This window comes from Condylura cristata, unplaced genomic scaffold (genome assembly GCF_000260355.1).
Source record: "Condylura cristata isolate star-nosed mole 26May11 unplaced genomic scaffold, ConCri1.0 scaffold00017, whole genome shotgun sequence".
NCBI classification, from domain to species: domain Eukaryota; kingdom Metazoa; phylum Chordata; class Mammalia; order Eulipotyphla; family Talpidae; genus Condylura; species Condylura cristata.
In genome coordinates, this window is record NW_004567118.1 from 22,263,222 (window position 1) to 22,327,564 (window position 64,343).

A 64,343-nucleotide genomic window follows, 5' to 3' on the forward strand; every position below is an offset into this window, starting at 1 on the left:
TGGTGATGGAAGTATGTGAACTATAAACTCCCAGGCACAGTGCTTCATGGAGAGCCCATGGAGCGAGTTCATTCACACACTCAGCTCTGTGAAACACAGAGTGGAATTACATGTCACAGGGAATGAATGACATAAACAGCCAAGTTCTAAACATAGTGTTTCACAGAAATAACACTGTGTTCATTCACTCCCACACCAAGATAGGTGAAACATAGGACTTAAATATGGATGACTCAACCATGAAGTAATTGCATCCCTTTGAATGCAGTTTTTAACATAAAACTCATGCAACCTGCTCCATCAAACAGAACAACATTTAGCTCTCCAAAGCCACTGGCTAAACCTTTTAAGAAGAATCATTACACAAAGCTCACACTCCTAACGCAGACTTTCCTGCGACAGCACTGTGTCTTCCCTCACACACCCAGCACGGTCAGTGTTCTCAAATGCAGCCAGGAGAAGGTATTATACAGACACCTAAACACAGCAGCTCACAGAACAGCAGCATCACACCCGGTTACTCATGCAATTACCACAGAGAGAGTTTAACCATGAAACAGAAGCACAAAGAACATGACTCAGCACTGACACAGGAGGGGCTGCGCCCGCCACCACGCACTCCCGCAGAGTTCATGTGGCTGACAACCTAAGCGGTGGGCTGCTGTGGCTGACAGTTCACACCGCCCCTACCCTTTCCAATGGGCATTTTAACTGCACTCACAGCCCCCACCCCCGTCATTTAAAAGCATAAACCAAAATGCACAAAATGAAGAATGATGTAAAAAAAATTATGTTTATGGTATAAATAATAAATAAATACATTAAAAAAAAACCTGAATGATATACAAAGACAAAAATGTTTACCCTCTGGCTCCTTACCAAAAACTGCAAAAATATATAAATAAATAATTAAAAGCATAATCACTTTTGCACAGTGTTTTACAGAGATAACCAGGCGATATTCCCTCTGTTGTACAAAGGAGTCTCTACTTTATATAGCTTTAAAATACAATCACCAATGAATGAATTCCACAAACCTGTACTTGTGAAGATGGTATTTCCCAGCAATAACACTACGACCTTTACCTGCTGTCCTGACTCTGTTCCACCGTATTTATCAATATATCACAGAAGAGTGAATTTTACCATTCTGCTACTCTCAGGAGGGTAGTGCTATGCTCATTCACTTATGCAAATAGCTCAGTAAACAGCGTTGCAAGTGTTGTCACTTTATAAAGCAACGAATACACCAATCAATATCACCAAACACAGGTCTTCGTAAAGATATCACTGTCATGGAACAATCACCATCGAGCTGCCGATCAGAGGCTTTCAGCATATATCACTGAAAAAGGAGTGTGTGGTCTGTGAAGTGACAGCTGCGGCGTTTCTGAGAGACGTTGCTTGCATATATAAGTTCTGTCAACACAGCTTACACAAATACCACTACATCTAGGAAGACCTGTACTCATATCACTAAACACAGGTTCAGAAACACTTCACAAGACTGGACTGATCACACACCTGGCTATTTTAAACACAGTTTTTTTTAAAGATTTATTTATCTGTGCATACAGAACTGGGGTATAGGTCAGAAGCTCAGGGGCGGTGAGAGGCTTCACCAGAGACAGAGCAGGGAGCAGAACAGGCAGATCAACGAAGTACACTGCTGAGGGGAGCAGCGGGCGGGTCAGGAGAGGTCTGCCACACCATGTGGTCACCTCCTGGGCGGGCAGGAATCGAACTCATGCGGAAGCGGCTTTAGCTTCTTAGTGCTATGCTTTAACCCGCTGCGCCACCAGGGAGGGCCTAAACACAGTTTTAATGTTATTTCAGAAAGGAGCACAAGCACCAGGCATCTACAAAAACATGTTTTGCAGTGAAACCCCAGAATTAACCAATGATACAAGTACCTTTTAAATTCAGCTTCAAAAGATGTTACTAAAGAAAGATGTACAAACAGCACTCAGTGCTACACACTGTGTTCCGTGGAGAAATCATCACAATCTGTCACACACCTAGCTTGGGTAAGCATTGCTGGTTCAAAATACATCAGTAAAGAAAACAGATCACACACCACACAGTACTCCTGGCCCTGTTCCAGAGCCCTTCAGAGAGGAGGTTCCACCATGCTCCAGGCTCAAGGAAACAGAGCTTTGACAGAGAGTGAGGACGCTTGCACACACAGTGCTAACCAGACCGTTTTCACAGACTTCACTATGCTGGGTCTATCCCACGCCTGCTCTCCCATAAACTCAGGAAGGTCATCCATGCTTCACCCAAGGCGAGGCCTGTTTCACAGAGACATCACTCGGCTAACCAAACGTAGTCTGGGAACTCATCTTGCTACAAAATGGAACTCGCACAGCATGTTGATGAAACTGCCTTGGTGAAACAATCAATCTACATCACTCAAAATAGAGGACGTTTCTCCCAGGAAGGACAATTCTCCCAGGAAGTCGAGTGGAAAATTCATTTGCTACACGAATCATGCACCTAGTTATTTTAAACCAGAATTTTAAAAGATTTCATTTTAAAAAATGTAGCGGCACCAGGCCATGTTAAACACAGTATGTCAGAAGGTGACCTCAATTGATCAGCCTTGTATACGGCTCTGATCCACAGCGTTTCAACATAGTTCAAGGGAGAAGGCTTGTTAAATACACAGAAGGGCATGTGAAACAGGCCCCTCAGGCGAAATATTTCAGTCTAGAGAAGAGTAGATGCACTGACATAATTTTCCATAGATTTCAGTTTCCTGAATCAAGCATGCTCCTAACTCCTACAAACCCAAGGTTTCAAACTATCTACCTGAAGCTTGGAGCATTTGAACAGAGCTTTAAAGTCAGCGACTACAGAGACATCACGCTACTGAACAGACGGTGCCTCTAGCTTTATGAAACACATTTTCAACAGACATCACAAAGCCGCTGAGGTGTGTCCTGAAGCTCGGGCGCCTACCATGCTCAGCAAAGTGAGGGGCACACACTTTTCTTTGTGACATGTGCTCAAAGTTTGTTTTAAAACTAGCCAAGCAGGGCCCTCCCTGGTGGTGCAGTGGGCTAACGCACAGCACTAAGAAGCTAAAGCCACTTCAGCACGAGTTCAATCCCCACCCCAGAGGTGATCCACATGGCGCCGCAGACCTCTCCTGACCTGCCCGCTGCTCTCCTCAGCAGTGTACTTCATCAATCAGCCTGTTCTGCTCCCCACTCTGTCTCTGGCGAAGCCTCTCATGGCCCCTGCATCTCTGACCTGTACCCTAGCTCTGTAAGCATAAATAAATAAATCTTAAAAAAAAAAAACTAGCCAAGCATAGGATTGACTCTGTCAAGAGAAGCCTCTGAAAAACTGAGCTCAAAAGCATGTTCCTCGTGTCACCAAGTGACAAAGGATGACATTTGATATTGCAGACAGAGGCTCCTTAGAGTGACATGGACATGAGATAGTGTTTTACACTGCCTGGTACACACACTCCTGGTACGGGGGAAAGGGATGGGAAAGGACACCCTCATATGAGAATGAGTTTTGGGGTAAGGTCCTGTCCTCTCAGATCACTGGATTTCTGAAGTGTGCATTGTAGCTTCAATCCCTGTCTCTGTTCAGCTGGCTTCTGGCAGCAACAGACAGCCCAACCAATGCCAGGATTTTCTGGTTACACTCCTGACTCAGTGACATTAGTAGAAACTTTTTATGACAGAGCTGGGTGCGTGAGACTTCCCGAAGGGGACGTCTGGCAAGACTCTTCTGTTGAGTGGTATATTTGCTCCTGATTCAGTGGCATATGTTAAAACTTCATATAAATATGGTAAGAAGTTAAAAATAGAAAATATAGGCCCAAAATGGAGTCATTCATTCTGGCTCCCCACCCAGGCATAATACCTAATCTCACTGCAGTTTCACCCTCTTCCAAAAGTATTTTTTTTTAAGATTTATTTATTTATGCATGCAAGTACTGGGGTACAGACTAGAGATGTGTGGGGGTGAAAGGATTCACCAGAGACCGAGTGGGGAGCAGAACAGGCAGATGTACTGAAATACACTGCTGAGGGGAGTAGCAGGTGGGTCAGGAGAGGTCTGCTGCACCATGTGGGTCAGTAGCCTGATGCGGGACTGAACTCAAGCTGCAGTGGCTGTGGATAGCTTCATCGTGTTGTGCTTTAACCCGTTGCGCCACAAAATTAATAATTCTGAACCAGCGGCAAGGGGTTTGCGTCAGCACCAGTGAGGGTAACTGTAAGATAGAAGCCCGGCCTTCCTCTGAGGCAAAGTGGCTTGATCTAGAGCAGTCTTTTCTTTTGCTAATTACCTAGACCACCCCCTTTCTGTCTGTCAGCACCTTCCATTCCGTGTAATCCTTTGCAGTATCTAGATGGGAGCCCGCCCAGTTTGTGAATCATTTAATAAGGTCAATTAGACCTCTAAAATTGTGAATTTTACTTTTCAACAGTTGTAACTGATTTGGTACACAGATGGCTGCGTGAAACAAAGCCTATGGGGATTCATCATTCCTCTGTTGCTTAACCAGCTCTGAGGTGTCTGCCCCACACTGTCTAGGCCCGCAGTGGCCAGCGCTGCTCGCCTCTGTGGCACGTGAGCTCAGCTGCGCTGTGGTTCAGGAGCGAGAGGTCTGAGGCACTTGAGTGTGAGTGCTGCATTGTTGGTACCGCTGTGCTACAGACTCTTACTGTATAGCGTGTTACAGAGGAACGAAACCTTCATTTAAAGCACATAGTGGTGTCAGCAACACAGCGTGCTGTCCAGGCTCCTTCTTTCCCAAAGACATGGGAACTGTCACGCGTTGGGGGCATTGACCTGGAGGCCTGACTGCTCTCAGCAGCCTCTGCTGCCTGGACTCTGACCTCTCTAGACAGGGGCTGGTCCTGTGTGTCTGCCCCGCCAGGCGCCACAATGCATTCTGGACAGAGAGGCACAGCGAGACTGGGTTTCGCACTGTGGTGAATTTCTACCTTCTTAGTGTCAACGTGAAACTCTTCAGCAGAGCCAGGTGCTGACTGGTTCTGTCCAGTATGTTCCTGAGAGGCTCTGCATAGCATTGCACAGCGCTGTGCTCCTGGGTTGGGCTGACCAAGGGCGGAGTCTGCGTGTGTCCCTGCCGCTTGCAGGTCTTCTGCAGGAGAGTGATGTGTCTGTGAATGGACATGCTCAGGGGTGTGTGGTGCTTCTCGGTCTTTCTCTAGGAAAGCACCTGTGTGCTGAAGTCCCGGCTCCGTCTGTCGCTCATTCAGCATGGCGATGTCTCCATCACACTTCCTTCTGTGCAGCACACCAGCCTCCTCCCGTGAGGGGCAACGTATCCTTAAAATAAAGAATACTGGGCTCTCCTGGGTGGGGTAACAGGTTGAAGCACCACATTATGAAGTCTCTGAAGCCACTGCAGCACGAGTTGGATCCCTGGCCAGTATGCTGACCCACATGGTGCGGCAGACCTCTTTCTGATCTGCCACTGCTACCATCAGCAGGGTACTTTGTCAATCTGCCTGTTCTGCTCCCCACTCTGTCTCTCGTGAATCCTCTCATCCTCCACACCTCTGGCCTGTACCCCAGCTTATGTATGCACAAATAAATAAATCTTTTTAAAAATGCAGATAGACATCCTAAACAGTGTTTCCCCAAATGTTACTGAAGAGACTCTAGCAAGCACCTAGCAAGCAGAGCTGCAGTGGGTGTCATGGAGAAAGGAGTTGAGTGCAATGTGGCACCCTGGATCACAGAAGTGTCATGTCTGAATTAATCATGCAGCCAACTCTGTTGAAGACAGCACTTAAATAAGGGTGACTCAAGAAAGGAATACATGTGAAAAACTGCGTGAAGCGAAGTGTTTCAAGACTTATCACTACATTGAATCAATCCTGTGCATAGCTCTGCAAAAGCCAGAGTTCCAACAGACGTTAATACAGAAACGAGTAGTTTTCCCCAGAGACATCACTGCATATATCAATCGTCCACCCACTTCTGTTAAGCTGTTTCGACCTGTCACTAAAGGCAGGAATACTTACAACATTTTGCAAAACATACTGAATCATAGAACTATAGCTACACTGGATCAAAGACACACCAATGTCTAGAAACACAGAGTTTCATGCGTGTCAATAAGAAACAAATAAATGCATCACACAGCAATGAACAATCTTTCCAAGACACAAAGTCATAGAGAATCCAGAGTCAGGACAGTGTCACCGACTGGTGACACACTGTGAAACATTATTTTCTGGCTTGTGCAGGTCACATACACCTTCCTTAAGGGCCATATTTTGATGCATGAACTAGAATTTCAATAACTGCCACTAGAAAAGAAGTATAAGTTCTATACAACCATGAATAATATTTCATGGAGACATCATCTCTGTTCCCACTGTTGGACAAATACATGTAAAACACAGTGCTTAAAGAATGTAACTCATGGCCCACATGCAGAAATGCCAGAACACTGAATCAATCACTTTGTGTTTCAATAACAGATTACACAAGTGGGTCAATGGGTCCTCAGACTGAGACCTGGGAAGAACATGGGGTTGTAAGTTCCAATTCTCACACAGTCAAAAAGTTGAGCTTAACTTTTGTGTCCCCTGAACTTACTATTGATAGCCTGTTGTTGACTAGAAGTCGTGTAATAACACAGTTGATTAATACATATTTTTTATGTTTAATGTTTATGTACTGTAGTCCTATAATAAAGTGAACTAGCAGCAAGAAGAAAATTTTATTAAGAAAATTGGGAAAGGGCCCTCCCTGGTGGCGCAGCGGGTTAAAGCACTGCGCTGAGAAGCTAAAGCCACTTCCGCATGAGTTCGATTCCCGCCTGCCCCGGAGGTGACCACATGGCGTGGCAGACCTCTCCTGGCCTGCCCGCTGCTCCCTTCAGCAGTGTACTTCATCGATCTGCCTGTTCTGCTCCCCACTGTCTCTGGTGAATCCTCTCACCGCCCCTGAGCCTCTGGCCTGTACCCCAGTACTAAATGTACAAATAAATAAATCTTTAAAAAAAAAAAAAAGAAAATTGGGAAAGGGCCCTCCCTGGTAGCAGAACAGTTTAAAGTACAGCACTATGAAACTAGCCACAGACGCATCAGCAGGAATTCGATCCCTGGCTAGGGAGGTGACCCATATGGCACAGCAGGCCTCTCTTGTCTCACCTATTGCTTCTCTCAGAAGTGTCTGTCCATTCTGCTCCCCACTCTGTCTCTGGTGAACTCTCTCACAGCCCCTGCACCTCTGACCTGTACCCCAGTTTTGTATGCATTAATAAGTTCTGTACACATTCTTTTTTTTTTTTTAAAGAGAATTGGGAAAGCAAAAAAGAGAAAAGAAGAAAAATACTTTTACAATACTGTATTTATTTAAGATTTATTTGTTTATGCATATAAGAACTGGGGTACAGACCAGAGGTGTGGGGGTGAAAGGATTCACCAGAGACAGAGCAGGGAGCAGAACAGCAGACCTTCTGAAATACACAGCAGGTGGGTCAGGAGAGGTCTGCTACACCATATGGGTCACTTCCTCGGCTGGGGATCAAACTCGGGCTGCTGGCTGCAGGAAAACTTCATAGTGCTGCACTTTAACCTGTTGCATCATCAGGGAGGGCCCTGTATTTTACTGACACTGTAAGTTATGTCTATCTAAAGAAAATCTGAGTATAACTGGACCCTTAGTTCAAAATCAAGTTGTCCAACTGCATTTTGAGTCAACCTTGCGACTAGCTTTATCAAACATGAGTTCAACATACATTTGCAAAAATGAGTACATGCATCACATTGTTAAACACAGTGATTCGTCATGACATCACTGTGCTCCATCACCTGGTTCTGTTCAAAACAGAATTTAAGCATGTACCACCCAGATGATATGGTTTATCATATGCAGTGTCAATCAGATGTTTCACAGACATCACTACACTGACTCACACACCTGCTCCTTAAACACAGTGTCAATGTCTGTCAGTAATAGTGGCTACATGCACTGCAAGACGCTACACCCACAGTGCACTGTAGAGACAGTATGATGCTCAGTCAATGACTCATCCACGACTCTTAACACAGTTTCAACATGGTCACTGCTGTGGCTAGATTGCTGTTTGCTTAAGTGGAGTGCCGAGTCCTGACTTCCAGTACCATAGAATGTGTCCTTATTTGGGAAAAAGATTCTTACAGATGTAATTAGCTAAAATGACATCATACTGGGGAAAAGTGTGGGTCCTTAGTGCAATTTAATTGTGTCCATCACAGAAGGTGGAAGATAATACAAAACCAGATACAAATGAAGAAGACAGTTGAGTGGTGATGGGTAGAAATTGACACGACACATCTATAAGCCGTGGAAAGGTAAGAATTGCCAACTGCTCCAGACTTTAGGAGAGGCAAGGACAGGGTCTTCCTTCTAGTTTTAGAAAGAGCACTGAACAACTGAAAACTTGATTTTGGACTTCTAGCCTCCAGAACTATAAGACAACAAATTAATTTGTTTTAAGGTACCTGGTGTGATGCTTTGTTATGCCATTAGAAACTAGCACAGCTATGTAAATGGTCTAAACTCACCAACAAAAAGACAGTCGCAGGATGGATAAAAAATCACATGCAGTGTCAATAACAGTATTTCACAGATGTGTATTTCACAGACTGGGACTAAAACAGTCACTAAGGAAATCAGTTCACACATAACATACTGGTGAATACACTGCTTCATAGAGATATCACTATCCTGAAGCCAGGAGGCACAGAATTAAACTATATGTCATTTAAGAAAAGCTATAAGGACAAGTGTTTTATTAGGGCATATGTAACTGGAATTGGTTTAGAGCTTAGGTCCCTTGAAACAATGCTTGTATCAGAACAAAATAAATACACTTAAAAAATTTAAGAAATGTACAATATATATTACAAAATGTTCACAAGTGATTGATACTGTAATAACAACAAAAACTGGATTTTTTCTTACTGCATATTAGAATTTAATTATAAATGCTGATTATAAATTTTAATCTCAAAGATTTAGAATCACATGACACATAGTGCTAAATAAAATGCTTTACACAGTATCTGTATCATGAAACCATCAAGCATCTATCTCCACTGAAGACTTAGTGTGAATACATGTAGCTAAAATGAGAACTCATACAAGGAAGGGTACACAGTGTTTCATGGATGTCTCTATACTGAACTAGTTCTCCTATCTTTGCTAAACAGTTGCAACATGTCCCTGAAGGAAGGGGCAAACACAGAGTAAAGGAGTCATTCACCTAGTTCTAGGTATCCTGTGCAAATTCACAAAGGGGGCTTGCACCATGGGCTGGAACACTGAGGCAGCGCTACGGGGTGTCAACCCAGCAGCCAGACTGTTAAACAGTCTAATGTCTCTGTAATAAACCCAGACAACTGCAACGCTGCTCAAGGTGGTTCACACCATCATCTCTGTAATTATTCAATCACATATCTAGTGTCAGGTCCAAGTGGTTCTAATTCCTTTGTTTCCTTGTATTTTTTAAATTCTCTCTCCAGTTGGCCTATCCATTTTGAAAGTGGGACATTGAAGCATTGAAGCCTCCCAATATTGTGGAGTTATGTCTATTTTTCCTTTCATTTCTGTACATTTTTGCTTCATGTATGTGGGTGCTCTGTTGTTAAGTGTGTGTGTATATATACATACATACATACATACATATATGTATATATATATTTATAACTGTTATGTCTTCCTGGTGAATTTACTCTTTTATCATTATATGTCTTTTTTCTTCTTTGCCTTCACAAAGGGGAAGGCCTTCACCAGTTATACTAACTTAGATGTGTTCCTGGGGCCTGTGCATCTTCTCTGGGTTTATGGGTTTATGCATACAATTCCCAAGGGTTGGCTGGTTTCTAGTCCAGTAATCTCTTGCTCCCTCTGGTGTCCGTCTGTGACAAGGCAGTTCTCTGGCACCACAGCAGCTGCAGTCCCCAGCCATCCAAAACATGCCAGCTCCCCAGATCAGGCTAAACAGGTACCAATCCCATGAGCAACAATCAAAAAAAGCAAGAATGCTGGACTCATACTCTAGTCTCATTCCTCCCTCCTGAGGGAGAAGCTGCAGTGTGCAAGTTCTCCCCATCACACCATGTTGCCATGACCTCCGCTTTGTCACCACAGGTGCTGTAGAGAGCTGCTCCCATGCCCCCAGTTATCCAAACTAGGCTGGTCCTGTCAGCCCGCTAACTCAGGAGAGATGAGCAGCTCTCTGAAAAGCTGAAATGACAGCCACACTTTGCACACTTCTTTCCCCCTATCCCCAAAGGACAAGCTGTGCTGGTTTAAGGGGTAAAGGGACAGGGTCCTTGGATTGGATTTGCACGTACCTGAGGTATTGCAACTTTTTAACAGGTTTTCTTGAGTCCTCATAAAGGTTTTTGACCCACACATTGCTGTTAATTTGGTGTCTTCATTGGGGAGTGAAGGCTGTGACTTCCTGATTCACCATGTTGCTGACGGGACCCTAACTCCTCCATTCTTTATTCCGGGAGATTACATGAAGTGGAGTCTAAAAGGTGCTCACCACAAACTATCACTTGGCTGAACAGCAGATGGAATATGTGCAAAAACTTCTCTACGAAGGGCAACAGTCTCTAAAATAGTGTCAAAATACAAATGGAAACCCAAAGGACTCTTTGAAGGAAGTTTTCCGCATAAGAAAGAACAGGGAAAATGAATAAAGACCATCAAGAAAAGATGATGGTGTATGATAAAAGACTTCAAGTAACTCCTAGATGAATATGCTTATCAGGTAACCAAGAACTTCACATTTTTCTGGGTTATTGAGTGGTTTGGCTGGACAGCTTGTTCAAAGAAGTAAGGCATAATAATTAAAAAAAATTTTTTTGGAAGTCTTTTAAGGTGAGGATGGGGGCCCTCCCTGGTGGCGCAAAAGGTTGAAGCACAGCACTATGAAGTTATCGCAGCCACTGCAGCATGAGTTCGATCTCCAGCCAAGGAGCTGACCCACATGGCACTGCAGACCTCTCCTGACCTACCCACTGCCCCCCTCAGCAGTGTACTTTGTTGATCTGCCTGTTCTGCTCCCTGCTCTGTCTCTGGTGAATCTTCTAACTCCCCACACTTCTGACCTGTACCCCAGTTCTGTGTGCATAAACAAGTAGCAAAAAGTGAGGATGCTGGGCTCAGACTGTATTTTTATTCCTCTCTTTTATCTAAGTCCTTCATTCCTTTTTAAAAAAAAAATGTATCTTATTAATCTATCTATTATTGAAAGTGGGGTATTGTGATCTCCTTATTAATCTATCCATTATTGAAAGTGGGGTGAAACAGGAAGTCACAAATTATGGCTATTTTTCCTTTCAGTTGAGCAAAATTGTTTCAAATTAGATAGAATAGACTGGAAGTAGATTCATCTACAGGAGCTTCAGGAGAAACTCAAGACTGTAGCTCAAGGTTTAGCTGGCTGTTTGTGATTGTGCTTATGGCTTTGAATTCATAACCTGAGGTATTTACAGGCATAGATTTTGATTTGCTTGTGCAGGCCTCCACAGTATTAGACCTCCTGGTCTAAAGGACTTAACAAGCTTAACTAGAGAGGGAGAACAAAATGTTAGAGAGAGGAGAGAGAAAAACAAAACAAAAATGTAAAGTAGAAAAAGGGGACTGAACTGTAACTGTCTCTGGTCTATGTGACTCTACTCTAAATACTGACAGAAAATTTAGTGACCTACTCAAGCTTGGAGAAAACCTAGAGTTAAGTTAGATTGCATATCAGCCCTACATGTAGCCCTGATTACTGTCTCCCCACCACCTGCACCAGTCTTAAATTCTGACATGCTCTTAGAAGCCTAATAGGCAAGCCAAATATTAGGGCACAGAAGATTGTTCTTTATAGAACCCATTCCTGAGCATTACATTGCTTAATTCTCACAACAACCTTTTGGAATTAGTTATGCTCACTCATTTTGGAAAGACATTTTGGAATTGAGGAACCTACAGGAGACACATAAGAGGAAAGACACATGAGACATAAGACACATTTAGAGAGGTTGGAGGAAAGACCTGGAAGAAGCATGTGTTGGGGGCTGCTCTTGGTCCTTGGCAGAAACAATGGCAGCTTTCTCTTGACCTTATGTTAGATTATGTGGTACATTTTGAATTTTGAGTCTTTCCTTCTGACCCAGTTTTCTAGGACCTGCCTAACCCCCTTCTTGTGGGTACCTAACAGAAGGTTGGGTACACAATTTGATACCCAATGTACAGTTGTGACACACTTTGGTGCCTCTGGGGTCCCACTTCAGGCCAAAACATTTGACTGGGCATTTGCCACAAGGGGATGGGATATTTTTGGAGTTTGTTATTTGAAATGATTTCTTCCTTTCTTTATGCATTTCAATTTTATTTAAAAAATGTCACATTAAGAGTATGCTTTCTTTGCATTGTGCACATGGATGACTGAATCCCTTTTGCAGTGTGCACCTCTTAAAAGTTTAAGCTCACATGCTAACATCCTCATAATTTTCATGTCACCTCCCCTTGTCTGTGGCTGATGGTATTTTAAGCCCATGATTAGAATCTGATAAACAATAGGGGCAAGGCTTTTCCTTTTATAGTAAAAATCATACAGCACATTGAAAGAGAACTGTTTTCTCCTTATAAAGATGGCATCATTTTTATCTTGCAATTACTGGAAGCACAGAGCCCTGTCTGCCATCCAGACCCCTCTCTGCAGGTAGCCTCCACTCAAGTACTAGTGCATGTGGGCTTTGGGTTTAGCGAAATGTGGAGCGCGGATCTCTAGGCCAGAAAACATCTCCAAAGATGAGTTCAGTCAACATTGTGACATGGGGGAAGAACAAATCAAGAAAGTCACACTTATTATCACAAAGGGACTGTCTGCATTGAACAGAACTCTTGTTTCTTTCTTGCTAGCTACATCCATAGCTGTTATCCCAACAGACATGATTTTATGCTTCCAACATTTTATTTCTCTAATGTAAATAAAGGGCATAGGGAATGAACACTTTAAAAACTAACCTCTGTTCTTTGTATAGTCTAATAATTAAATAGACATAAGAAATGTTAACTAGAGAAAAGCAAATTCAATTTCTTAAAAGAGCCACAAAAAGCAAGACTCAAGAGCAAGTCAGACAAATAAAGCTTGCAGATTCAGGTAAGGAACAGAATAGAGGCCTGGAACTTCAAAGGGGTGAGGGTAAACAAGGATGACAAAAATGAACAAATATTTGACAATTCGATACTGCTCTGCCTTACAGATAGGTCATTCAGGTATAGTTCTTCTACCTGTGGCTCAGATTCCCTATCTATTGATAAATTCTTTTAGGTAATTAAGGTGAAAGTTTTTCCTGAGTCTACTGGGTCTTGATTGCCTTGAGCTCAAAATAGTCCACATGCCAAAATGGTCCAAATGCCAAAGGGGTACATTAAGACAGTCCCCTTAAGAGCACCCACACTGCCTACATCTCTTCTGACATAAATAGACATGGCAGCCTTCTAAGGAGACCACTGGAAACAGTCAGACCCTGACTACTTAGCAAAATTTATGTGAGTTTAAACTTGCGCAGAAGCCTACTAGGTCACAGACATTTTAAAAGGCAAGAAGGACATAGCCTTTGCTTCCACTTGTAATCCTTCTGCATTTTCCTATTTTAAGGAATGGCTTTTTCCTAATCAAGGTTTTTGAAGCACAGTAAAGAATGAAAACCTGGTATCAAAACTGTCATGAAAACTTAAATATGTAAGTTCACCTCCCCACTCCATTATATTTTTTTCACTTCAATTAGAACAGCCAGACTCAACTTCAGTCTCCCTCTTCAGAGCTTATGCTTGATCATTTCTGCCCATGAGGAGTTTGCTGGAGATCTGTCCTCTGCCTGGATCTCCATATTTCAGCACTTGACTTTCTGTGAATATTCCTGATGAAGTCAGTGTTCAAGAATATTTTCCTTTTGAAGACTGGTGATATTAGCAGCCTCCAGCTTGGCTTTTGACCACTGAAGCTGGCAAGCCAAGATCCACCCTCAAGGAGTGGTCCTGGCCAGGGAGGGGCAAGGGAGTGGCAAGGGAGTGGCACCAGGGCTCAGCCCTTCCATCAGACATGGGGTTCCTCCACGGCCACTCTGCTCTGGGGCTCACCTGGGGTCATCAAAGACCCCAGGCTGCAATAAGACTGTTGCTCAAACCTGCATTCTACAGAGATAACCCACTCCAAGGGGCACCATGTTTTTCTTTTCAGGATTCAGTTTTCAAGTCCTTCGTTGGAATGTGTGGTATTAAACTAAAACAAAACCTATCAGTTACTCCAACAACATAATGGGCTTACTTGAAAGCAAGAGAAAAGAGGAAAGATTGGAAAGGGCATTCATGGTTAAGACCTACCTTCATATTTCCCTACCAAAGGCTTAAAACACTTCAACAACCTCTGGAGATCTCCTGCCCAGGACCACCAAAGGAGGAAGCATCATCACTTCCTGTGGAAGACGCAAGGCAAGTTGGGGGCTTTAGTTTCCTAACGAACACATGGTTAGGCACTTTTTAGCCTCCCAACCTCATTTAAATAGGCTTCAATAAATATTCATAGTTCAGGGAGAAATGTGTAAATCTGTCAGTATTTAGGCTTGGGAGACTTGCACCATTTGCAGTCCCATACGAAGTAGGAGCCAGTTGAAGTCGCTTCCTTGTTTAACAATTATGACCATTGCCCAGGGCTGAAATGACACTGATCTAAGCAGATACTGAGTAGTCAAACTTAATGTGTTTTTCTCAATGCCACAGAAGTTCTTGGCTTTATCCCTGCAGCTGTCCCTTTCCACAATTCTCACTATTAAATCCCTTTTCTTTCAGTAGTTTTGTATCAATATATTCACTCAGAAAGCAAGTCCCAAGTGCAGATTCTCTGTCTCACTCTCTTGGAAATCTAGATTGAAACTGTATAACAGAACAATCAAGATAGTTCCTGATGCTTCATTCTTACAAACACAATATTCATGAGAAGAGTCTTAAAGAGACATCTTTGCAGTCATCCCTAACTGTTTCTTTAGTGCATATTCTCTAGAAAAAGAAATGCTTGGATAAAGCATTTACAAATAAAGCATGTCACATTACAATGAAAAAAGCTAGTACCACTTTATTCTTTGAAAAAGAATAAAGACTGTAAGACTGAAGTCTTACATAAAAAAGCTTCCGCCACATCTCGACAATGTTGGCAATTATCATCTTTTGTATTTTCTTGAACATTAACTGTATATTTTGAACATTTCTGTGTTTTACAGAAGTTTAAGAAATAGAGTTTAGTCCTAAAATGAGGAAGCAGTTGTGACAGCAACAGAATTTCAGAGAGCAGCAGGGTCAGAACAGGGGGAAACAAGTGAGGAATTCGCTTTGGTGCAAAATTCAAGTGTGTGTGTGTGCTGCCAAAAAACTCAGCAGTTAAAATAAATTATAAATAATGCAATATTAAAAAATGCAAGAATCTGTGATGAGCAAATATTTATATAAGAGGATTATACCCTGATAAATTCCCGAAGGCCTCTGGCTTTGTTCTAGTCTTTGCCTTGCCAAGCAGGACGCTAACCATATCTGCACGTATTTCCTTAATCCTTCAATTACATCAACACACTGTAATTTAGGGCAATTCCACATCAGAATAAGAGTCAGATTTTGGTTTCACACCCTAGGAGAAAACATGGCAGGTATATTAAAAAAACCTGACAGGGGTTTCAAGCACGTCACTGATCCCTCTTTAGGTGTGAGGCATTCTTACCAGTAGATTCTGGACTCCTGATCTCTGTGGGAAAGACATTGGCTTTTCCTCACAGTGACTTTGATGTATGCCCACTGCTGGAGGGCTTCAAGGGGAAGAAGGGAAGGAAGTCTGAGTATGATCAGCCTGAAACCAAATCCAGACCTCAGCAGTATGGCATTTCATCATGTCCCAGATCTCCAAGTTCCCCCAAACCTTCACCCTCACAAACAGGGTACAATTCACCTCTGAGCCAGCAAAGGTGATCTCTCTAGCTTTCTAGAGGCAGAATCAGTAATCATGCTATGGACTGAGCTCACACTTCCCCACTCAGGGCAGGCATAGGTAGGGTCTCTGCTCCCTGCTTCTCTGATAGCCTTGAGGCAGCCCCTTGTGAGTCACACTTAATCCCCAAAGCCTGTTGTTCTCACATTTGAGCACAGACACCTAAGTTGGGAGACCCCTATTATAAGCACATGGTGGGTGGTAAGAGATAAGAAATGTTCCTCGTTGACCCAATCACTAAGCATAAGTAAGTTTTACCTGAGCTTCTTGAGCATAAACCTAGACAAGGTACGACTCATATAGATCATAAACTTGCGTGTAGGTCACAAACTGGAGATATATATTTCCCCAGACCAGCCCTTGCTGTTTAGACTCTTCTGGTCTAAACAGAAGAGGCAGCATTGGGAACAGACATTCCTGAGACACCCCTCCCATAATAAACAGTATTATGTAACTTGACCTGTCTTCTTTGAGACAATTTCTTTGCAAAGACTAGTTCCCCTGCAACAAGGCTATAAATACTTGTCCTTCATGCACTCCATCTTGACTGTGAAGATGACTGGCCCAGACATCTTCCAGAGAAGGAATTCACTGAGTTCCTCTTCACTTTCCACCATGTAGAACTTTCTGGTGGGCTTAGCTGTCCCAGAGTGTGCAGGGTGGAGAGACAGTCCACCCTCCCAAGCTTCACCTGGAGCACCGCAAGTCCCTATTTTCCTTACACAAAGACCAGGGCCCATTCCAGATCTTTCCTCTTCCATGGAACAGCAGGTCCTGTGGGACTCCAGTTATTAAGATTATTGTTTTATGTTCTTAAGTAAACACTACGACCTCCGCGATAGTACTCTTTAATTGCTTTTTAATCTAAGAGCTTATTTACTCACTTATTTAATATTTTTATTTATTAGGGAGGAAACAAGTGTCCAGAACCAAGGATTTAAGATTTCCACAAGGTGGGGAAATAAGCTATTTAAAATTACACTATGAAATATATAAATGCGAAAAATAGGAATTAAAGTACGTGGGCAAGACAACAAGTGAAAAATCAAAAGTGAGGCGACTGGAGGGGATGTAAACGTTTTCTTGGGGGGGCTAGATACACAAGTATATGCACTTTGTGAAAGTTCATCACTATTTCCCCCTCAAATGCGTTGTCAATTCTAAATTCAAAACACATATTTAGAAGCCCTCCCTGGTGGCGCTGCGGGTTAAAGCACAGCACTGAGAAGCTAAAAATATGTATTTGGGGTGTCCGCGTGGCTAGAAAAAATCTGCAAAAAGAAATACAGGGCATGAAGATGTTAGTAGTGGTGATTTCTGGGTGACGGGGCTTGAATGATGCTAATTTTCTGCGGTTACTGTTTAACTCTCTTTAAAGAAAACATTTTCTATTATATAAAAACATTTTCTATTATATAAAAACAAAAATTGTTGCGCTTTTCAAGTTTGTTTATCTCGCGTAGTTTCCGGGCGATGTGAGGTGCCGCCGCCTTTACATTCCCCGTCTAGGGGGGCCGGATTGGGCGGGGAAGGGACCCCAGGTCCGGCGGGGTCTCGCCCACCTCGCGCGGGGACCGAGATCCGCCCATAGGCCACTGACCGTCGCCATTTTATGAAGAGGGGTCGGAGGGTCGGATGATTTACGAACCCCCAAATTCTGGGGTCGCTGCCTCGGTCCCCTACCCTAGTCCCAGTTCACCCCACGTCCTGCCCCCCGCGACCACCCCAACTAGGCCCCGGCTCCGGCGTCGTGAGTCGCCTAGGCACCGAGGGGCGGAGCCCGAGTGTGCGGCGCCGCGTTCGGACTCGAAAGCGCCCGAAGCGGTTTTCCCCCAAAATCCGAGAAACGAGACTTTCGAGCTCCTTCTGATGGAGGTGTGCCTGGATTCAGGAGGGCTAGATCTCAGGGCAGGTGTCTGAGCCGCAGGACCGCAGCGGCGCAGCAAGGTCTTTAATGATACAGAGTCGCCTGCTCGCTGTGACCTCGTGGCGCAATGGTAGCGCGTCTGACTCCAGATCAGAAGGTTGCGTGTTCAAGTCACGTCGGGGTCATGGGCGGAACTTTTTCTTTTTCCAGCTATGAGGAATAGAAGGCGGCTAGTAAAATTCCTTAGTGAGAAATTTGGCCTTCTACGAAATTTATTATTCTTCTAACCCAACAGAACCTCCCTTTTTCCTTTCATCATGAATATAGGCTTTACAAACCTGCGGCTGCGAGAGGAAGACGCTCTTCCGGTGATCGACAGGAGGCCAGTCTCAGAGTGACCAGAGGGATTGGGTACTAAGCCAGCCTGTGCTCAGGGGGGCACCCAGTCCACCTTAATCCAAATGAGGGGCACTTTGGCTAAACCATCTCCCCTTCCCCTCCCCCACCCCCTTCCACCTCAGCCAAACCATGACCATCCTTCCCAACCCTCCTCCGCCCAGGCCCTGACCCCCAAACGCAACTCACCTGGGTCTTTCTGAACTTCTTGGTTGGATGATTAATTTGGATCCTTAAGGGATGTCATGTCCAGGAAGTGGACCCTGCAGTTCAAGAAGGACTAGTGCCTTTTGCACTTAGCTCTCCTTACTTGCTTTGACCATCTCTTTCCTAGTCTGCTCCAAATGTTCCCTCTCTGGTGGTCATTTTCTTTCCCCATATGGATTGCTCTGTGCCATAAAGCCTGGTACCATGTCAATATTTTTGTTAATAGTTAATACAAAATCAGAAAGTTCTACCTGTTCACCAGCAGAGGAATGTATAAAGCTCAAGTAGCATAAGAACTGTAAACAAAAAAAAATTAAACACAATGTTAACTATGTTATTATAACAATTATAAATGTTATAACATGTAATATCACTATATATGAATAATACTTGCTATGCGATCATATTAAACTATGGGGGAGAATTATACACACCAACTCAGTTAGTAAGACCCTACAACATGCTGGCAGATATAGAGGTAAATTCTCTCTGCAAGAAAGATATCCTGAAAACAGGCCTTTCCAGCCAATATTTGCTCATAATATGTTTTAGAAGAAAACAAACTGAAAATACTTTATGATGAAAAAACAGCAAAAACTACAGATAGCAGAGTCAGACCCACAGACTGAATTCTCAGCCACAACAATGAGAAGAGAGCGCAAAGAATTCCAGAGTACTGAAAGAAAGTAATTGTCAACCTAGAGTTAATACTAGAGAAATAATCTTTCAAGAGTAGAGATATTTTCAAACCAATGAAATCCTTAGCAGTCCTTCTTGAAGGACTATGCCAAGGAGGTGCTTTAGGGAGAAAGAAAAAGTGGTGAACACATGGTTGTCTCTAACAAGCTGTCACTAATTAGAAATAATAATAATAACACTACACACTTAAGGAGTGGGAAAATAGAACTACTATACTGGATAAGAATGGCAAACAAGGAGGGAAGCTAATTTGGGAATAAAGTCTTTCAAAGTCATAGTGTTTGAAAGAGGCCTGTTTATTAACCCAAAAACATTATGTTAAAATTTAAGGTAATTATAAAAGAGTAGAGGCAATTAAAAAGATTAAAATTTTAATAATATAATTACTCATATATAGTAAAATATATATTATTATAAAATTATGTTATTATTAATAATGTAATTAACAAAGTTGACCAAATGAACAAAGGTAGAATTCTGCAGACAACAGTTAGAGAATTGTGTCCTTAAGTTCACATGGGCTATAGTATAAAAACTTGATCACCTTTTAGATTATAAACTAAATCTCAACAAATTTCAAAGCAACTTAGTATCATATAGACCACATTCTCTGATTATATTTTGATTACACTAGAAATCAATAAGAAAAGGGTTACTAAAATTAAGTCACTTAAAAACACTTGTAAGTTACTTGATAGGTAAAAGACAAAATCAAATACTCAGATAACAGGACAAAATTAGAGCTATAGATATTCAAAGGAAGAAAAAAGATGGTCACTATTTGCACATGACATGATTACATAACTGGAAAACCTATAAGAATCAGTTGAAATTTACTGTAAAAAAAAGTCAGTAACATAGTGAGATACAAAATTATTATTTTTTAAAACTTTATTTATTTATGCATACAGAACTGGGGTACAGGCCAGAGGTGGGGCGGTGAGAGGATTCACCAGAGACAGAGTGCTGAGGGGAGCAGCAGGTGAGACAGGAGAGGTCTGCTGTGCCATGTGGGTCATCTCCAGGGTGAGGATGGAATTCATGCTAAAGTGCTTTAGCTTCTTAATGCTGTGCTTTTTTTTTAAGATTTATTTATTTGTGCATACAGAACTAGGGTACAGGCCAGAGGCTCAGGGGCGGTGAGAGGCTTCACCATAGACAGAGTGGGGAGCAGAGCAGGATGACTGACGAAGCACACTGCTGAGGGGAGCAGCGGGCGGGTCAGGAGAGGTCTGCCACACCATGTGGATCTCCTCCGGGGCAGGCGGGAATCAAACTCATGTGGAAGCGGCTTTAGATTCTCAGCGCTGTGCTTTAACCCCCTGTGCCACCAGGGAGGGCCCAATGCTGTGCTTTAACCCGCTGCACCATCACAGAGGGCCCCATAAAATTATTTTACAGAAACTGATAGTTTTGTCAAAATAGACCAAGAATTAGAAGGAATAAGGTGAAAAGAGGGCAGAGACAGGAACAGAATGTTTCACATGTATTTTCATTAAAAATTTTTTTTGGCCACAATATGAATGTATTACCTAGTCACACACACAGCCAGTCACTCATATCGAATAATTTTGCATTCCTTGAGGATATAGAGTCCTCCCAAGGGGCACAGGTCTCCAGGGCATGATTTCGTACAATCGGAGCACAAACTCAATTATTATCCTCTGTGGGGATGAGGGCCCCAGCAATCTGAGAAAGGAGGCAGAGGACAGGTTTCTAGAAAAAAAATCACAGACATTATCTAAAGGCCTTGGTATGTGATGCCCCTGGTGGTGGTGGTGTGAGGATGGGCTGAGTGAGGGTGACACTTTGGAGGCTCCTGTGTGTTCACAGGGCTGTGGGCCTGGAGCACTGGCAGTGGGGCACCTTGGGTGATTGGCCAGAGATGCATATTTCATGTCCTCTGGTTGGGCCAGTGTTGGAAGCAGGGACAAAAATCACAGAAGCTATCACTTATTGATCACATCCTGGCTGTTTTGGGTGAATTGTTGCAGAAGTTATTATTCCGTTTCCTGGATTGCCATAGAGATAGCAATCTGGCCAATTACAAGTCTGAAGTACAGGCAGGCTTTCTGGACTGGTCACTGTAGGGGTTGGATTTGGATGTGGGTTGCTTTAGGTAATGGGTCGGAGTTGTATCTTTATATAGGGTCTGACCATTGTCCATTTGCGCTGTATATTCAGCCTCTCAAATGGTATTTATTTCCCAGCTGCTTCTCTGTGTGGCCACTGCAAAGCTGAGGGAATTCAGCAGCACAAATCCAGGTTGAATCTCCTTTTGGTTTCCTCCCCAAATCTGTACCATATGAACTTTAAGCTCAGTATCCAAAACACCAGACTGGCAGTGCCTCCCCTGTCTCAGAATGGGGACAGACTTCTCAAGGGTGAGTCTGGGGGACTTTCCAGGTCAGGTCAAGGTGGAGGGGTGAACTCATTCCCTTGAACTGCCCTTTGGGGTGAGAACTCTAGAAGCTGAATGCCAAAAACAGAGTGATGTCTGCCTACTACACACTCCAGGGAATACACAAAAGCCACCGTGCCTGAGAATGAAGACAAAAGTGGCCCAGAAACCCCAGATATATTTTCAGGTGTCCTGAGCAGATCACAGAACTAGAAGAACTCATTTGTATAGAAGAGACAGGATGACGGAGTGACACATACACTCACACTCTGGTGGGAAAGAAGATAGAATGTTAGCAGTTATCTTTGGGGGGTAAGATGAATGACAGAGTTTTTCTTTGTTCCCTGTTTTGCCATTATTCTGTGATGAACAGTAAAGAATCATGGCAAGTGTACCTAGCTGGAGTGGGGTAGACTGGATCTAATCCTGGTCCTTCTGCAACCAGTGGCGTGACATTAGACAATGTATTTCACCTCTCAGTGCTCAGCATCCTCATTTGTAACATGACACCTCAGAGGACAATGAGGGGGTTCAGGGACTAAACTTATGGAGACTGCAGCGGACTTACCGCACACAGCAAACACAGGTGCTGGTGTTGAGGTCATTCTTTCTTGTCTAACATTATCAGATCAATCACTAAAGGAGGACTGTATAAGACCAGACTGTAGAGACCAGACACTCTCTAGAATGTTCTGCCGGCTCTCTGGCCCAGTGACTCTGTGCTGTGTGCTGCGAACAGTTCATGTAAATGCACTACTCGTTTGCAACCGCGGCAGCCCCTCCCGTTGCCCCCACCCCTGCTCTCGCAGGCCCCCACTCTTGCAGGAGGGCGTTTTGGCCCAGCCTAGAGAGCTGAGAACAAGGCCTGCCCTCCTTCTTCGAAGTAGAAACACGGCTCACCGGCAGAGGGCAGAGGTGGCAATCCCGCAGTAACTCCACCGTCTTTCCTCTCCAACAATGAGCGCTAAGCTTTTCTGGTTTATTTGTTTGAATAGCCCCAAAAGAATTTCTGGAAAACTATAAAAATCTTGCACACTGTTGAATGGGCATCTTGCACTTTGCCTGTAATTTAAAATCGTTAAAAGTGCGGGCAGATGGTAATTCATAACACATTAAAGTAAAAAGGCTACATCGTTCTTTTAAATATATCCCTTGAAGTATAAGCAGCATACTTAGCTATTATGATGCATTAAAAAAAGAAGAACAAGCTCTTCCTTGTTCTTTTTGCTTTGCATGTCCTTTTTCTTTGTGTTTTCATCCTTCCCCGCATACATATGCTATTCTTTCCATCTAAAAATCTTATATTCACCACCCTACCTCATCTTCCCACAACAATGTAAACTGATCTTCCCTGTTCATCCCTCCTCGCAGGTCTGTGGCAAGCCCGGAGGGTAGGTGGTTTTCTGTGCCACAGGATGGGGTTTGATAAAGTTGTCCAAGTTGCTGTAACTTACAGTAGCTTAAAGGTTGGAGAGAAAAGGTGTGCTTTAAGTCTGGGGAAAAAAGCATTAAAGAATCAGCAATATTTGAAATAAACTTATAATTATCTGCATCAGTTCACTGACTTTCTAATTCACTGAATTTCTAATTACTTCTTGTTTTGCCTCATCTTGGGTTAGCAGCTTTAAGAATCAATTTTCTATTACATTTTTAAAAATTCTTACCCAGTTCAATGAGCTCAATGTTATGATCTTAATGGCATCAGAAACTTGCATTTTAGAATGCTTGTCAAGGTCTTTTTGATGAATCTCTTTGAAGATTAAATATTTCTTCCTTTAATTGATCAGAAATGCTTTCAGAGAAGAATTCAGAGACAGTAACTGTCTATGAGCAACAAAAGGCTTAAAAATAACCACAGTTATAGATCTGCCAATAGTTCATTACACACACAAAAGTGATTCAACTAACAAATGAATTTAGCTATCTTTGTGATATAAAATATTTTTAGATAAAAACTGGAAATGTCACTGATAATATTACACCAGGACATGTTAGATTTTTAGGAATTTCATGTTTCTGAATTATTTTAATTATATATATCCCATAAAATTAGATATATCCCATATATATCCCAGGACATGTTAGATTTTTAGGAATTTCATGTTTCTTAATTATTTTAATTATATATATCCCATAAAATTTGATATAAATAAGTTAAGTGTTACTTTTTACTTGACAATGATTCCTGTATAATTTAACATAGCAAATAAAAAATAAATTAACATTCTGCTTTCTACTTCATTTAGAATTTATTTGGGCAAACTTGTTAAAAATGTTAAAAGAGGGCCCTTCCTGGTGGTGCAGCCGGTTAAAGCACAACAATAAAAAGCTAAAGCCACTTCAGCATGAGTTTGATCCCTGCCTGCCCCGGAGGTGACCACATGGCACCACAGACCCCTCCTGACCTGCCCGCTGCTCCCCTCAGCAGTACACTTCATCAGTCTGCCTGTTCTGCCTCCCACTCTGTTTCTGGTGAATCCTCTCATCCCCTCTGCCTCTCTGACCTATAGCCCAGTTCTGTATGCACAAATAAATAAATCTTTTTAAAAATGTTAAAAGATTGGCCTGGCTCTTCCTGGTGGCATAAAGGGTTAAACCACAGCACTATGAAGCTCTCTGCAGCCACCACAGCATGAGTTCAATCCCCGGCCAGGGAGGTGACCCACGGCATAGCAGACCTCTCCTGTCACACCCGTTTGCAGTGTATCTCAGTACATCTGCCTGTTCTGCTCCCCATCCTGTCTCTGGTGAATCCTCTCAACCTCACACCTCTGGCTTGTATGCATAAATAAATCTTTTTAAAATATATATAAAAAAAAAAGAGTGCATTGCTAGAGGCACAGAGATGGGCGCACAGAGTGAGGATTGCTGTCTTGAGTCTGAGGCTGGAGACACAAACTGCTGTAGCCTGAATCAGGTCACAGCACCTGAACTTCCCTATAGTAGAGGCCACTGGAAGCCCAGGCTGAGATACCCAAACACCTGCCATCCCCACGTTTGAACTAACTAGAGCTCAGCACCTGCCAACAGAGGGAGCTGAACTCTGGGATAAGGCTTGGGGTGGCGTCAACCCCTGACCTGCAGGAGCTGGCCAGGAGGAAGGGCATACTGGGGATCCCCAACACAGGACTCCTGCACCCACAGCACAACAGGAAGTTCAGATTCCTGAGTCTACTAGAGGTCACCCTCTGGTGCCCTCTGCCCCAGTCCTCTTTTATACCTACACCCCGCCCCCTCTGCACTGGGACCAGTCCCCCAGTTACTCCAAAAGGTGCAAAGACAATAGTTAAAACCCATTGAAAATGGATAAAGAAGCGACAGAAGAACACACCATAAATACCAGAGCAAGAAAAAAACTCAGCTTGGGGTTTTATTTTTTTAGTAATCAAAGTTGTCAGAAACACAATGGAACATTTTGGAAGCACAGGAAATATTTTGATAAGACACAACATCTTTGTTTCTTAAGCAGATTACATTAAAGGCAAAGAAAAACCTTCGTTTACAATTTCGTAACAAAGGCCAACTGATAATTTAAGAAAAATCTCTGTCCTTTCGACAGAGAGAAAACCAAGTTCTCGTTTCATACCAGTATACTCTTGATATGAAAACTAATTTTTACCTTATATGTGTCCATTCCAGACTTAATTTCACTAACATGACATTCCTTGTTCAAGATAACTTTCCACACACTTTTTTCTTTTTTTTCCTGATAAATAAGACCATCAACACCACCACCATCCCTTTTTCACTTTCTCTTTCCCCCCCAATTCTTGAATTCTTTTTTTCGAATTCCACTGCAAGCACATATTGTCATCCTATTACCCACTAGTGGCTTTATTGCTACGTATGCCAGCTATTTTGGTACAGATAATGTGAGAACATTAATTCTCGTGATGAGTGAATTTATTTATGTACTTACTTGTTACTGTCACCACCACATTCTTTCTATCTCCTTATCACACGTCCTTTCCCCTTCTGAGTCTCATAGTCCCAATATCCAATAATTTTATATTACTTTACTTTATCAAATCCTCAATTATATAAATGTCCACTACTTTTTTTTTAAAAAAGATTTATTTATTTATTTGTACAGAACTGGGTTACAGGCCAGAGATGCGGAGGGTGAGAGAATTCACCAGACAGAGCGGGGAGCAGAACAGGCAGATCTACGAAGTACACTGCTGAGGGGAGCAGCGGGCGGGTCAGGAGAGGTCTGCCGCGCCATGTGGTCACCTCTGGGTCAGGCGGGAATCAAACTCATGCGGAAGTGGCTTTAGCTTCTTAGTGCTGTGCTTTAACCGGCTGTGCCACCAGGGAGGGCCCATACTTTTTTTGTTGTTATTTCTGACTTCCTTTACTATACATAATTGCTTGACCTCCATCCATTTTGCTATAAACATCTGTTTTTCATTTTTCCTTATGGCTGAATAATCCTATAGTGTGGCTATATCCCGTCTTCTTTATCCAGTTGTTTACTGATTGACATTTAGACTGCTTCCATGCTCTAGCTATTGTAATTTCTTTACATTTTTGCTTCTCAGTGTATTTCCTTACCCTCTTATCTTGAATGATAACCATGTAGGGGAAAGGATTCTAGGCGAGACATCTTTTTCTTTAAATATGCTGAGTACCTCCTGCTATTCTTTTCTCACTGTAGTGTTTCTACTGAGAAGTCTGCTGACAGTCTTATTGGTGCTTCTTTGTACGTCACCCTTTTTTCTCTTGATATTTTAATATTCTGTCCTTGTCATTGGCTTTCAGCAGTTTTATTATAATGTGTCTAGGTGTGTGACTCTGTGATATTATTTGGAGCTATTTGGCCCTCTTGGATCAGACTATCTGGACTGTTTTTTTGATTGATATAGTTCTCAACAATTATTTCTTTAAATACATTTTCCATGCCTTTCTCTTTCTTCTCTCCTTGTGGACCCCATGGTATGGATGTTATTTCTATTTAGATTATCTGAAAGGACGCTTACACCGTTTTCTTTTTTTTTAAACAATTTTTTTCTCTTTGTTTTTCTATTTGTATGTTCTTTGACATTACTTTTTCAGGTCACTAATTCTAATTTGTCTGTTGTTGAGGCCCTCTATGGTGTTTTTAAATTTAATGAAAGTAGTTCTAGTTCTGATTGTAACTACCTCATACTTTGTCTTTATCCTATACCTGTTTTATGTCATGGTTTTTCTTTCAGTTTTATGAGCACTGTTGTAACTGTTACCTTGAACTCCTTTCATGCATGTTCCACAGTTCTGTTGGATTGAAAATTCTCTTGGGATTTTTTAATCCAGCTTTTGTACTGTGTCCTTCGGTGTCTTCAGTTTTAGTTTTTGTGAATTTTAATAAAGTTCAAATAATAAAAATTCAGACTGCTACCTTTGCAACCTTTGGAGACCCAGTATTGACAAGGCATAGTGGGCAGAATGGAAACAGGGCAGTAGGGCACAGGTTACCTCCAGACAGTTTAGGGCTTTCAGCTTCCTGTTGTGCTCGGTACCAGAGTTGTGTGGTGGGGTTCACAGTGACCTCTTTCTAAGGTCAGCACCTCAATCTAAGTGTCTTCTCTTCTACTAGCTTCATTTCTAAGCTATGTTTGAGCACTGGATTCAACACTGGGTACTGATTGTAACTGCGTGGGGTCACAAAGCAGCAGTTGTTTTCTTTTCCAATACAGAACTCTCTCCTCGTATCTATTCCTGATATCAAGAGGTGCTTCAGCTGTTCAGTGCTAGTCTTCATTCTTTTCCTCAGCTTTAACCTTGGGTGGGGTGGTGGCAGGTGTTTTGACTTTCCCAGCGTTAGGCTTTACATGGTTGCCTCATCTATAAGAAGATACAGGTGATCTGACCTGGTTCTTCCTATAGTTTTGGGTACCAGCTATTCTCTATGTTGGAATTCTCAAGCTCCAGTCAGTAATCATCACTCTGCACCCTGTTCTTACAGTTTCCCAACAGCATGTCTCTTTGCTGGTTGCCATGTCTAGCTAACCCCTTATCAAGCACGGTGCCTGTTCTCTAAAGCCCCCATGTAGTTTAAGCCCCTGAGTCAGCAGCTGCAGGGGTGCTCTGTGCAGCAGCCACTCCCTCTCTCGTGGATTATATGGCTCCAGCTGTTAACACAGCTCAGCTACAGTTTTTCTTATCCCTTTCTCAGGGTGATGCGCCTGATATGTACTGTAGTTGTCTACGTTTCTTCCAGAGGTCAAAGGCTTTGTGCTGCTGCAACTTAGTTGTGAGCTTATGAGGGGTGTAAGCCCCCATCTTCACTCTGCCACATTTTGCTGAACTCCCCTTTCTGTAGCTTCCCATGTCCATTGGATATGAATTCCTTTTGTTCACTCTAGAATAATTATTTTCTTTAAGACAAAATTACTTTCTGTTTTCCCCAAAGATAAGCAAACACCCCCCATATCTACATATCATTCCTTGTCCAAAACCCACTTTATTTTCCTTAACTAATTTTCATAACTAATTTTCATATACAGTTGGTTCCTTTCGTCCTTTACTAGTCTACTAGTTTTAGCTGCATAACAATATTTGGAATTCTTTACACTTAAAATCCTTAATTCCTAGTGAAAACCAAAAATCAGCAGCTGTGGCAAATCTGTAAAAAATAAATTTTCCAGTGTGGCACAAGACATGCTTATGTATCTTTTGTCTCTCTGAAAAATTAAAAAGTTGAAAGTAGATAAGTGTATGTTTAGCATTTAATGCTTATCTTATTTGGAAATGATTTAGATATTCAGTGAAGATCCATTATTTAATTTAGTATAAACTCTTATCTACACTTACTTAAGTTACTTGCTTTTAATAACTATGCTTGAATTAGACATTAAAGAGTTAGCCATTATCTTATATTGTTGACAAGTTTTGTGGACATTTCTACTTTATTGAATCAGCAAGCTTAAACTAACTTATATTTATCAAAAGTAATACTTGATCACATGAGCTGGAAAAACACTTGAATTAGTTTCTATATATCTGAGTTTTTAGAAATGTTTAACTTATTATAAGCACTCTAAGCCAATTAAATAGAGCTCTTTACAAATTAATTTTGGAAATACTACCTGGAGGTAGAAAAAATATATATACAAAGCCATACATAAACATATAGGTATACAGATGCAAACAGAGATCGCCTAGCTTTTGTTTTGAACATTCTAGTTAAATGTAGCTTGGGTGCAAAACTCAAAAATGTAGCTGGATCTGAACTATGTTTCCGAGCAAGTTACCTGCTCAGATGACCAAAGATTTTCACCAAAGATTTTTTATTTGCATGCCATAAGGTTCTGTTAAAGTTATTTTTGCAATAATTTTATTCCAAATCTTTTAGAAGCTTTTACATACCAATTAAAGAATGCATTCCATTGTCTTTGAGAAGGTCAAACTCCCCCAAAGAGGATACTACAATTCGAAAGCCTCCAAACATTTTCCCACTTTACAAAAAAGGAACAAGATACTGGTCCATCAGCTCTCTGGGACTATGTTTTCTTTACATTCCCTAAAATGTCTTACTCATGAGGGGGTCCCATTTTACACCTCTTTGAGAAAAATAGGGTGACTTCCCTAGAAACGTCAACAAATAAATTTCAGACAGACATGACAAAGTCAGAGCTCAAAACACAAGGAGAGTGCAGCTTGGGTAACAGAGAGACTCACCTTGAACTCCAGGGTGGTGAGAGGCCTTGTGTTCAGTGACTTCGTGGCACCAGCAGCACCTGTTAGCTCATAGGATGTGGAGTTCTTAGCCATCTCCTTTGGATCCCACCTCTGATGGCATGAAATGTCAAACGTTCAGAAATATCTGAGTGAAAACCAATGGATCACTGAAGCAGCAATTAGCAAAAAAATTTTGGGCATCTACTAAAAGGTAGTTTGTAAACTGGGAACACTCAGTGCAAAATTTGGAACGAAGCTCAGGTGTACACTGTTATAAAGCAGCTTATGAGTGAGAAGGCTGTGACTGTCCGACCTTCACAGTGATTGGTTATAATATCGGAATTCTCTTAAGTGATAGGGAATTGGTCAGTGGTTACCTCATATTAACCTTGGGAAATAGTTTCAGTTTTGCTTGTGATTTCCAAAGGCATAAACAAGAAATGACCCAGGTCAAATTAGTCTTACAAAACAAGCAAAATTGAGGTTTGTTTGTAAGATTGAACTAGAAGTGTCTGCTCAGGGAATTTTCAAGGCTGGTCTTGCTCTGTTTTGTATTTTAGCAGAGTGACCAATACCCTCTGCATATCTAAACCTGCATTGTGGCGGCAATTAGCCCAGGAGGTAACCTCTGGTGTTGCCTGGTCCTGGAAATAATAAGGAACAATAGCCACATTTGCACCATGCCCAGAGGAACCTGAAACCTCAGGGCCATGGACAGGGATAAAGTAGGTGGGCAGGCACAGTCGGATGCACCCGAAAGGGGGGGCACTCCAAACCCAAGGGGCCAGAGAGCGGCCCTTGCTGTTTTGTGCAGACACGGGAGCTTCTGCTGAGCACATGTCAGACACTCACTTCTGCTTGCCCTCTCGCCCACTCCCCTCCAATCTATGCTTTGGAGTCAATGGATCTGCCTGTTCTGCTCTCCACTCAGTCTCTGGTGAATCTTCTCACTGCCCTCCCAACATACACCACTAGCCTACACCCCAGCTTTTGTATGTATGTATGTGTGTGTGCATATATATATATATATAGATATATATATATATATATAACCTCTGGCCATATTTAAATATATATATTTATATTTAAAAGGCAAAGTGACCACACAGAGTAAGAACCCAGAGAGAGGAAGGAACTCAGGGTATGATCCATCAGGTTCGGGACTTTAAGTTTTGGGGCAGCAAAACTGACACTTGGGACTATTAGCTCATAGAGGAGAAATTTTTAGATTCCAAGCATTAATATTCAGAGTCCTTAAATGAGGGTGGGAGAGCAGTGTCCACCACCATGCGCAAATCAGTCCACTACAGGACCAACGCGCCTTGCAGCCGCCGGCATTCCCCCTCGCTGGAACTGAGGGGTGGATGCTGGCCAGAGGCTATAAAGGGGCTGTTGGGGTTGTGCTGAGGAAGTGCACCTCCCTACACAGGAGCCAGGATCTCACCGTGACAGGGGCTTTCCAAACCTGTCCTCTGCTGTTTGTTTCTGAGTTAACCCCGTTTGCTGTTGAAATAACTAATTTCTTGTATTTGAGGTTTGCTTGGGATCAACAACTCAAAACACTCTGGACCCTGAGCTAAACCAAAGTAAAACTCAAGGCCACTATGTCAAGTTTTGGTACCCTAAACCAAAATGAACCCTGTCTTTCCTTCAAGTTACTGCCTCATCCTTTCTGCCTCACTCATGTGGTGCCAGCATTTGAAGACGTGTCATGACGATGGGTATTTTGTGTGTGAAAAAGTTGCTTTTTTATTTTCTTTTTACTTTATGAACAAATGGGCTTGTAACTTGAATGTTTTCCCTTTATCCCTTCAGATTTCCACATTTGGCAACCCATTTCTGAAGTCTGGCCATGGAACAAGTTTTGTGAATAACATTCTTCTCTGGTCTAAAGTGCAGTTGTCTCTGGGGCTCCCTTCCATCATTGTAGGGGTCACCACCGCTGCCTGGGCACTTCAAAAGCATTTTGCCCAGCCTGGTGGGACTCTCCATCAGCAAAGCTTGACTCTCATGGAGCATTTTCTGACCAAGTATTTCTGGCTCTGTTTCTGTTCTGGATTATGTCTTGTTCTGGTTCTGACTTGTAAATAGCTGCTGTGTTTCAGTGAGTGGGTGGGAGTGAGGCCTTTGGTCTGACCATTGGGTGAGCACAGCCAGATGCAGACAATAGGAATTCTGACTGAAGCTTGCTAGCCTCTGTCTTTGTTTATCTTGGAGCTATCTGCTATCTCCTGGGATGCCCAGTTTTTGTTTTTACTAACTGTACACCAGTGTGAGCTCAAATCACTTAATAGGAGAACTGTTTTTTTGTTATTTTTTTTTCCTGGAATGGACAGTAGACTTTTGATAGTTACAGTCAACCAACTGGTTTAGGTTTTTGAATTCTATGTTTTACTTGTGGACCTGTGGATATAGTGATGGTGACAGAGGTGGTTGTTTCTCTGTGTAAACGTATACGGGCTTTACACCCAATTCAAATGCGTGACTGTGTCTGGGGTGGGATTCTCCTACACCACCAAACAATTCCCAGACACCAGCAGGGTGTCCTACTATTTGACCGCATTCTGTCACTATCATCTAGAGCTCAGGTCAGATCCCACAGGTTAAGGGTGCAGTATCACAAGACTGTCCTCCCACTTCCCACTGCCCACCCCCAATCGCCAGTCTGTCTTCTAACCTGCCAGATGTACAGTCTCTAGGGGCTCCGCTCTTCCCTACTCTTTGCTGGTTTACCACCTGGGAAGTTCTCCGGCCCTGTTGTTATGGTTTTATTTTTAATGGAGGCTTCATTTCACAGGTGTGCTTGATTAAATCAGTGCCCACTGGTGATCAGTTCTACCTCCAGTCCCTCTCCCTTCCTGGGAGGTCAGGGGATGGAAAATACCAATCTTTGAATCACGAAGTTGGTTCTCCTGGCAACTTGCTGGCAACATTTGGGCCTTGCCAAAAGCTGCCTTCTTGACATAATAAAAGATACCTTTCTCTCTTATTGCTTAGACAGTTATTTTTTTTTTAAGATTTATTTATTTGTGCATTCAGAACTGGGGTACAGGCCAGAGGTGCAGGGGGCGGTGAGAGGCTTTCACCAGAGACAGAGTGGGGAGCAGAAAAGGCAGATCGTTGAAGTACCCTGCTGAGGGGAGCAGCGGGCGGTTCAGGAGAGGTCTGCTGCACCATGTGGATCACCTCTAGGGCAGGTGGGAATTGAGCTCATAAGTAAGTGGCTTTAGCTTCTTAGTGCTATGCTTTAACCTGCTGTGCCACCAGGGCTTAGGCAGTTTTAAGGGCTTTAGGAACTCTGTGCCAGAAACCTGGGTGAGGGTCATCTATATCTATATTTATTTATTTATGCATACAGAACTGGGGTACAGGCCAGAGGTGTGGGGAGTGAGAGGATTCACCAGAGACAGAATAAGGAGCAGAACAGGCAGATTGACAAAGTACACTGCTGAGGGGAGCAGCAGGTGAGACAGGAGAGGTCTGCTGCGCCATATGGGTCACCTCCCTGGCAGGGGATTGAACTCATGCTACAGTGGCTGTGGACAGCTTCACAGTGCTGTGCTTTAACCCATTGTGCCACCAGGGAGGGCCTGATTTTATCTTTTTTTCACAATTAGTACTCCGTTGTGGGGATGGGGTGTTTCCAGGAGGGGTGTTCCCTGGAGTTGGGGTATGGTTAGGAGTTAGCCCTTTTATGCAGCTGTAAGCAGGATGCTTCTATGGCTTGCAGCCAGCAGCTGACAGCAACAGGTGGTGTTCTCTTACCTTATCTCATTGGCAGAGACAGAGGCTGGAATTATGCTGCCGAAAAGCAAGGAATGCCAAGGATTGTGGCAACTGCCAGAAACTAGGAGAGAAGATGGAACATTTTCCCTGTGAGCCCCCTAGGGGTCCAGTCCAGCCAGCAACTTGATTTCCAGAGTTCTAGTCTCCTGAATTATGAGAGAATAAAATTCTGTGTGTGGAACCATCAAGTTTGCCACCAGTTGGTGGGGTAGCCTTAAGAAACTGACAGGCACATACTCCCAGCGTGACTTACCACCTTACAGCTTCATCTTGACCAACTGCCTGGGGTAGTATTTGCCAGGTTTCTCTACTATAATGTTACTCCCTCTTCATTCACATAATGTGAAGATGAATTTCATTTTTAAAGATGAATGAAGGGTTCAATAGAACTTTCTGGAAAAATGTAACTTTTATCATTGACTTCCCATTTCCATACTGTCCTCTTTGGAAGGATGTTACTGTCTGTGCACAGCTCACTTTTGAGGGGTGGGAGTTATATCCCATATCACAGTGTTTGTTTTGCTATTGTGAAAGAAACTTCTACTATATGCATGTTATTACTAATATAAAAGACTGCTATTATCCATCGACGAACTTAAACTTGTAACAGCTTTACCAAGCGCCCTTGTTAGTTCTACTACTTTCCTCCTATTTGATTTCTTTAAACTGTCCGGAATTATTACTATAAGTAGTGCTTTTTCCCCTTCTTTCCTCATATTTACATGTTAAATTTCTGTGTTTGTTTTATTACATTTGCCAGGACTCCAGAAGACGATTAAAAAATAGCAGCAGTTGGAGAGCTAGTACACAACCTGGGATTGTTGTCTGTTAACACCTTTCATTTCTTTTGGGAAATGCATCCTCTTCTATGCCCCACAGGTCATCCTGAGGAGATTTTGGCTCTCTTTTTCACAGAGAGCCACCAACCCTTTGATACAGAGCCGAGCTCATGGCCCAGGTCTAGCCAATCAGAAAGTCATGTTTTCCTGGTCAGGTTGATTGTTCCAAAGATAGGCAAGAAATCGAAGCAGAATCAATCAAGGCTTTCTTTGATTTGTTTGGGACCAGAGGAGAATGGGAGATGGTCTTATTTTCTGGCTTACAGGTTGGGAAAGACCAACACTGGAGACCACCGTCCCCAGCACTGGAAGAGAAAAAGAATGAAATTAAGGAAATAATCAGAAACAATGGGGGAGAAGAGGACAGGGGAAGAGGAACTGAGAAGAGAATACCAATGGCCTTTAAAAAAAAAAAAATCCCTAAACATGAACTTCCTCATCAATGAGCCAAACGATTGTTTCCCCCCATGTTCTTTGCGTGAGTCGGGTCACTTACTGCAGAAGGAATGCTGACATTAGACGCCCGCTGTCCTGGTAACTGACATTTATTAGGCTTTTATTGTGCACCAGGTTGAGGACACATGGTCCAGCTATACAATCTCAATAACTCCTCACAGCCAGCCGTGTAGATTTTAATGTGAGTTTGCAAGGAAGGAAGCAAGTTGCCCAGGGCTCCGACGAGGACGCAGAGGTGGCCCTTGGATCTTCCTTTGCCTGAGACTCCTGGCTTATAGACCAACATCCAGGGAGCTGTCCTATTTGGAAAATGTGGGCTTGTTGCTTTACTGTGGTAGATTCTAAGTCCTTTAATGGAACGACTGGCAGGGGAGAGGGCAAATTCCGAACGCAGTCTCGAAGCAGGTGTTGGGGACAGTCTGCAGGGCAGGTACAGTCAAAGCTTGGCACGCCTGGTTGGCAGGCTGGAGAACCCCAGTCCTTCCACGTCCGCCTTTCAGAACCTGAAACCCCCGAAGGAGGCGCAGAGCCAGGGCAGGCTCTAGTGTCAGAAGGTCGGAGGACCCAGCCCTTCTCACTGTCCCCACCTCCTGGCGGCTTTCCGTTTGTTATCAGAACTTTTCCAAACTTTGCCTTCCAAGGCCAGGAGTTTGTGAGCCTTTCCCAAGCAGCCGGCGTAAGTGGAGGTGCAAACGTGCACGGGGTGCGTCTGAGGTCGCCTGCTGACCGGCTCCGCGGCTCGGGCTCCTCCGGAGCGCGCCCGGGGCGGGGACTGGAGAGGGGGCCGGCCCTGCACTCTGATCGCCGGCGGCAGCCTCCGCACTCCGGGATCGCAAGGCACCGGCCACATGGAGGCTCGCGAAGAGCCCCAGCCCGAGCGCCTGGGCCGGGCGGCCACCGCCGGGCGTCGCGGACCACCCTGCCTGCCGCTGTCCGACTTCCGAGAGGAGCTGCGGGAGCTCCTGGTCCTGGCGGGTCCCGCGGTGAGTTAAGGGGCCTCCGTCGGAAGTCTGCGGGTGGGCGACCGGCGGTCCGTGGGGTCCATTATCACCGGGGAGTGGGGTGGAGCAGTTAGCAGGCGGCGGCCAGTCACCCGCGGGCGCCCGAGAGAGATGATCGGGCGCTGGGAGCGGGGCAGGGGCCGGTGGCCGAAGCTGCCGGGTGCCTGGCCGCGCGTCACAACCCCCTACCGCCCCGCGCCCGGACCGCCCGGCGCCGCTGGCCAGCGCCGTGGCCCTGGGAGTCTCGGCGAAGCGGGACCTGCTCCCCCAAAGGCTTTCCACCCGAGTCTCACCCCAGGCGCGTATCTCAAAGTTATCCCAACTTGAAAACACTCGGGAATTTGGTTTACTTGAAAAAAAAAATTGCTGTAGTCTGGGAGCTCAGGTATCTAAACAACGTTTTGAAGTGTGGAGGAAAGTGAGCAGTGTCTGTCAGGGATTTGAGCTCCGAAACTATTTCTGGGGAACTAGGTCTCGTCAGCCTTTGCATGAGGAAACCAGGATCCCGTCCTGTATATACACCCCCACACCCCCTCCCAAGTATTGTGGGTAGAAAAGCGCTTTAGTGTGGCTCTGTCTTGGGTTGAGGTTTTAAGAACTACACAAATATAATCCATTCAGGTTTTGCTTCCAGTGGGGAGATTTTGAGTCACCAGGGTAGGTAAGAACCCCATTTCATTGGACAGGAAGAACCTGACACATTTTTTTTTTTAAAGATTTATTTATTTATTCGTACAGACTGGGGTACGGGTCAGAGATGCGGAGGGTGAGAGGATTCACCAGAGACAGAGTGGGGAGCAGAACAGGGAGGGTGAGAGGATTCACCAGAGACAGAGTGGGGAGCAGAACAGGCAGATCGACGAAGTACACTGCTGAGGGGAGCAGCGGGCGGGTCAGGAGAGGTCTGCCACACCATGTGGTCACCTCCGGGGCAGGCGGGAATCGAACTCATGCGGAAGCGGCTTTAGATTCTCAGTGCTGTGCTTTAACCCGCTGTGCCATCAGGGAGGGCCCGACCTGACACATTTTTAAGTGGAGAAGAAACCTTTGGCCAGGGGGTGGGCATTCTATACGTGCAGAGGCTAAGCAGGCCGGTGTGACCCGGCACGGTGACGCCGTCACTCGTGGGATCTGGTGACACCCGCTGTGTGGTGTGTGTGGTGGCAGGAATGGCAGGAGTAAGCGCTGACATGAAAGGTCACCTAGTAGGAAGCAGTTTGCAAAGACCTCTTGCAGAAAGAAAAGAACGAATGGTTTGGAATCTCAAGCCCTGGGACCCAATTCCCTGCTTTGAATTCAGCAGGTAGGTTAGGAAGCCGTTCTGTGAACTGGAGTCCTCTCCAAGCCTCTTCCAGCTTCTCCTGTCCATCTATTCGGTGAGGACAATAGTCCATGCTTTGGGCCAACACTTCCTTGCAGAGTGCTGTGAGGAAGGACTCTGAAAGGCAGGTGCCACTCTAATAGTATAAAAAATGAAGGCAAAGAGCTTCTTGAAGCCCAGCTTCTCCCAGTGACAGGTCTTTTGTCTTTGTGCTGCAGTGGCCTGGTCTCCATGGCGTAGGGGGCCTTCTGTCCGCAGGGATGAGCACATGCCAGGCCCTCACACTTTCTGCTTGTGTGTACACACATGTGACTGCATTGACTGCAAATGTAACACACATTCCCTGTAGGGGAAAAAAAAGGCCAAGGCAAACAAAAGAAAAATAACTGAGATCTCACCATTGAGAGACAATTTGGGGGTTCCCCTTCCAGACATTTGTGAGTGTTCTGTGTGACAACTTTCCCCGATGAGGACAAAGTATGTACCTGTTCAGCCCCATGCAGTGTGCATGGAACCCCTCGCGGGCTCTTTTGTGAGTGGTCCATTTCCATCTATCTTGCCCCTTCCTGCCCCTGCAAATTGTGGAGAAGGTGCAACTGGTTTAGGTAGGATGCCAAACCTCTCTGTGTTCTTTCTCTCCCGCTCATGCCTCCCTTCCAGGCATCTCATATTGACCCCATGCTAGGAGAATCCAAGATACGACTCAGGCTAAGGTGCTAGGATTATCCATTGCCCTACTGAGTTTCATTTAAATGGAGCGTGTCAAGAGGGAATAACGCAGGACACAAAGGAAAGCGTTTGAAATGAACAATGTGCATTGGAAAAGATGCTATCGATATATTTTCCATTTACCCCCCAGAAAGCTTTAGGAAAATGTGTATTTGTGGGGGAGGAAAAGTGGTGGTTAAAATTACCTAGCCTCGGGCATTTCAACCTTGCTCTCTCTTTGTCCTTAGCATCTCCAAGTCAGCTGAACTGTCAGAGTCCTGGAAAAAAATTTCAAAAAGGGTTTGGCTACACCCTAGGGGCATCAACTGTCCACAGCATTGCCAAAGATATGAAAGATGGGGGAGCAGAAAGCCTGGGAGAGAGCTGGAGAGCTTTCTAGTACCCCTAGTCAGGAAGAGCAGGGAGACCTCCCCCAGGTAAGGACAATGGAGGGACTGATGGACAGCTGTTGCATTTCTCTTGTAGGCATTGGGGGAATAGTTAGCTGGGAATGTTAGTGACAACGAGGCAGAAGACAATCTGGGCTACAGAGGGAAACGCCTAAATGGGGAAGACTTCATCTGGGAGACAGTCCAAGGGTGATGGGTGTGAGAATTGAGGAAATATTCAGAGATGGAGTGGAAACTCGAGATGCTCCAGGACCTTCCCGCTGTCCCCCCATCCTCTCTCAGGCTGAGCATCTCTCAGCTGGGTCCACATCTTCCCTGCTCCACCGGCATGCCCCAAGCTTGACCACTGTGGACTCTAAATGTTCTCCCCCATGTCAGCTCATGGAGCCCAAGTGCTCCTCCTGGAGTCACCCAGCTCCTCTTCAAACGAACATCGGAAGTTGTCGACTCTGATTCTGTGGGGTCCTACCTTGTTTCACTTTCCCCCCTTGCCCTTCACTGCAGTCTCTTTCCTGTCCCCCAGCCATGCCGCAAACGCTGCACCCTCCTGCTGTGCTCTGTTCCCTCTGCCTGGAATACGCTCCCCGGATAGACAGGCCACCTTCACGTGCCAGCTCGTCCTTCAGGTTTCAGCTGAACTTCTTTTCCGCTAGGAACCTTCTCTGACTCCTGTGTTATGCTCTCCAAGCTCCTGTCTCCTCTGTAGGGCCCATCACATGTGCACGTATCTGGGTTATATGACTTGACCTCTTTTCCCTTCCATACTATGGAAGCTCATGGTGTAGGAATGGAATGGTGGAGTCCCACTCACTCAGACCCATTCCCTGAAGATATTGGCCCAAATGGACCATCTGAATGCAAGAGGACTTGAGTGCTAGTTACATCTCTGCCACTAACTAGCTATGTGACCGGGCTGATCGTTCACCCTGACTGCCGGTTGCTCTCTCTTGTGTCAGAGAAGAGGCTGTATTCAATGACTCAGTGATCATGCACTGTCTTTCCAGTGCTAAGATACTGCTGCTAGGAGTCAACTTCCAGGCATCTGTGACAGAGGCTAAGAATGGGGCCTTCCAGAAGCATGCTGGTGCAGCACACTGGGCAGGTTTAGACCTATTGCCCCCCTGGCTTCTGGCCCTGGAAGTACCTTTCTGAAGCTGCCAGGAGGTAAGACAATACCTGGTCTGAAAATAAGCAGGGTCTTTGTGACAAGAAGAAGGGACAGAAGTATATTCTGGCCATTTTCATGTCCATTTGACCACATCAGACTATTGTTGAGACAGCATTGTTGAGACATCTGGGGGAACCAACCTTTGCCCAGAATTTGTTAATTCCCTGGGCACAGCCACATGCCCTGTGATGGGACAGTTCTGAGGGCCGGGTCCTTGCTGACCATATCTTGATTGGGTATTAGAAGAGGGTATGGGGCACATGCTGAATGCTCCCATGGGCATTCAGGCAGAACAACCGGGACAGGCAGAACAACCTCCCAGGTGATCATAATGTGAATGAACCACAAGAACTCATATGAAGGGCTTGAAATAAGGATCTGAGAGCATGTATGTGGTTAGCAAATATGAACTCTGGAGCCGGATCTTCCTGGGGCTGCTGTTCAGGAGGGCACAGCATTAGGCAACCCGGGCCCTGTGTTACTTCCATAACCCAGCTGCAGCAGCCCAGCGAAGAAATAATTTTAGCTGCAGTGGTCATTGAAAATGCTTTTCACATGGATTAGTGTAATGCAGCTAGACAGTCTGGCCTCTGAGCTAACAGACTTACCTATTCCCAGCCTTGAACTGGGCTCTGGCCCTAAGAAAACATCTGCCCCCACCCACACAAAAAAGACATTCTGAGCAGTCTAGTTTGTAATAGAAAAATCTGGGGAAAGTCCCAAAGGTCTGATAATAGAGGAGACTGACTATGTTTTCATGTGAAGCCACAAAAATCAGCTTACCGGGTGTGTGGGGGCAGAGCACTGTTGAGGAGAAAGATGATCGTGGAGAAGAAGAAAACAGTTGCAGTTGTCAAAGTACAGGGAGGCTAAAAGGATGGTGATCTGAAAAGATTCCAAAGCCAAGGTAAGTTTATAAAAAGAAAGGAATCAGAAAGTTCTCCCAGAAGGCAGCCTCTGAAAATTTCAGAGAAAAGACAAACTTGTGATTTATGAAATGTGAATCTGAAATGGAAAAATCAATCAAAAGGCAAGAAGTTCTCAAAAAGATGATTCTAACTGTGGTTGCAAATGAACTTCTTAATATTTCAAGAAGTCCATCAAAAGTGGTCCATTTGCTGGTAAAAGCTGGCAGGCGCTCATTAAAATCTGTGTTCCTCATGGGTGATTTGGTGACGGGAAGCTCAAGGGGATTACAACTGAGATGGAAAAATGCACAAAATGATGTAAAAATAAACTATTATATTATTTTTAAAAAATCTGTGCTGCTTTCCTTCTGAGTGGAGTTGGCTGGGAGAGGCTGGGAGCTCCTTCTATAGTGATGCTTGACACTCATGTGCAACCCCTGTTTTCTGTCCCTTCCAGTTCCTGGCTCAGCTGATGGTGTTCCTCATCAGCTTCGTAAGCTCTGTGTTCTGCGGCCACCTGGGGAAGCTGGAGTTGGATGCTGTCACACTTGCCATCGCTGTGCGTATAGGACTTTCTAATTGAGACTGATGAAAGCTGTCGATATTAGCTTCCTCTTGCTATTGTGACAAATGTCCACACCTTGGTGGTTTAAAACAAACCAATCAATTACTTTACAGTGCTGGCAGTCAAAAGTCCAAAATGAAATTTGCTTGTTCAAATCAAGGTGCTGGTTCCATTGCCATGTAGCCTCACATATTTTCAGGTTCTGGGGGGGTAGGGATGGGGACATATTTTGGGGGGCTATCATTCTGTCTACCTCGTGAGCTAGTATTTTAAAAAAGATTTATTTATTTATGCATACAGGAGCTGGGGTGTAGGCCAGAGCTGGGGGATGAGAGGATTCAGCAGAGACAGAGTGGGGAGCAGAACAGGCAGATCCATGAAGTACACTGCTGAAGGGAGCAGCAGGTGAGACAGGAGAGGTCTGCTGTGCCATGTGGGTCACCTCCCTGGTCAGGAATTGAACTGGTTCTGCAGTGGCTGTGAATAGCTTCATAGTCCTGCAACTTAACCCCTTAAGCCACTAGAGAGGCCCCTTATGAAATAATTTTTAATCCATGGACTTTGGACTCCCACTCCTGGTCCCACACCTGGAAGAAGGGATTGTAATGGCATGTGTTTCAATCTGCCTCCTGAATTGTATCAGGAAGAACTGTGACCCCCACTCACACTCCATAACTTGTCTATCTTGTCTAATCTGGAAATGGAACTGAAGATGAAACCCTTGATCTTAGTGTCTAAACCTAAAAGTGGATGGAACCCTAAATCTTCATAGTATTGTTGATTCAAACTCCCCAACCAAAGAGCTATATCATTAATCTGTCAGGGGTTAACTAGCTATGCTGAGCTAGGTATTTCTAGGGAAGTGCTTTCAATGACTTTTTGCAGGATGAGTCCCTACTCCCCAAAGACTCCTAAATTTTTCTTTGCTTCCAGTACCCCTAAGCATCCTTCAGTTTACCTGCCTAATTCCTGCAGGCATCTGAGTTTGCTCCCTCTGAACTGTTCAAGACGACCCTGAATTAGTTCCTAGCCATAGAAGGCACAGATTATTTTATTTTCAAGGAGTAACAAAAATAACCTCAGGCTCCTTTTTGGCTTTTAATGATTGCCAATTTGGAGGGAGGCAGAAAAGCTCTCAGCCAGCCTCCAGCAAATTCTCTCTGGCCAAGAAAAGGCAAAAGAGCTGTAAAGGCAAAAAAGTTGTAAAGCCGGGCCTGGCTTCGGTCGCTGTCTCCAGGGTCTACCAAGTGGACTCAGGTGAAGGCAGCAGCTTCCAGACAGTGAGAGCACCAGATGGCCTGTGATACAGCTCCCTGGTTTGGGGACCCTGCCTTGGGTTTCCCAAACCTCTGGGAACAACCAGGTTTTGTTGCTGACCCTGGACAGGACAAGTCCACTTGGCCTTGACTTCAAGACTTGCCTCTGTGCTCCCAGAGCCCTTCAGGATAGTGTGAAAGGCTGTGCTGGAGCTTCCGTAGTGACTTTGTCCCGAGCTGCTGTTGTATCGCATTGCGTTAACCCCTGAAAAAGGATTCCCATTCCGATTATGGTGATGGCACACAGGTGACTTGGTGATGGGAAACCCGTGGGGATTACAATTGAGATGGAAAAAAAAATGTACAAAATGATGTAAAAATAAACTTTTGTAAAATAAAAAACAAAAACAAACAAACAAAAAAACCAAACTAACAAAAGAAAAGGATTCCCATTCCGTAAAATAAGTAAGACCTTGGGATGTAATGCACAGCATGGTGACCTTAGTTAATAATACTGTATTCTGTATTACGTATTTGAAATTTGCTAATTTAATAATACAGTTGTCTATAGCATATCAAAAGTTCTCAACAAGAGAAAAATATTGTAACTAATGTATAGGGACAGCTGATAATTTATTGTGATCATTTTGCAATGTGCTTAGACATTAAATTGCTATGTTGCACACCTAAAACTGATGTTACATGTCAGTTGTACCTCAAAAAATAAATGAAAACATCATTCTGACTGTTAAAAAAAAAAAGGACTCACATTCCTATGAAATTGGGGAACAGAAGCTTAAGACTTGCAAAAGAAAAAAGCTGGATCAGAAACGCTGGCTAAGATTTTCTTCCGTCTCTAAATCTGTGTGTCCTTGAAATGCAGCCAGCCCACTGGCAGAGGATTCGCGCGGCTCCCCAGGGCCTCACAAGGGCGATGTGGGTGATGTTGTGACTTAGTGTGCAGGACCCGCAGGCCTGAGCGGGGCGGGCAGTGCTTGGGCTGCTTTTCCTCCCTTAACTCTGTGTGGCCTCCTCTTCGTGTCCTTTCCAGGTTATCAATGTCACCGGTATCTCCGTGGGGTTTGGCTTATCTTCTGCTTGCGACACCCTCATCTCCCAGGTAAGTGAAAGCCCAGACCACTCTCACAGTGATCCTGGGGCTGTTCTCTTGAAGAACCTCACTGCAAACAGGGAGAAGGGAAACATAGAGGGAAGAAATTCTCACCAGTAAACCCTGTCACAGCATTTTGTCAGCCACCAATGCGTTGTCTGGCCTATGTTCTTTGAAATGTGGCTGGGTGACTCTCAGGCAGAGGAACAAGTGTTTATCTGCACAGGTACACAGCCACCTAACACTTGATCATATAAGGGTGTTATGCGAAAGTCCTTTCTATCCCTTTCCAGGTCAATGAGGTTAGCACTGATCGTAGATGGTGGACATAGCTGCCATCCAGGTCAGGATATGTGCGACCTATGTGGTTGTCAAACTTTCATGTGCATGTCAGTCACCTGCAGGGCTTGTTAGAACACAGGCTGGTGGCCTCAGCCAAGGGTCTGATGGCAAGCATTTAAAGACAAGGCCCCCTAGGTGGGAGTGGGGGCAAGGGCTTTGCATGGAGGATCTGCCACTTCCGGTGGTGGAAGTTACTCACTCCGTGGCTAATTTCAAGCTGCTAGAGAGATGTCACTGATCGTGGACCTGGGAGGAGATGTACGCAGTTTGGCCTTGCCCTGGAGGTTCTGTGTGGGGCCTAAGAACTTGCATTTCTAGCTTCCAGGTGATGTAACCCAGACTGCACATTAGCTTAACCTGGGGAGCTGTCTCTATGGTGCATGACTGGAGGCCTTGGTGGGGAATATGGGGGTGCCATGCAGTGCTAATGGGTTCGTCTTGCTGTGTGCACCTAGACGTTTGGGAGCCGGAATCTGAAGCACGTGGGGGTGATCCTGCAGAGGGGTGTGCTCATACTGCTTCTGTGCTGCTTCCCCTGCTGGGCACTCTTCCTCAACACCCAGCAGATCCTGCTGCTCTTCAAGCAGGACCCGGATGTGTCCAGGTAAGACAGGACATGCCAGGCAGGACTGGAACCCATCCTGGTGGAAGGTTGTCCTAAGTTCAGCTTCCAGGAGTTACAAACGCCAGGGACAAGGTCACACACCAAGGGACCAAGGCGGGGAGGGAGGTCCTTTCTCCCGTGACTATCAGGCGTTAGTCCTAGACTTCTCCTTGTCTGGGTGACCTCTAGGGTAAATAGCTTTGAGTGAAAGTGGGTTTGCAACTGTCCTTCACGTGGGATGGTAGTCTGTGTGACTGTTCATGGTTTTGTGCTTCTTGACCATGGTGAAAACTGAAATCCCCCTGGGGCCTCGAAAATTCACTCACGCTTGGGTCCTCTCCCCAACGGCGTACTGTTTTGATTAGTCTGGGGTCTGGATTGCAGTCTGGTGTCAGAATCTGTCAAAGTACCCCAGAGGATTCTAAAGTGCCATCAAGTTTGAGACTTATGCTTTTAGTTTATGAAGATCTTTAAAAGTTCTTGCCTTAGACCAGTGGCTCTGAACCCAGGGAACATCTGGCAATGTCGGTAGATGTTTCTGATTGTCAGAAATATCTGATATTGGGGGGTTGGTAGTGGTAAAAGCCAGGGATGCTGCAAAACACTCTCTGAGGCCCACAGAGAACACAGCTGCCCTCCACAGAGAACTCTGCAGCTACATTGCTGAGCTTGACAAACCTGTCTCAGACCCAAAGACTTAGAGGAACCAAGAGGGTTATAGAATGATAGGCTCCATGTGTAAAATATCACATTCATTCTAGTCATGTAAGCCCATTAATTTAGGAAGCACCAAGAATGCAAAGGCAGGTTCAATTTGTTTTTCCTCCTTACCTTGTCCTTGGAATGAAGATGTCTATCATCCTTTTTCCCCCTTTCTTTCTGTAGGCTTACCCAGACCTATGTGATGATCTTCATTCCTGCTCTTCCTGTAAGTGCTCATGGTTTAAGAGGGGCCCTTCTTGAAACCCAAGGATACAGGTAGCCAAGCTGTTCATGAGATCAGTGAATTGACCACATATGATTCCCACATGTGGTGATGTGGTGTTTGCCTCTTTAAGAAAGAATGACATTAATAGACCCATAAAAGACACCAACAGGCCCTCCTTGGTGGCGCAGCGGGTTAAAGCACAGCACTAAGAAGCTAAAGCCACTTCAGCATGGAGTTTGATTCCCGCCTGCTCCGGGACACCAACATTTGCTCCTGGAGAAACACCAAAGTCTAGGCCACTCCAGTGGGCCACTGCCCTGAACAGTACCTGAGGTGCCTCTGGCATTTTTTTTAAAAATTTATTTATTTGTTCATACAGAACTGGGGTACAGGCCAGAGGCTCAGGGGCGGCGAGAGGTTTCACCAGAGACAAGGTGGGGAGCAGAACAGGCAGATCAAGGAAGTACACTGCTGAGGGGAGCAGCAGGCAGGTCAGGAGAGGTCTGCCATGCCATGTGGTCACCTCCGGGGCAGGCGGGAATCGAACCCATGCAGAAGTGGTTTTAGCTTCTCAGTGCTGTGCTTTAACCCGCTGCGCCACCAGGGAGGGCCCGCCTCTGGCATTTTATTGGGGCTGACAAGCCTTTATTGTATTGGGATTAAGTCTTCTCCATCAGGACCCTTAAAGGCCTCATTCTGAACCGTGAGACATTTTTGTGCTTGCTGTGTGTCATCGCACAGAATCCTAAGTGTGTGTTAATGTTGATACAGTCATGTGCGGACAGTATGCCCACAGAGCACAAGTTTCAGTCAGTGAGGCAGTGACGCTGACGAGCATGCTTGAGCTGCTGTAGTAAAGTACCACAGGCTGGGTGACTTGACAACAGGAAGTTGTTGTCAGGCCCAAGGCCAAATGTTGTAGGATTGGTTTCCCCTGAGCCTGGCTCAGGGCTGGTACTTTAAGCTGAAGCCTTTCAAGTTGAATAATCTTTAATTATTCCACCAAAAGGGAGGACTCTAGTTAAAAAGTCGGTGCTCCCCAGACTTCGCCCCGGGGCTACCTTTACAACTCCCCACCCTCGCAGTGATGCGCATGATGCAGGCTGGAAGCCCCAAGGTTGCTTGGATCCTCTTCATCTAAAAGATGTTTCGAGCCCCTCAGACTTGGAGAACTTGGCTTCCACCCTTACCCCCTCTCCTCCTGAGATGGAGCACTTCTGGCTCTGTGTGGGAGCAGAAAGAAGGCAGCCAAGACACAGCTCCCAATCACTGGCAGATGACGGCCAAAATATTAACTTTCATCTGTCTTGTTCTTTCCTAGGCAACCTTTCTTTATACATTACAAGTTAAATATTTGCTCAACCAGGTAATGCAAATCTCCCTTTTTGTGGGTGGGGGTGGGGGATGCAAGCTTCTTTGGAAGGTGGGGCCTTGAGAACACTTCGTACTCCTGCAGGGAGCCACTGAAATACAGCTGTCTGTCCATACACACAGGACTTTGGCAGTGGGGGCTTTGTTAGGTGATATCAAGGAAAGGATGCATTTACTTTGGCTCTGGAAAATTTGTGTCAACTTCTAGTTTTGAAATATTGTCACTGGCAGGGTATGATCAAAGCTGTAGTGTTCTTTGGCTCAGAATGAGCGCCCCACTCCTTGGGCGAGTCGGGAGAAAGGGTCCATACCTGTCTGCTCCCTGGTGCGCACTGGGAAACAGCAGCTGACAGGCTGATGGAAAGGCGCCACTTTCCTCAGCGAAGATGTAAAAACACAAATTGAAATGAGGCCTGGCAGTCAGTCAGAGCTCTACCTGTGTGGCTAACAATGATAACCAGAGGCCAGAGGCCAATAGCTTTGGGCTTTGTAGATAGCTATTTAGGATGCTAGCAGGTATGGGATCCTCAACATCCTTGCAGAGAAATCCAGATGAATGAGAGCACCGGGCATGCCTGGCTCAGGCCACACAGGCTGGCTTTCCAGGGCATCAGTCAAGCGGGAGGAGGAGAGAAGGACAGTTTCCATCTGTTTGATATTCTTAAAATTAACTTATTATCCAACTGGGTTTGAAGGTGGTAAAAAGGTGCAAACCTCCGGTTATAATAAGATGCAGTATTACCATGATAGCTAAGGAAAGCCTGCTGTATGGTATATTTGAACGTAGAGCCTAAGAATTCTCACAAGGAGATGGAGTTTTCCCTTTTCCCCCTTGCTTCCCCTTTTTACTGCATCCATAAGAGAGGACGGAGGCTAACCTTACTGGGCTAGCATTTCACTAGCTGTGGAAGTTAAACCACTATGCTGTTTGCCGTGAACTTACACAGCAATGTCGAGCAAGTAATCCCAGTAAAGTGGAAGGGAAAAAAGAAATTACTTTATTTTAAAATGTCAATTCTTTATTAGTATCAGTATTACATGCTTGACATGCCTGTGCAGAGACAGAAGTCGCACATCTGGGTCTGGGCTCCGGGCTGTGCCTGGAAGCCACAACCCCCTACGAAGTCGAAGTCGGGCGAGGTCTCAGGTGAGGTCTCCCACCCCGCAGGGCTCTCTCCCTGGCGCCTTCCCAGCAGCTGGAGCTTCTCACCACAGCTCTGACCTCACCTGCTGAGGAGATGTGTGAAAGCCCCACCCTCCCTGCCCTGGGCTTAAGGAGGTGTCCCTCGGGTATGGGGGATGCCCTGAGCTTCCCAAGGCGGGGAAGCGGGGGCACACTCTGGACAGAGGAAGCCCACTCAGGGGCAGGCCTGCAGAGTCTGGGGTAGGCACAACGTGGGTGGAGGGGTACACGGACGGCGGACTGTCACGGCAGGCTGGTCCTGGAAGTATGCGCAGGCCTTGCCTGCTGTGCTGAGGTTTTTAGTTTGGTGGGGAGAAATGAATTGCCAGGGAAAGAGATGAGTGTAATGGATGTGGTCCCAAAAGAAGCGGAAGAAGTTCTAGGGCAAAGAAAGAATCGCCTTGTGGGGGCAATGGGGAACACAAAGGCGGCTGGACTCTGTAGGGTGGAAGGACCGGCTGGCTGTACAGCCCACAGGAAAGGAGAGGAAGGAGCTCCTCTTACGCTGGTCTCCATCTTGGTGCCCAGCAGGACAGCAGCAAGGCAGCTGGGTTTCAGAGAAATGTCACTGGAGAGGGAAGAAGGCAGGAAAGAGGAGCAGATGACCCGTGGGGAGACGCTTAGACTTTTGGGTGAAGACGGTGGTGGGAGGGAGGGAGAGGACATGGAAGGAGGAGGTGATTTCGCTGGTGTCTGCTTACCTTGCTCTGAGGGGAGCTGGAGCGATTTCAGTTTCTACTTAGATACTGAGGACCCCCACATCTCAAGGACCTCAGGTGTGGTCTGTCCTCGTTTCAGGGGATTATACTGCCCCAGATCATCACGGGAGTTGCAGCCAACCTCGTCAACGGTCTCACCAACTATGTGTTTCTCCATCAGCTGCACCTCGGGGTGATGTGAGTCCAGCCTAGTCTTGGGAATGACTGCATGTGGCTTTTCCTGGGGGAGGGAAGTGGGGCCATTCCCTGGTCATTGTATCCTTGTGTGGTCTCCTGCCTGGGGATATGCTGTCAGGGATGGTGAGTGAAGCTGCTCTGGGAAGAAGACCTCGGGGTATGACACCAAGCAAGGTGGGAGAGGCTGAAAGCCTGGATTCTCCCCTCACCCAGACTGTTCTTCTCAGGGGCTCAGCACTGGCAAATACCATTTCCCAGTTCGTCCTGGCTCTGCTCCTCTTTCTGTTCATCCTCTGGAGAAAACTGCATGTAGCAACCTGGGGAGGTAAAGGCTGCCTTTTGTCTCCGAACTTGGATGTGGGTTTCATCTCCAACTGAATTCTTGCCTGACGGCTGGATGTGTGGCCACCGTGTCTGTGTCCTGCCTACAGGGTGGTCCTTCGAGTGCCTGCAGGACTGGACCTCCTTCCTCCGTCTGGCCATTCCCAGCATGCTCATGCTGTGCATTGAGTGGTGGGCCTATGAGATCGGGAGTTTCCTGAGCGGTCAGTGTGGGGAGAGATGGCGATGGCTGCTGGAAATGCAGGGTCCTGTCTAGAGCGTGGAGTCAGCTTTCTCTCTCCACCAGGTATCCTTGGCATGGTGGAGCTGGGCGCCCAGTCTGTGGTGTACGAACTGGCAGTCATTGTCTATATGGTGAGCGTCTGATAGCAGTCGTGTGGAGAGTCCTATCGGTATGGTGGGGTCTTCCCTGGGAGATGTAGGGAGGTGGGGAGAAAGACCAGATGACTTGAGTACAGCTGGTTCTCTATCTCCTAACACAAATTCACATCAGAAAGACTTGCCAAACATGAAGAATCTCCTCCTGTTGTTACAACACAGATGCTTTGGGGACAGGTTGATGGCCCTGCGTGCATAGCAATAAGGACCAAGCTCTTTACATCAACAGAGCTCCACTCCAACCTGATTCTGGTGGCTCTTACTATTCCATGTGAGCAATCCTAGGTCAGGCCCCCAAAATCAGAGGGTGTTGAGCAGCTATTTGCACAGCCATGTTTACAGCAGCATTACTTATGATTGCAAAAAGGCATAAACAGCCCAAGTATCTGTAAATAAATATGGCTTACCCCTACAATGGAATATTATTCAGCCTTGAAAAGGAAGGACATTTTGTTACACAAGAACCCTAGGAGGCTTTGTTACACAAGAACCTTGTTAGAGGCTTTCTTTTGACTTTGTTTTACTGCAAACATTGACTTAAAATTCTGAAGAATTTTCTTCTCTAGCAAGTCCCATTTTAACAATATAAAATAAAAATGGGGACAGAAAGAAGAATTTGTAATATGGAAAGGAACTAAAGCCAGCATGTGTGTTCTGGCATTGTTTGTAGTGTTAATGTTTAGGTTAGCCACCCTCCCCCACTGGTTATATTTAAAAAGTACTTACAGTGTATATTTTCCATTTTAAGAATCTTTTTTTTTTTTTTTTTTGAAGACCTGTTTCCTCTTTGCTTTTTCCCCCCAAACCTTTGGCAGAATTTTTTAACCTATACTTATCATCTGAGCCCTTTTATATTTGACATACATTTTATACATCAGTAAACTCATAGCTACATCAAATCCTTAATGGTGCATAGCATGCCACTGTGTGGAGTACCATTTTTTAGACCACTCTCCCTTTGTTGGATATTTAGCTTATTTCTGGTGTTTCTGTATTATTAACAGCACCTCACTAAACACCTTACGACATCTATCTTTGTAGATGTGTCTGATTATTTCTTTAATATAATTCCTAAAAGTAAAATTATTTGGGATTTTGTCTTCTGCATATATTGCCATTGGTCTTCCAACAGACTTCTGGAATTTACATTTATGTCTTCTAATCAGAGGGAGGATTTATGGCCTTTACTCATATTCACCAATTGTTTTACATTTCACCCATCTGCTCACTCATTCTATCTATCTGCCTGTTTGTCTATCATCTATCTGTCTCTCTATCTATCTATCTATCATCTGTCCACTCATCTATTATCACCACAGTTGGTGTTCAGATGCCACTGATTGTTCTGGCAGTGTTCTTTGTAACTAGTTTTCCCCGGAATTAAGGTGTCCTGCCAGTACTAAAAAGATCTGTTTAACCTAGAACAGGTCCTCAGCCTTTCTTGCCCTTCTGGACCTTGCCATTTTAGTCATATGTAGGCCACCATACACAGACATTTCCCTTAATTAGTTGCAACTGTCATTTCCTCATGACCCTGCACTTTTGGTGGGAGTGCCATAGGAAGGGAGCTGTGTTCTTCTCATGCCTTGCAGCAGGAGATGTGATGTGGGTTTGTCCCATCACTGGGGATGTGAACTGATAGTTTGGCTAAGGCAGTGTCTCCCAGGTTCTTCCACCACCAATTCACCTCTTTCCATTTGTCATTAATAAATTGTGTGTTGCTCCCACTAGTGAATTTCTAGGAAAGAATTCGACTGAGTTCTTTTCTTTTATACACCTAAGTCTATGTGCCAGGCTGACCGTGTTCTCGGTCATCCTGATCATAAGACAAGAGTTACATTTAAACAAGTGACAGTTCTTTCTTTTTCAATACCAATTTCTGAGGTGGCAAATTTATATATAATAGTAATTGCTGATCTTTATTGAACAATTACTATAGATGAGACGCTTCTCTAAGCAATTAACATGTGGACCCATTAACTTTCCACAGTAACTCCGCAAAGTGGGTCTTAACAACAGTTGAAGTGGAGAGAGGGTGAGTCAGGTCACGCGGCTGACTGGTAGCAAAGCCAGGATTTGAACCTTGGCAGTCTGACTTCAGAATGCCCTGTCCGAACCACAATGCCTCTGCTTCCTGGTACCACCCAGTCCCTCACACAAAGGATAGCAGGGCTGTCAGCTTGGTTTGAGTTTTTCTATTCTTATAAGCCCATTCTCTCACACCCAGCAGGGAAAGCGACTGTCCAGGGCCTCCTAGGACTTCACACGTGGCCAGCATGTGACAGGCCTACAGTTCCAGGTTCCAGGTTCCACACTTGGGGCTCCCAGCTAGACAAAGGGGGTATTGCAAATTCATCTTTCCAAATGTTTAGGACATTTTAGCAATGAGATGGGGGAAAAAGTGCAATCTTCCAGGATGCTCCACCCTGAGGAAGGCTGGTAGTTAGCCTCAGAAGTGGACCCCAGGCAGGCTGCTTCTCTGACCCTTGCAGTCTCATGGTGGGTTTCCTTTTTCACTCTAGATACCCACAGGCTTCAGTGTGGCTGTCAGCGTCCGGGTGGGGAATGCGCTGGGTGCTGGAAACATTGAGCAGGCCAAGAGGTCCTCAGCTGTCGCCCTGGTGCTCACAGGTGCTTAGACTCCTTACTCAGAGCTTGGCCTGTGCAGTCTGTGCCTGTAAGCCCAGGCTCTCCCTCCCTTGCTCCCTCTCTCTCCCAACCCCCTTTTTCATGTACTGTTTCTCTATCATTTTGCGCCTAGAAATCTTTGCTGTAACCTTATGTGTCCTGCTGTTAAGCTGTAAGGACCTCATGGGGTATATTTTCACTACTGAGCGGTGAGTGCTAGAAATTTCGTTGAAATGTGAAATCTGTGGTACAGACATGGGTGAGTGGATTTTTCACACTGGGCTTGCCCTGTGGTTGCATCTTGGAGGGGTGCCTGAGTTGTTTGCAAGATCGAAGACTCCCCAGGTTGCCTGAGAAGAACTGACTAAAAGCAGGAGGTACGTTACAATCTATAATCTAGAATCCAGAATCCAGATTAATGGGTTTTGGTGCTCAGTCCACCATGGGAAGGCAACAGAAACCCTTCCCATTGTCTTCAAAGGGAGTCATAATTAACTCTCAGAATAATACCCTGGACCGGTGGCTTCAGAGGGAACATACGGGAATTTGTTCTGAATCTGTCCACTTCAGGGAGGTATACAGGGCAGGAAAGAGAATGGGCAACAGGAGACCCACAAACTATACATCTGAGGAGACACAAAAACTATACATTTAATGGGGAGACTAAAACTGGTGGACTCAATGGCTACTTTAACCTAAGCATCAGGAGAAAGGGTGAGACACTATGCAAGGAAAAAAATTAGCATAGGAGATTAGTTTTCACAGCTTTACAAGTAAATTTTAAAATCTGGAAGGCATAAATAATTTTTTAGGAAAATAACTTATCAAAACTTACCTCAGAAACCACAGCAGATCTAAATAGACTGATATCCTTAGGAGAAAAAAAAATTTTTTTAAACTTCAGAAAACAATTCCAAAGGGTTCCCAAGGAGACTTTTATAAAAGCTTTAAATGAGGAGCATTCTAATGCTGTCTGGGATGCTTCAGAGCTCAGAAAAGGAAAACTCCCACATTCTGTTAATGAAGCAAATAGTTTGCTACATTGGTAACATAAAGAAGATAGCAAGACGTAGACCACTCTTAACATACCCATTTTAAATCTAAAATAAAATAGTAGTAGACACACTAAATAGTAGCAACACAGTAAAAATAATACATTTTAATGGGATCTAGATATACCAGGTGGAAAAATCAAAGTACGAGGTAGAACATAACACAGAGACTATCACTTGACATGGTGGAGTCTAGAGGAGGAAACAGGAATATGTATTTGCATTTCCTTATGTATTTTTTCAAACTGGACAAACACAATACTAAGAATTGTTACTTGGTTCGGGGAGGTAGTGATGAGAGGTCAGAGGAAGTGCAGAAGATTTTTCTCCAACATCCTTTCAGATTGTTTGATTTCTTTTAATCATTTGTGTTGGCTAAAAATTCAAATAAAAATACTGTATTTCTGTCCTTTTGAGGGGGGTGACCATCCAATGCTGAATTTCTTCTTTGTTAATTCAGAAAATAGCTATTGTCAGACCGCGTTCTAGGTTTATCTGTGATGAAACTCACTCAACAATATATATAGTAAACTCTTTGCAGCCCCCAAATCAGTGACACCATTTTTGGAGTCTCCTTTCAAGTGCAGCATTAAAACCCAAACCCTCAGCTTTTAAGGTCAGCACCCATTTCTAGGAACCAAATTGTGCATAAGCTTTTGATACATTGCCAGCCTGGTTCCATAAAGAGATCCTCATCTCTATCTGTTGTCCTTTTCCAGATACAGTCATGTATGGAATCTGTTACAAGAAAGATATTAATTTGTAATAAAGTAACATTTTACATTCTTGCTATTATTTATTTTTTTTTAGTATAGGATTTCTCCCCTCACCATAGTGTTCTCCATAGCTCTCCACCACCCAGGCACCCATGAGGAATGCTACAATCCAAATTTTATTTGGGGGTGGAGGGATACCAAATCATTTGTCTTAACTTTCCACACTGACCTTTTTGTAAAACTTGTGTGGTGGGCACAGAGCCTGTTTCCTCTGCAGGCCAAGGTTTCCCTCCCCTGAGGCCTGCATGTTCCCTCACCTTAGTCTCCTAACCGCCATGTGCTTTGTCTTCCCAACAGAGAAATAATTGCTCTGGTGGCTCAGGTGATTCCGATTTATGCCATTTCCCACCTCTTCGAAGGTCTTGCTGTAAGTATTAGGCTGTATTCCCATCAGCACGTTTGTGATGCCTGTGTTTCTTCTCTTGATAAATCTAAGTGCAGAAGGCGGCCAAGGAGGTAGCAGCAACTCTTCATATTCACTTCACAAGAACACTGGCACCAGAGCACAGCTTTTGAGTCTGACAGTCCCATGGAATGGAGAGTGCTGGGGGCAGGGAGTCTTCCAGAAACATGTGCAGTGCTCATACTGATGGATTGTTATCTGCCCACAGTGCACAAGTGGTGGGATTCTGAGGGGAAGTGGAAATCAGAAGGTTGGAGCCATCGTTAATGCCCTTGGGTATTACATCATCGGCCTCCCGATTGGAATATCACTGATGTTTGCTGCTAAACTGGGTGTGATCGGTATGTTTCAGCCTCGGTCAGGCAGGACTGAGTAACCTATCAGCCCAGGAAATGACTCTCAGGACACGTAGGCGCTTGTTGAGACTTAGCTCTGGAACTCTGGTGCTTTGCTAGTTCGTTCTGGATCCAGCGCTTAAAAGGGAAGGGAGAGGACCAGAGGCTGTCTGGGGCCATGGGCACATGCTTATGCCCTTCTTACCCAGCGGGCAGTCAGGCACGTTGGCTATACTGGAGAGGAGCACGATGCTCTTTCTGCTCATCCTCCTACCCTAGATTGACGAGTTCTCACTTCTCAGTGGCAGCAGGGATTGTTCAAGAAGCATTCAGAAACACAGCTTTAGTGGTTCCAGTTCTGCCTCTTAGTGACAGCCCACGTATGGTGAGACCCTGAGAGAGAATTGCTGGCTGAGACCATCCTAATTTGGCGACACTAGCGTGTTGGAAATGAGGCAGTGGATCCTCTGGGCCAGCCTTGCTGTTTTCTCCTAGAACTCCTGGCAGCACCCTCTGTGACGATCTAACCTGGAGCGAAGCCGCATGTGTTAGTCCACACAGCCAGGCAGGCTCCACAGTCTATAAAATGTGAACCTAGAGCTGTTCTCTTTGTGTTACCTTCATGGCCATCCTGCAGCTTCCTGCTTGTGCAGCCTCTAAAGCCCTGTGTCTTATGGGTCTCCCTCCAGGGCACGTGTGTGAGGTGTGTGACCAACCCAGAAGGCAGGCAGAGGTGGGGCGGGAGGAGTTCTCATCACCCTTCTCCATTTGGAGGAGAGAACTTAATCCACAGGATGTGAAATGACCGGAGCTAATCTTTTAAAACATGGGGAAGCAAATGCCTGCCCGGCTTTGATTTCTAAAACAATAATTTGATATGCATTGGCAGTTCATACATGCTTCTATTCCAACCTGAACACATTTTCTTTGGGTGAAGGACTGATTTGCTTAAGTGTGGTTTGTTTTTATCAGTCGATCCTTGGCAGACTTCGAGACGGTGAGAAGCCATTTGATACCCAGGATGAACTTCCAATCCAATGTGTCCCATTACATTGCAAATTTCTCTCAAGTTCAAAGTATTTTAAGGAAAAATATGGGAGAAGAGAATGGAGTTGCCAACGCAAAGTTCATTGGGCTTCCGTATCACAGTCGGAAAATTATTAAGCTGCATTCTGGCATTCTTCTTCTGTTGGATTGGCCAATAGAATAGCTAGAGAAATCTACGAAAAAAATCTAGCTCTATTTATGTCCTAAGTGTTGTGCTGTACCCATCCATATACCCACATGTACTATTACGAGCAAAGAAGAGGGAGTTAAGAATCAGTAGAAATGCTGGAACCCTGGAGAAGTGTGGGCTCTGGGAGGAGACAGTGGTCAGTTCCTGCCACCTACCGGCGGTTTAGAAGAAAGCATAGCAAGAACTGGTTTTGTTGGTGTTTTGTTTATTTTGTTTCTAAATATCCAAAAGGGCAGGGTTATTATAAAAAGGGAAAGGAGAAGAAAGGATGCTTGCACAGACACAAGCCGGCAGAAAGAGCTGCCCCTGAAAGAGACAGGTTGTTGAGAGACGCGGGGCGGGGAGACACAGGCGGCAGACTTGGGAGAGCGGCTGCCCGGCTGCTGGTGCTTGCCAAAGGTGCAGGCTGGTGGAGAGAAACAGCTGCGGCTGCGCAGTCACGGCAGCGCAGGAGAGCGCCGTCTGGAAGCGGCAGGGTTAAGGAAGACATGCCTGCAGTGACACAGGCTTTGGGGCAGGCAGGCAGGAGAGCTGCCTCCAAGTGCTTTTGAGTATTGCGTCACTCTGGGCGGTGAGCACTATGCCTACACAGGAGCACCCGTTACTGCTCCTCCACGCAGTCCCAGCACGTGATAACGGCCATCCCCTTCCCTGAGAGGCTTCTTAAACACACACATTTCTGGCTCCCATTCAGGGCGCTCTGACAATGACCCCATTTTGGCGTTCCTAGGTTGAGTCAGAGTTGTTTGTAATGGTCAATGGTGAAATGATTGGAAATCTAATGGAAAACTTTCAAATTACAGGTGGAGGTAGCTGGTTATTTTCTGTTCAACATGGCTAAGCTGGCATGTCATTTGTCTGCGTTGAGAACAGTGGGCTCTCAAAACTCGGGTCGGTTTTTATTTGTCCACTATAGGAATGGAATGGCAGGTGGCCTCAACTTTAGTGGGATGGTCACACCTGAAAAATGTGGTGAGACGGTGATCAGCACCAAGGAGGAGAATTGTGAGTCTGGCTACCCAGCTCAGCCACCGTACCTTGCCCAGATCTAAATGGCTGTAGACATAAACGAAGACGGAGCAAAGGCCCTTCAGCATGAGCTTGCTCAGAGAGGGAGTCGGCCTCCATCACTTGTGTTGGCAGACTTCAGATGCGGTCAGAGGAGTGGGAAGGGGGTACCGAGGGACAGGGGGAGGTTCGGGGTGTCGGGCTGGAGGCTGGCCAGCTGGTAGTGGGCTAACAAGAGGTGGGACATCCTGTGTGACTGGACAATGACGCATACTTGGTTTTCTCTGACTGAGCCTAAGTTGGTCCCATTTAGGGAAGCTGTTAGTTATTGAGCAAGTGCTGGTCATTTTGAGGAAATTTTCTCAGAAGGTATTATTCAGTTGCTTGGATTGTCCACAGAGATAGCAATCTGGCCTCTTGTGAGTCCGACGTAGAGGCAGGCTTTTTGGGTTGTTTATTGTGGATAAGGAGTTGGTTTTCTGGGCAGGTTGCTTTAGGTTATGGGTTAAAGTTGTACTTTAATGTATGGTCTGATCATGGTGTCTATATTCAGTCTCTTGTGGCTATCAGTAAGAGTTTCTGATTTTGCCATTAATTCATTGTTGACCAAACAAACAAAAAACTCTGGCAACTTAGGGTCTCACTGTGGGTTCTGTGTGGGTACATTGGGTATCTACAAGACTTTCCCCATCCTCCATTCCCACTCAGACTCTCCTTCCCCTCCCCCCCAGTCATTGTTGGGAGGTAACTGCTCTGAAAGCTTCTAGCGAAGTCTGTACCTGAAGAAAGTGAGGAAGGCAAAAAGCATTTTTTTAGTTCACCTTTTTGAGAATGAGGCATAGTAGTTTGGAGAGGTGATTAGAAATAGGAGTTAGTTTGTCCTGAAATTTTTATTTCTATATACCTAGCACCATTTTAGAAGCTAGCATTATGATGAAAAAGGCCAGAAAAGAGCATCTGAACATTTGTTCTGAGATTGAGAACCTTGGGTAGTAGTGTTGGGGAGCACTCCAGGGCTGGCGGGTTCTCCATGGAATTAACCTCTGAAATATTTCCTCTTCTAGGTCTGTGGGCAGGAATCATCATCTGTACCATCTCTCAAGCTGTGTGTTTTCTCGGCTTTATTGCTCGGCTAAATTGGAAAAAAGCCTGCCAAGAGGTAACTGTTCATTGCTATCCCAGCAAAAGACTCTCCTAGAACACAGCACACTTAGAGTGGTCTCTCTCTCTCTCTCATTTTCTTTTTATTTATTTTTATAAATTAAATTCATGCATTTATTTTCCATCACCACAGCACCCATGTGAACAGGAGATAAATTGGGCCTGGCCAGGACACCACACTCTCCTTTCCTAACATCCTCTTTCCATTTCTGCTGCTTTTCTTTTTCTTTTTTAAGATTTATTTATGCATACAGAACTGGGTGCAGGGGCAGTGAGAGGATTCACTAGTGACAGAGGGGGGAGCAGAACAGACAGAAGCACTGAAAAGGGGAGCAGCGGGCAGGTCAGGAGGTGTCTCCCATGCCTTGTGGGTCACCTCCCTGGACAGGGATCGAACTCTTGCTGAAGCAGCTGTGGCCAACTTCATAGTGCTATGTTTTGACCTGTTATACCACCAGGGAGGGCTCTTTTTCTTCAAATTTTAGGGTCAATATGGGGGCTGAAAATCAGGTGCAAGTAGAAGAGATGAAGGAAAACCAAAGAGAAAATCCAAAATGTTCTTGGTTCTTACCTTTTCCCTCCTCTTAAGCTGTTACATTTACCCATATCAATCTTTATGAAAGAAGATTCCATACTTATAAATTTGAGGCACTCCAATGTTACATGTTAATTAAAGAAAATGACTTGACTTTTTCTACACTGGGTGGTAAAGTGGGGTGTTTCCTTGACACTGAGACTGAGCCTTGTGGATTAACTTTGAGTTTCATCTTCTAGGCTCAGGTACACGCCAACTTGAAAGTCAGCATGGATGGTACCTCTCCTCTCTCTCAGGAACCCCTTTACCCAGGTACGATCTAGCTGTCTCAACTCTCAGAACAGGCCTGTCTAGTTCTTGGAGAGGCCATGTAGGGCCATATGAACTGCCATTTAAATAGAGTGACACTGTTTCAGAAAGAAGTCACAAAGTCAATTAACACCCACTTTGAAGTTAACAGCCTTGAAGTTTGCTTGTTTTAATTCCAGATATTAACACACTGCTATAGATGATGTAATGGCTACTGGCAGGCAATTAATTCCTCAGCGGAGATGTGGCATTTCCTTGGGCATTCTACAGGCATTTCTGATGCTTGGAGGCTCTATGCTTGGACTAGATATCAGACATTTGTATGTTCGTTTCAGTGGGTCCCTGTTGTTCATCGGGCAAACATGTGGGCTTAAACCAGTTACACTTCTGGTGAACATCATGTCAATATGTTTATCTTTTTGTTCTGTCCATTGTACTCATCCCAGTTCCTTATGTGATTAGTTATGTTCTCACACTAGTCTTTGTTCCTTTATAATGAAAACCCTTTTGAGTTCTTTGATCAGCTAAATTGCAGACATGATTACTTCAGTTGTTTCTGCCAGTTCTCATTCCTGGCATCTGGTTTCCTGTATGTCTGATTGGTTATCTTTAGTTGTGCTCTAGACGTTGTAAATGTAAATGTCATTTGTATTGGAATTATGAGTCATTTGAGGCCTGGATTGATGTCATCTTCTTCAGAGAGGAGCTTCCTTTACTTCTGTCAACTATGTAGTTTTGCCAGGAATCTATAGCAATTTCAGAAAAATTGAGATTTCTGATCTGCAGGTAAGCTGCAACAAGAGGAAGGGTCAGTTTACTTATGCTTCATCTTTAAACATGGGGCGCAGCTGAAGAATAAAAGGGTTTTTTCAGGGCCCCAACCTTGGTAGGGACTGAACTCCCCAAAGCCCTGTCACTCTCAAAGGGAGGACCCTCAGGACCAAAGCAGCTGTCACAGCCAGAGCACCCCTCCGGGTGCCCTGCAAGCCCCAGATCTAGCCCTGGTGACTTTTTATATTGTTAGCACTCTGGCCTCTTCAAAATGGTAGTTCTCATTTGTTTTATCCAGCTTTTATAATTAACTTGGACCAAATAGGGTCCAATTTTCCTACCATCCACTATTTATAAAATTGGGGTAATGGTACTGGTTACTTCATACTTTCATTGGGAGAGTTAGGTGGGCTCGTGCCCGGGCAGGCTGAGAACAGTGCCCGACACAGAGGAAGCAGTCTGGTAGGGACCAACCTCTACCATCCTTTCAGCATCCTTTTCCTCAGCCCTCCGAGGGCACCCATGCATTCCCAGCATCCGCTTATGCCCACTGAGATGTCGGGTGCTGGTTTTATTCTTGTTCTGTTGCGTTACCTGCCTTAATTTTTCTCTTGGGAAGCCCTTAAGACATTTTCCTTACTCTTAACATTCTGTCATGAGACTAAAACCCATGTGAGTCACTCTCCTGCTTCATCTGCTGTAGGCCCTTGCAAGTGAGGATGCTCATGTCCAGTTCTCTCAGTGGACTTGAATAGTTAATAGGTTAATTTTTTTTTCTTCTATTGGGCTCATTCTCTTTCTGAAATATTGGCTCCTTGAAGATTTTCCCTCTGACGCTTAACTCAGAGAACCACCTCATTTCTCTAGTGCTTGTGGTGGGGCAGAACTCTCTGGAGTCCCCCGGTGGAAACAGTAGGCAGGGGCCGCCCCGCGCTGGTGAGGAAGGTGTCAGAGGCGCCCTCACAGGAGTTCTTGAGGTGCACGGTAGCAACTGCTTCCTAAATCTACTTCCTCCCCACTAATAGCACTTGTCCACATCGCCGTTCTCACAGAGAGGGAGAACATCCGGTTAAGCTGCTAACTAAGTCCTTTTTTCCCTCCAGCGGACCCTGAAAGCCATGGAGAAATTTTAATGACAGATGTGGAAAAAAAAGATGAGACTCAGTGGGCACAGCAGATGCACCAGGAAGAGCATCTCACGGACACCCAGCCGCAGGACTCAGCCAAGTTGTCCAGGAGACAGCTGTTGCTGCGACGAGGGCTCCTGTTCTTGGGGTTCACTTTAGTGTTACTGGTGGGGATTTTAGTGCGAGTGTATGTCAGCATTCAGTGATGTGGAGAGACAGAGTCACTTCAGGTGGGCTTATCATTCATAGTGAAGAACTAGTGGTGGCGATTTGTTTTTAGTAAACTTAATTCAACTGGATTTTAAGAACTGAGAGTTCAAAGATAAACTTTCGAATGAAGGACCAACATGTGCTCGTTCAAGGCAATGTCTGGAAGTTTACATTTGAGTGATCATCCATCCGTCACTGTCTCAACCATGGACCACTGTGTACTGATGCGTTCATCTTCCTGCATTGATATTTCTTCTATATAGTTTTTTTTTTTTTAAGATACGAACCAATATACTGAGTACGGAAGGATTCTTATTGTGTGAATTATTTAAAATATATTTTACAATACATCTTTCCTTGTGTCTTAGGTTATTATTCAATGGGAAAATGACACATGTTGATATTTATGTGGGATCTAATGCTCACTGTGGGTACTGGAGTGGTTTTAAGAAGGAACAAAAGGAGGAGCCTCCCTGGTGGCTCAGGGGGTAAAGTCACAGCACCATCAAGCTACCTGTTATGCCCAGATTTCAAGTTCCCCAAAGACCACCGAGCTGATTCCAATGCAAAAGCACACGAGGGTCTTTATTGCAAGCTCGAGCCTGGACTCCCAACATGCACTGACACAGCAGCCGAAGTTGAGAGCCCTAAGCTCAGGGAAGGTAGGGTTTTTGTTACAGAACAGGGGAGTTTCAGTTCAGCAGTACACTGATTGGTTGTCATTAAACAAAGTTGTCTTGCCTTAACCTTAACCATGCATGTAATCTGTGACCGTTGCGACTCTGCCCCCATACCTTGAGACATCTGGTGCTCTCCTGATATATACTGGGTACTTGCTGGTTGGCTGTTGCTATGGGATGAGTAAGATTAGGACATTTACAGTTATTCCTGGAACGAGAGGGAGGTTAGGAAACAAAAAACTTGGCCTTGCTGCAGTCTCGATAAACAAAACTTAGGCCTAGCAGTGGTGGGGGCTCTTTAAAGCCTGTTATGGCATCAGTTTGGTCCATTTGATCTTTCACTATCACCAGTCACTACAGCACAAGTTGGATCCCTGGCCAGCCAGGGAGCTGACCCACATGGCCCAGCAGACCTCTCCTGTCCTGCCTGCTGCTCCCCCCAGCAGTGGATTTCAGTAGATCTGCCTGCTCTGCTCCCCACTCTGTCTCTAGTGGGGAGCACTGGACTCTCACTCTCACACACAGACACCTCCCCAACAGTGCTGGCTTATAGCCTAATACTGTATGCATAAATAAGTAAGTCTAAAAAAAAAAAGCAGCAGAAATGGAAAGAGGATGCTAGGGATGTGAGGAAAGGAAGGAAGGACGGTGTCCTGGGCAGGCCCTGTTTAGCTTCTGTTTGCATCTGTCCTCCTGAAGAAGGGCATAGGTTATTATTATTATTTTTATTATTATTTGTGTGTGTGTGGTGGACAAAAGTTTTGTGAGGTCCTGTCTCAAAAAGAGGAGAAGTTTTTATTAATAAATTTTTAAAAAGATTTATTTATTCATACAGAACTGGAGTAAAGGTCAGAGGTGCAGGGGAGGTGAAAGGATTCACCAGAGACAGAGTGTGGAGCAGAACAGGCAGACTGACCAAGTACACTGCTGAGGGGAGCAGCAGGTGAGACAGGAGAGGTCTGCTGCGCCATGTGGGTCACCTCCCTGGCAATGAATGGAATTTGCACAGACGCTGCTGCTGAGGCCAGCTTCGCAGTGCTGTGCTTTAACCCATTGTGCCACCAGGGAGGGCCCAAAGATGCTCCCTTCTCTTTTGCCTTGGAAAATGGAAAAAGAGAATTCCTCTCGAGGACCCTGTTTCAAATAGCGGCCTTGGATTAACTAGTAACCATAGGCGAATTCACCATGCTGGGCTGGGGACACACCAGTCAGCGGTGCCTGCGAGAATCCTGGGAGGGGAAAAAATACACAAAACTAGGCTTGCTAGGCCTTTGCCCTGGGAGAACAGATCAAGGACAAAGTCAGTAGCCAGCCGTGAGGGGCGGCCTTGGGCCAGGATAGTAAAGGAGCTGCACCCATGGCGCTTCATCTCGGGAAACCCGAGGGTGGCTTTACCTGGGTGACTTAAGGACTTGCATTGAAGTGTCCTCCGTCTTTGGGGGATTAGTGGTGGCCAGAGTGGAGGTGCTTCCGGCAATTCTCCCACCTCTCTGTTAGGAAGGCCTCATGGGCCTGCCTCCTGAATCACTGGACACCCCTATCTTCTAGAAGTTTCTCACTTTCCAGCCCTTCCCTGGCGGCATGGAGTGGCCTCAAAATCGGCTGCAGACCCTGCTGGCAAATACTTCCCTGCTGGGAAAATACTTCAACACAGTTGTAAACTGAGGTGAAAGAACCCCCCCCCCCCCAAGTACCTGCAAAGTGCTCTTTTTGAAACAGGGGTGGGGAGGGCTTCAAAAAGGCAACAGTCCTTTCCGACCCAGTCTCCGTCCTCACCCGCACATCCCTCGAGTAACAGCTTCCCCTCCACGAGCACCTGCGACCCCGGAGCGACCCAACCCTCTTGCACCCCCCAGGTCTCCCCGCCCACCCCGCTTTCTGGTCCCTTCTCGTGCCCCCACGCCCCGCCTGGGTTCTGCGGTCGCGACTGTTGGCCCCAGCCCGCGACATCCAGCCCTGAGGTCCGCGCCATCATGGAGCCCACCCCCCCCCCCCGGCCTCCCCAGGGCGCCCCCAGGAGGCCGGCCGGCTCCTGGCGCGGCTGCCTGAGACGCCTTCGCTGCGCGCTGCCGCCCGACTTGCGGCGGGAGGTGGCCGGGCTCTGGCCATAGCGGGCCCGGTGGTGAGTGCGCGGCCCAGCCCCTGCCCCCCGCGCCCCACCCTCCCATGGCCCTGGGGCGCGGCCTTGCGGAGGGCGGCCCGCGCTCTGGGCTGGAGAAGTGTCGGGCGGAGTCTCAGTGCCGTGTCCTGTGGGCATCTGTGGGGAAAGTGGAGCTGGATGCGGTTATGTCTGCATCCAGCAGACTTTTTTTTTTTTTTAATCTTTTCCTTGCGGGGACAAGATAAAGTCTCGGAATTTGATCTGTATTATTTTGACTCATTGGCTATATCTTTATAGGGAGATAGCTTCCTTGAGCGACAAGTACCATTTTTAAAGTTGAAAGGAGATCTTGTCGACAAATTAGAAAAGTAAGTTTGGTGTAGTCTTAGATTATCCCGTGATGCCCAGGAGCTCTGAGGACAGAGAGCCCAGGTTTTGAAAGGAATTTGTCGTAAGTATGTAAATTGACCGGTGAAACAAACAAAAACTGCATTATTTTCCTATTATGAGATGAAACCAAAGGACTTTTAAACAATCTAGAAGTGTCTGCCTGAGTTTGAGTTACACGGCTCATTGAGGTAGCGATCCACCACCCTGGAGTGATGTTACACCCGCTCTTTTTTGTCCTGGTTTTTGTTAGTGACTCAGTGGAAAGTTCTCTCTCTCTTGCATGTCATCCAGGGTTTGCAAAGAAAGTGAAAAATACTCCACCTGTTGGCGATGGCAGGGGGTCTTTCTCAGCCGCAGAAAATGTCCCTTCTGAGGGACAGAAACCCTTTAGATCCTGGGCAGCCCCAGAAGTTTCTTTCAGATTTTTGATTGAGATGATCTTGCTAGGTGGACAGATATTTTTACTTGCAGGTCTGTTACTGGGTAAATTAATTCTGCCACAGGGAGATTTCTGCTTTCTTTGAACGTTTAGGTTAAAGCTCTAGAAAGAGTCAACATGGAAGAGACGCTTCTACGCCAGTTGTTACAATGTCCACTGCAAGGATGAGCTTGACCCCTTCACCACACAGGGCGGTGGTGACCATCCTGCACATTCCCTGGTGATATCCAATGGCTGGGCCACTGCATTTTCCTTGTTCATCAAAGACCTCAGCATCCTAGGGCTCCTCTCTGCAGTAATGTGGGCTTGACTTCTCTGTCTGCCTGACTCCAGGAAGCCCCAAATC

The 64,343-nt window shown here is 45.2% G+C and overlaps 1 protein-coding gene and 1 non-coding gene across 2 annotated transcripts; both read left to right on the top strand.

Moving 5' to 3' along the window:
* The first annotated feature begins 18,013 nt into the window (after positions 1-18,013).
* TRNAW-CCA lies at positions 18,014-18,085 on the top strand. Its single transcript has one exon. It is a non-coding gene; the product is annotated as a tRNA-Trp (tRNA).
* Positions 18,086-35,191: 17,106 nt separating this feature from the next.
* On the top strand, positions 35,192-60,687 carry SLC47A1 (solute carrier family 47 (multidrug and toxin extrusion), member 1). Its single transcript, XM_004684563.2, has 17 exons — positions 35,192-35,326; positions 40,317-40,418; positions 42,732-42,800; positions 43,589-43,737; positions 44,623-44,665; positions 45,987-46,031; positions 48,018-48,115; positions 48,343-48,440; positions 48,547-48,660; positions 48,744-48,811; positions 51,358-51,466; positions 51,597-51,672; positions 53,589-53,658; positions 53,903-54,035; positions 57,339-57,433; positions 58,210-58,282; positions 60,154-60,687. The coding sequence occupies exons 1-17, from the start codon at positions 35,192-35,194 to the stop codon at positions 60,381-60,383; spliced, it is 1,707 nt and encodes a 568-aa protein (XP_004684620.1). The 3' UTR covers positions 60,384-60,687.
* The last annotated feature ends 3,656 nt before the right edge of the window (positions 60,688-64,343 follow it).

Bases quoted from the DNA above. Each gene is read 5' to 3' on its own strand.
- SLC47A1 (XM_004684563.2), top strand. From the start codon at position 35,192: ATGGAGGCTCGCGAAGAGCCCCAGCCCGAGCGCCTGGGCCGGGCGGCC. The intron at 43,738-44,622 runs GTAAGACAGGAC...TTCTTTCTGTAG, and splicing joins CAGGACCCGGATGTGTCCAG to GCTTACCCAGACCTATGTGA. The intron at 48,661-48,743 runs GTCAGTGTGGGG...TCTCTCCACCAG, and splicing joins GATCGGGAGTTTCCTGAGCG to GTATCCTTGGCATGGTGGAG.